The sequence below is a fragment of the Manis javanica genome, chromosome 2, assembly GCF_040802235.1.
Source record: "Manis javanica isolate MJ-LG chromosome 2, MJ_LKY, whole genome shotgun sequence".
NCBI classification, from domain to species: Eukaryota; Metazoa; Chordata; class Mammalia; order Pholidota; family Manidae; genus Manis; species Manis javanica.
In genome coordinates, this window is record NC_133157.1 from 222,720,970 (window position 1) to 222,781,917 (window position 60,948).

Genomic DNA, 60,948 nt, shown 5'->3' on the forward strand with positions numbered 1-60,948 from the left:
GGGACCATTTGGCAGGTTTGCACCTGGTCCTTTGTTGCTTTCCTGAAAATCCTCATGGCCTATAAACCCCCAGACTCTAAACCCTTAGGCACACTCCTCTCTCTGAGGTTGCCTGAACTTTCTTAGTGTGTAACTTTAATAAAACTCTTTCCCAACCTTTCAGTGTATTCCTCTCTCTGAGGTCACCCACACTTTCTCTCTCTCTAAGTAATTTTAAATAAAACTTTACTCCCCTTCATTACTGTGTCTCTGCCCTTCAGTTCTTTGTGTGGTGGGGACAAGAACTGAGGAAAATAGACAACGCTCCCCTTAACACCTCCACTGGGTCCTGGAGCTCCTGGAACCACACAGATCCCTTCCCTGGGTCCCTGGGTTGCCAGAACCACGTAGACCTCCCCCTTGGGTTCTGGGCTTCTCAGAACAAGGTAGAAACCTCTCTTGGGAACTGGGATTCACATGGTCACACAGACCCCTGCCCTGGTCCCTGGGCCTCCTGAAATCACCTGGAACCCTGCCTCTGGGCCCTGGAACTTGCAGAACCACATAGACCTCTGTAACTCTAGGAAGAGGAAATCCCGGGGCAAAATACCTCTAAAACCAAAATCAGCCAAAGGGAGAAATACAGTTTGATGAACTACTTCTCTCCACCTCCTAGGAACACCTGTTCATATGGAGATGCACTAAAGCCAGGCGAGAGATTCTGGAATATTACAATTTTACCCACAATCTCGCTTTACAATCTACTTCTTCCCCCTCTTCTGCAATGGTCCCTGGGGGAGAAAACGAGCATTGTGGCCAGACTAATGACAAACAAAAGCAACAGCAATCAAATCATGATAATCCTCAAGTGGGAGGATTCAGCTAGGTTCAAAGTCCTATGCAGATTAAGTCCGGAGCTCGCCCATTCCAGCAGGCAGTAGCTGAAGAGGTAGAGAGTTCAGAGCCATCATCATGTGGCAGCTGCAGCCAGGGGGCACATCCAGGCCACAGGGACTATAGAAGAAAATAACCTTACGGGCAATAAGACACATGTTTTAATGACACCAGCATAGACAAACCTTGTTCATCAGGTAGGATACATGCAGGAGAGGGGTCCTTTGATAGAACAGTGGCAGGAATGGGGTCTCATCCTGGTCTAGTTACCAGACATTCATCTCCCTCCCTGTGGTAGTGACAGATGGGTCAGTATATAGGGCTATGGGAGGTACATGCACTGGCCATAAAGATAAAACAAAACATCCCCATGAGATGCTCTTATTTCCCAGACGTTTCAGGTACACTACCATGATCTTCGGGGGCCACTCTGCTGTTACTCCAGGAATATACATGAGGCCAGCCTCCAGGCCTTTTCCCCAAGGTGCAGAAGGGCCAGCCATTGCTGGTCCATGTGTTGAAATGTCCAGGGCCCTGCCATTCAACAGTGTCTCCAGGGTTTAATGCGGTAGGTACTGGCAGCAGGATGTTGCTCTGCTGGCTGTATCCTGGCTTCAATAACTCTTCTTTGGTTTGCACGTACAGTTGTATAGGAGAGGCAGCAAGGTGTGTGAGCATGTCCACAGGGCTCAGAGCTCCTTTATGTGGCTTCTCATTCAAATGCCGTAGCACTGTCCATAGGCGAATTGACCTTCCCTGTAGACTATTGGTGTCCGACTTCAGGCCAGATTTCAACGAGCCACTGTGCCTCTCGATCATGCCTGCCCCAGTAGGATTATATGGTACATGAAACTTTCACTTTATTCCTACTTGCTGCACCCATCCTTGTAGTGCATGTCCAGTAAACTGGGTGCCTTGATCATTGTCAATCACCTATGGCCACTGACAGGCTGCACAGAGATGCTCCAGGCACTTCTTGGTGGTTTGCTGATCTGCATGATGTGCAGGAAAAGCAACCAATAGTCCAGCAGCGGTGCCCACACAAGTCATGGCAAACCGATATCCTTCTGATATGGGCAGAGGCCCAGTATAGTCTATCTGCCACCTGACAAGGGTTATTGGCCCCCTTACTATTGTCCCATGTTGCTGTGGGACTTGGTGTAAGTCCCCCTGAGAGCACACAAGGCACTCCTTCTGGGCTCTGCTGACTTCCTCAAAGGTCAATGGCAAACCCCACCAATGGGCTACAGCCCACATTGTCTTTTGCCCCACGTGCAACAAATGCTGGTGTAGCCATTGGGCCATGTCAGAGGGAGGCTTTCCTTCCAGCCAATGTACCTGGGCCAGTGTGTCTGCTTCATCATTCCCTGGGGATGCCAAAGGCAAATGGCCAGTCACATGATATACAGTAACAGTCTGACCAGAGATCTTGCCACAACTCTTGCCCACAAAGGGCGATCAAACATCCAGTTGGCATGGTACCATGTCAGCAACCACAGGGTCAAGCCCCGATAGACGGCCCAGCTGTCAGTGCAGACAACTATGGGGGAGGGCCCCTGGGTGATCACGAGCCATACTGCCCACATCTCAGCTCACTCACTGCTCTTCCCCTCTCCATCCTCCATCCATATTGTCTCAGTCTTAGGATGGAAAGCTACAGCCCTCCACTTTGGGGGCTGCCCACAACTGGAGCCGTCTGTGTACCAAGCACCTTCAGGTATAGGGGCTTTTCCCTCCTGATAAGGACTCTCGGCTACCAATGGCTCAAAAACAAGTTCTTCCTGCTTTCCACTGGTATAGGTCACTGGCCCCAATAAGCGTTGGAGTTCTCCACTTAAGGGGCTAGTAGGGAGAGTGCTATGCTGCTGTAAATATGTGTCTCATTGGGCCAGTGTAGGCATATGTGCCATGCCACTCTGTGGTCATTGGGTCCAGTCTTGCACACACCCCACGATGGGATAGGTGGTTATTACCTTGGTCGGAACTGTTCCAGCAATGGGCTCCATAGCCAGCAAGGTGTGGTACACAGCAGCCAGTTGTTTCTCTATCAAGGTGTGCCAGAACTCTGCTCCTTTCCATAGTTGTGACCAGAATCCAATAGGTTGGCATGTCCATTCAAGCCACTGTCAAAGGCCCCATCCACAGCCCTCCTTGGTCACATGAACATCTAGCTCACAGGGCCTTGATGTGTACATTACCCTCAAGGCCTGTGCAGCCTTGACTGTGTGATTAGCAGCAGTAAAAGCAGCTGCCTGTCTCATCCCAGTCCCCACCTGATGCCCTTTCATACCAACCTGTATAAGGGCTTCAGAATTCATGCCAACTGCAGGATAAACACTCTCCAGTAGCCCCCAAAGACCCCAAAACTCTTGTAATACTGCCACAGTGGTAGGGGCGGGGAAAGCCTGGGCCTTGTCTATACTGCTTCTGGGATAACTTTAGTTTTACCTGACCAGACAACCCCCAAGAATTTCACAGACAAACCAGGTCCCTGAACCTTGGTGCTGTTCACAGCCCATCCTTTCTCCTGTAGATGTTGCAGCAGTCTAGAAACTGCCCCTTCTAAACCTGAAAGAGAATCAGATGTGAGCATAATATCATCAATGTAATGATACAACTGCACTATTTGCAGTTTCTTCCATGTGGCCAAGTTCCGGGCTACAGGTTTGTGACAGGTGGTGGGACTGTGGAGGTATCCCTGTGGAAGGACAGTGAATGTCCACTGCCGGCCTTCCCACGTGAAGGCAAACTGTTCCTGGTTTTCTGTGCTATGTCAGTAGAGAAGAAAGCATTAGCAAGGTCTATAACATAATGATACATTCCCAGCTCATGGCTGAGGGTGTCCAGAGCATCTGCTATAGAGGGGACAGCAGTAGCATGCAAAGGGGGTGAGACTTTATTCAATTCCCTGTAGCCCATGGTCATATGCCAGGAGCTGTCTGGCTTTCTCACTGGCCACACTGGGGAATTAAAAGGACTATGAGTGGGCTTTATGATGCCCACCGTCTCTAGCTCCTGTAGAGTTTCACCAATTTCCTTGTAAATAAAATGTCCCTGCAGGCAATTTATATTGCTTAGTATTTGTCACCCGCTGAGGTACAGGCAGAGCTACAGGTGGGTGCTCAGCCTGTCCCCTCAGAACTGCCTTTATCACACGTACTCTCAGTCTGAACTCATCTGCAGTGGTCCTTAACCACAGGCCTTGGAGGTTATCTACCCCCAAAATATATTCAGGGATGGGAGAAATGCACATGGTATAGTCCTTTGGGGGTAAATCCAATGGGATTTGGGCTTTCTTCACTCTAACTGCCTTACCCCCATAGCCATCTATCACAGCAGGGGGCCTGTGAAAATGCTCAGGGTTGGCATGAATCAGATAACACTCAGCTCCTGTGCCCACCAGCGCCAGGACACATGCATTCACAGGGGGCCAATGAATTGCTAATTCTACACGTGGCCTCTGGTCCCCACCATGTCCTGCAAGGTGGGGACTTTGAACACCCCCTCAGTCAAACCGCAATGCCCAATTGTCCTTCTGTGGGCGTGAGGGCTCAGGCGAATCCCGAGTAATGTCTCCCATGAAGTTTTGCAGGGATGCAGGCCGGGCATGAGGCCTTGACTCTGGTTTCCGTGTCCTGGACCTCAGCGGCTGGAACTGCTGCTCTGGCGTTAATTGGTGACACCATTCTAAGAAGATTCTGTTGGGCTGCCCATCGAGTTTTTCTTTCACTACCTCGGCCTTTATCAAATCAACTCACAGATGGGTCCTCGAGGCCTTCACGGAGCCTCTTGCACTTCTCCTTTCAGTTGTGGCTCGTACTTCCCTCCGTGCCCTTATTGTTTCAACCTCCCCCAGATCTGCTGAAGTAAGAGTAGCCTCCCTTATGTGTTGCCCTATGTGGGGGGCAAGAGTACTCGCTAGGGACCCAAAGAGATGGGGGAGCTGTACGGAGCTCCAGGTTCTCATTCCTACAGTGAACAACTCCACATCAGGGCCCTGGGGGTCCATATCATAGATGATATTTTTCATACCCAATTCCCACAGTACCTGTTGGAGCTCTGTATGTTTTCCAGCTACTGGGAAAATATGGTAAATCACCCTGATTAGGCCGAACTACCCTGATGGCAGCTCTCAGCCATTCCAGGAGTGTCTGATTCCCTGAGGCGTGATGGGCGTTTTGCAACCCCAGCTGGAGGGAAGGGTGAGTCATCAGGGAAGCCGTTCTACTCACCTCAGTAGCCGACACAACAGTGTTTTCCACCCGCATATCCCAGAGATGCAAAAGCCATGTAGGCAGAGATTCCGATGGCCTCTGCCTATACCTGACGCTCATGTCCACCAGCTCATCCTGGGTATAGGGGCAGAGCACACAGTGCTCTCCAACCTAGAGAGGGGGCTGCTCCTCCCCCGGAGGAGCCCACAGTTGTTGCATTTTTATTTTCTTAATTACAGTCCATCAGGTCTTTAATACAGGAGACGGTACCTCAGGTGGAGGCCTTGGCAGCAGATTGGCCCATGGCCCGGCCTCCTCCTCTTCTCCCCCGGGCTCCTCCTCCATCTCTGGGGCTGAAGGCACCGCTCTTCCCCCCTCCTCCACGGCCTCCTGCAATGCGGCTTTTCCTGCCGCCTCCCCCCTCACCGCTGCTAAGGAATCTTCCAGGAGCGTGATCTATCTTTTCAGTAACTGTCTCTCCTCCTTAACAGCATCCCATAGGTTATCGCCCAGCTCCTCCAAGCGATGCTGAAGTGTGTCTCTCTCCTGCCTAAGTCCCTCTCTCTCCTCACTAACCCTCTCCATAATTCTCTCTTTCTCCTCAATAACATTTTCCACTATCTTGATGAAAACAGACCCTACAATGCCGGCTGCTACTCAGCCACTTAGGGCCCCTAAGCAGTCTTCTATCTCACAGACGGTTAATTCTGCAGCTTCTGGTGTCTCCACCCTTCCTCAGTTCTGGGGAAGGCCCCACCCCTCTAGGAGGTGCTTTACCCAAGACCAGTTCCCCACTAGGGGCCCAAGTTGGAAACCCCACAGATGGGGACACGATAACAGGTGAAGCTGCACCCTCTGCCGCTGCATCCGCCGGGGCCTCCCTACCATCCACAGGGATGGTTCCGGGCATCTCCCCACCATCTCTAGGGGCAGCCCTCCCAAAAGTTGCACCCATTTAGACAGATTTTGGGTTCAGAGGTCCTGCTGACTACGCCAGATGTAACTCCAGGGAGAGGAAATCCCAGGGCAAAATACCTCTAAAACCGAAATCAGTCAAAGGGAGAAATAAAGTATAAACCTGTTTATTGCTTACAAACTGCAGTCCAGGCCGTTTCTCTCTCCTGTTCTGGCAGAAGCAAGTGAGAACTTCCTCCAATCTCTCAGGTTCAGATAAGCCCTCAGATGCCCAGGTAATTACTCACTGATATGGAGATGAACTACTTCTCTCCACCCCTTAGGAATGCCTGCTCATACAGAGATGCATTCAAACCAGGTGATAGATTCTGGAATATTACAATTTTACTCGCAGTCTCTCTCCTGGGTGTTGAAGAACCCAGCACCAGGTAGACTCCTCTGGGTCCTGAGCCTCTGTTAACACACAGAACCCCTCTGCAAGGTCCTGGGTCTCCTGGAACCACAGAGACAACTCCCTGGGTCTTGGACTTCCAGAAGCACATAGAATCACTTCCCTGGGTGCTGCAGTCCGGCCATAGCCTCCCCAAGGATCCAGTGGCATCCACCCCAAAGGCCATGCAGCAAACACAGATGGGAATGGGTGGGGAATGCCCCAGATGCGAGGCCGCACGTCCACACGGTTGCTTTAAGAGTGGTGGGTGTGCACATCCCTCCCCTTTCCTGCCCTGAGAGGTGTGCCAGGAATGCCACGCCCTCAGCTGGTGTAACCCTGGTGCCCCCAGGGGCAGGGCCACCCACAGAGGAAGGACCAGCCCCTGAGACAGCACAGTGCCCAGGACGCAGTTGGCAGGGTGCATGGCAAGTGGCTGCAGCCCAACCGTGGGCCTGGCCCCGTGTCACTGCCCAAAGGAAGGATCTGAGACAGGCCTGAGTCAAGATGGGCTGCAGGGCCTCGTGCTGGGAGCAAGAAGGTAGGCGAGCTGGGTGTGGGGGCCGAGGGCAGGTCCTGCCTCCTCTAGGGCTTGGGTGGGGTCCAGCGTTCATTCCCTCCCTCCCACAGGTCAGGCCTGGCAGGGGAGCAGCCCTCTGGGTCCCGAGGTGCCTGTGCCCCGAGCCCACCTGGGCTGGGCGGTGCGGTCCTCATCTGCTGAGCTGCCCAGGGGCAGCGGCCTCTCCCCTGCTCAGGCTGTGAGCTGGTGGCAGGCAGGGCCCCAGCCACCTGGTCAAGCACTGTGAGGACAAGGAGGGCTCCTGCAGGGGTGATGCCTGGGACCCCAAGCAGGCAGACAGCCCTGTGGTGCGGAGCTCCCCTGCCAGTGTGGGAAGCCACAGGGACAAGCAGCCACCTAGGCCAAGTAGGCAAGTGGGTCAGGGACCGGCCCCAACTTCTGCTCTGGGGCCCAAGGAGGTAGAGGGCCCTAGGTGCCCCACCTCGGCCTTGGGTGGCTGTCCTCCACACTGGACCAAGAACGTGGCCTGGCCTCGTCCTCACAGGAGTGACCTGGGTGAAGACTCGGCCAGCGTGTGCGGAAGGAGGAGGGATGCGTCTCACCTGACTGCAAATAGCCCTCTGGTGCCGATGCCAGCTGCTGCCCAGTGCCCTGTGCCCCCTCCACACTGGGTTCCCTGATGCCATAGAGACCATGGTGCCCTCCTAGGAGCCCCGCACATCTTCACCCCTCTGTGCCTCTGCACCTCCCGTGCCCCCAGGCTCATGGCATACCCCGCGCCTCTGGGTCTCGGTCAGGACTATCTCACGCAGACTGCCTGCCATCCTCCACGTTTAAACATGCAAAGCTCACAGCTTCCCACTTGGGTCTCCACCAGGCCTGAGCCAGCAGTGGGAGGGGCGCATGTGTGTGTGTCTGTGTGAGTGTGGGGGGGTCCTTCCTTGCCTCTTCCTGTGTCTCTCCCTCTGCCACCCCGCTTGCTTGCCAGTTTGAGGAGGGGCCGGGTGTAAGGGGGACAAAGGTGTCTTGCGTCTTGCTGTCCTCAGCTGAAGTCACACTCTGGAAGCCAGGCAGGAGTTCTGCTCTGACTCTGGGTGCGTGGAGATCTCTCCTGCAGGGCCCTCGCTGCCGCCCGATGCAGCCCTTTTCCGGGTAGACCCTGAGGAGCCTCCGAGAGCCCAAGCCTGAGGAGGTGTGCTCACCCCCAGCCGCTCCTGCCCGTCCCTCCGCCCCTCGAGACAGCCTGTGTGCGGGTGTCGAGAGGAACCCGTGCTGGCTCTCTGCCCGTAGCCCTCCTCCCTCCACTGGCGACACCAGCCACCCACCATCCCGACACCATGGGTGCAGCCGACCCCTTTTGGTCAACATTGGCTGGGCCACACTTTTCACTCCCGTGACTGTCACCCCTTCTGTGGACTGTGGTTCGGGTGGGACTCCATGAAGCGCCACATGGCCATGTCTTGTTGTTGTACCCAGTCTCACGACCTGCCTTTCAGCTCTCAAATTCATTCTATGAACATATATTGTGGTAACTGATGTGTAGCAATGATTTACCCTGCTTTTTCTATTTTCTGTTGACCCTGGTATCCATTTTTCTTCCTTTCACTGTAGGAAGATACACGTAGCATAAAGTTTTCCTGCCTGGCCATTTGAATGTACAACTCAGTGGCCTTAAAAACACTGGCTTGCCACGCAGCCATCCCCCCCACCCGTCCCCACAGCTCTTTTCACCTTGTAAAGCCAAAGCTCTGTCCCTGTTACACACGACGCCCCCTCCCACCGGCCCAGCTCCTGACCCCCTTGAAAAGCCACCTGCTGTTCTTTACTATTTGTGCTCCGCACTCTGCTGTCTTCTGGAACTCTGCTCATTTCCAGGTTAGACTGTCCCCTGCCCTCCATGTCTTCTCGTCTCTTTGGTGGACTTTCTGTCTCCTTTCATCTTGGGTTGTGTTGAAGAAATTAAACACTAACTCCCACCCCTGGCTCAGCCTCCAGAGCCACCCTTCCACTCCTATCTCTATGGAGTTTAGGGCTCCAGGGACCTCATATACATGTGATTTTTACAGTCTTCATCCCGTTGTGTCTCCTTTCAGTTGGTGTGTAATGTCCTCAAGGTTCATACATGTTGTAGCACATTGCAGAATTTCTCTCCTTTTTGAGGCTGAAAAATAGTCCATTGTATGGAGAGACCACATATTCCTTCTCTGTCCACCTCTCAATGGGTACTCAGGTTGTGTCCACTTTTTAGCATTCTTAATATTGCTGCTGTGAACGTGGGTGCACACATATCTATTCAAGAGTCTGCTTTTGAGTCTTTGGTGGATATATATCTACAGAAGCAGGTTTGCTGGTTCACATGGGAATTCTCTTTTTAATTCCTTGGGGTCTCACCATACTTGTTCCACAGCATCCGTACCATTTTACATTCCCACCAATGTATTCAGTTTCCAATTGCACCAGATCCCCACCCAGACCCGTTGTTTCCTGTTTTATGATAGTGGTCATCCTCCCAGTCACTCGGTTGCATCTCGTTATATTTTTTATTTGCATTTCCCTTTTGGTTAGTGGTCTCGAGCAGCTTTTTAAAAATGTTTATTTATTTTTAAATTTTTATATCATTAATATACTATCACACGAGCAACATTGTGGTTACTAGATTCCCCCTATTCTCAAGTCCCACCACACCCCATTACAGTCACTGTCCATCAGTGTAGTAAGATGCTATCGAGTCACTACTTGTCTTCTCTGTGCTATACTGCCTTCCCCATGTTCCCCCCACGTTATGTGTGCTAATCGTAATGCCCCTTATTCTCCTTATCCTTCCCTTCCCACCTACCCTCCTCAGTCCCTTTCCCTTTGGTAACCTTTAGTCCATTCTTGGGTTCTGTGAGTCTGCTGCTGTTTTGTTCCTTCAGTTTTTGCTTTGTTCTTATGCTCCACAGATGAGTGAAATCATTTAGTACTTGTCTTTTTCCACCTGGCTTATTTCACTGAGCATAATACCCTCCAGCTCCATCCATGTTGTTGTGAATGGTAGGATTTGTTTTCTTCTTATGGCTGAATAATATTCCATTGTGTATATGTACCACCTCTTCTTTATCCATTCCTCTACTGATGGACACTTAGGTTGCTTCCATTTCTTGGCTATTGTAAATAGTGCTGCGATAAACATAGGGGTGCATATGTCTTTTTCAAACTGGGCTCCTTCATTCTTAGGGTAAATTCATAGGAGTGGAATTTCCAGGTCAAATGGTATTTCTATTTTGAGTTTTTTGAGGAAGCTCCATACTGCTTTCCGCAATGGTTGAACTAGTTTACATTCCCACCAGCAGTGCAGGAGGGTTCCCTTTTCTTAGCATCCTCCCCAGCATTTGTTGTTCCTATTCTTTTCTATGTCAGCCATCTTAACTGGTGTGAGGTGATATCTCATTGTGGTTTTAATTAGCATTTCCTTGATAATTAGCAATGTGAAGTATCTTTTCATGTTCTTGTTGGCCATCTGAATTTCTTCTTTGGAGAAGTGTCTGCTCATATCCTCCACCCATTTTTAAATAGGGTCATTTGCTTTTTGTTTGTTGAGGCATGTGAGTTCTTTATATATTTTGGATGTCAACCCCTTGTCAAATATGTCATTTACAAACATATTCTCCCATACTGTAGGATGCCTTTTTTTATGTTGATGGTGTCCTTTGCTGTACAGAAGCTTTTTAGGTTGATGTAGTCCCATGTGTGTTCATTTTTGCTTTTGTTTCACTTGCTCAAGAAGATGCATTCATAAAAAAGTTGCTTATTTTATATTCAGAAGATTTTTTCCTATGTTGTCTTCTAAGAGTTTTATGGTTTCATGACTTACTTTCAGGTGTTTGATCCATTTCAAGTTTACTTTTGTGTATGGGGTTAGACAATATTCCAATTTCATTTTCTTGCATGTAGCTGTCCAGTTTTGCCAACAGCAGTTGTTGAAGAGGCTGTCATTTCCCCATTGTATGTCCATGGCTCCTTTATCATATATTAATTGACCATACATGCTTGGGTTTATATCTGGGCTCTCTAGTCTGTTCCATTGGTCTATGGGTCTGTTCTTTTGCCAGTACCAAATTGTCTTGATTATTGTGGCTTTGTAGTAGAGCTTGAAGTCAGACAGCATAATTACCCCAGCTTTATTCTTTCTTCTCAGGATTGCATTTGCTATTCAGGGTCTTTTGTGGTTCCATATGAATTTTAGAACTATTTGCTCTAGTTCGTTGAAGAATGCTGTTGGTATTTTGATAGGGATTGCATTGAATGTGTAGATTGCTTTAGGCAGGTTGGCCATTTTGACAGTATTAATTCTTCCTATCCATGAGCATGGGGTGTGTTTCCATTTATTGGTATCTTCTTCAATTTCTCTCATGAGTGTCTTGTAGTTTTCAGAGTATAGGTCTTTCACTTCATTGCTTAGGTTTATTCCTAGGTATTTTATTCTTTTTAATGCAATTGTGAATGGAATTATTTCCCTGATTTCTCTTTCTGCTAGTTCAACATTAGTGTATAGGAATGCAACAGATTTCTGTGTATTAGTTTTGTATCCTGCAACTTTGCTGAATTCAGGTATTAGATCTAGTAGTTTTGGAGTGGATTCTTTATGTTTTTTTTAATGTACAATATCATGTCATCTGCTAACAGGGACAGTTTAACTTCTTCCTTGCCAATCTGGATGCCTTTTATTTCTATGTGTTGTCTGATTGCCATGGCTAGGACCTCCAGAACTATGTTGAATAAAAGTGGAACAGTGGGCATCCCTGTCTTATTCCCAATCTTAAAGGAAAAGCTTTCAGCCTCTCGCTGTTCAGTATGATGTTGGCTGTGGGTTTGTCATATATGGCCTTTATTATGTTGAGTTACTTGCCCTCTATACCCATTTTTGTTGAGAGTTTTTATCATGAATGGATGTTGAATTTTCTCAAGTGATCTTTCAGCATCTATGGAGATGATCATGTGGTTTTTGTCCTTCTTTTGGTGATGTGGTGGATGATGTCGATGGATTTTTGAATGTTGTACAATCCTTGCGTCCCTGGATGAATCCCACTTGATCATAATGGATGATTTTTTAATGTATTTTTGAATTTGGTATGCTAATATTTTATTGAGTATTTTTGCATCTATGTTCATCAGGGATATTGGTCAATAATTTTCCTTTTTTTGTGGGGTCTTTGCCTGGTTTTGGTCTTAGAGTGATGCTAGTCTCATAAAATGAGTTTGGGAGTATTCCCCCCTCTTCTGCTTTTGGAAAACTTTAAGGAGGATGGGTATTAGGTCTTCACTAAATGTTTCATAAGATTCATCAGTGAAACCATCTGGTCCAGGGGTTTTGTTCTTGGGTAGTTTTTTGATTACCAGTTCAATTTCCTTGTTGGTAGCTGGTCTATTCAGATTTTCTGTTTCTTCCTTGGTCAGGCTTGGAAGGCTGTATTTTTCTAGAAAGTTGTCCATTCCTTCTAGGTTATCCAGTTTGTTAGCATATAATTTTTCATAGTATTCTCTCATAATTCTTTGGATTTCTGTGCTTTCCATAGTGATTTTTCCTTCTCATTTCTGATTCTGTTTATGTGTGTAGACTCTCTTTTTTTCTTGATAAGTCTGGCTAGGGGTTTACCTATTTTGTTTATTTTCTCAAGGAACAAACTCCTGCTTTCATTGATTTGTTCTATTGATTTATTCTTCTTGATTTTATTTATTTCTAATCTTTATTATGTCCCTCCATCTACTGACTTTGGGTCTCATTTGTTCTTCTTTTTCTAGTTTCATTAATTGTGAGTTTAGACTGTTCATTTGGGATTGTTCTTCTTTCCTGAGGTAGGCCTGTATTGCAATATACTTCCCTGTTAGCACAGCTTTCACTGTGTCCCACAGATTTTGCAATGTTGAATTGTTGTTGTCATTTGTCTCCATATGTTGCTTGATCTCTGTTTTTATTTGGTCATTGTTCCATTGATTATTTAGGAGCATGTTATTAAGGGTCCATGTGTTTGTGGGCTTTTTCATTTTCTTTGTGTAATTTATTTCTAGTTTCATACCTCTGTGATCTGAGAAGCTGGTTGGTACAATTTCAATCTTTTTAAATTTACTGATGCTCTTTTTGTGGCCTAGCATTTGATCTATTCTCATAAATGTTCCATGTGCACTTGAGAAGAATGTGTATCCTGTTGCTTTTGGATGGAGTGTTCTGTAGATGTCCGTTAGGTCCATCTGTTCTAATGTGTTGTTCAGTGCCTCTGTCTCCTTACTTATTTTCTGTCTGGTTGATCTGTCCTATGGAGTGAGTGGAGTATTGAAGTTTCCTAAAATGAATGCATTGCATTCTACTTCCACCTTTAATTCTGTTAGTATTTGTTTCACATATGTAGGTGATCCTGTGTTAGGTGCATAGATATTTATAATAGTTATATCATCTTTTGGACTGGCCCCTTTATCATTGTGTAATGTACTTGTCTCTTATTACGTTCTCTGTTTTGAAGTCTATTTTGTCTGATACAAGTACTGCAACTCCTGCTTTTTCTCCCTATTACTTGCATGAAATATCTTTTTCCATCCCTTCACTTTTAGTCTGTGTATGTCTTTGGGTTTGAAGTGAGTCTCTTGTAGGTGGCATATGGATGGGTCTTGTTTTTTTATCCATTCAGTGACCCTATGTCTTTTGATTGGTCCATTGAGACTATTTACATTTAGGGTGATTATCAATAGGTATGTACTTATTGCCATTTCAGGCTTTAGATTTGTGGTTACCAAAGGTTGAAGGGTAATTCCCTTACTATCTAACAGTCTGATTTAACTCACTTAGTATGCTATTACAAACACAATCTGTAGGTTCTTTTTCTTTCCTCATTTTTATTCCTCCTCCATTCTTTATGTATTAGTTATCATATTCTGTACTCTTTGTGTATCCCTTGACTGACTTTGGGGGTAGTTGATTTAATTTTGCATTTGCTTAGTAATTAATTGGTCTATTTCCTTTACTGTGGCTTTATTTTCTCTGGTAACAGCTATTTAGCCTTGGGAGCACTTCCATCTATAGCAGTCCCTCCAAAATACACTGTAGAGATGATTTCTGGGAGGTCAATTCCCTCAACTTTTGCTTATCTGGAAATTGTTTAATTCCCACTTCAAATTTGATTGATAACCTTGCCAGGTATTCTTGGTTCAAGGCCCTTCTGTTTCACTGCATTAAATATATCATGCCATTCCCTTCTGGCCTGTAAGATTTTTGTTGAGAAGTCTGATGATAGCCTGATGGGTTTTCTTCTGTATGTGATATTTTTTCTCTCTCTGGCTGCTTTTAATACTCTGTACTTATCCTTGATCTTTGCCACTTTGATTATTATATATCTTGGTGTTGTTCTCCTTGGGTCCCTTGCCTTGGGAGATCTTGGCACCTCCATGGCCTGAGAGACTATCTCCTTCCCCAGATTGGGGAAGTTTTCAGCAACTACCTCCTCAAAGACACTTCCTATCCCTTTTTTCTCTTCTTCTTCTTCTTCTTCTTCTGTTACCCCTATAATTTGAATATTGTTCCATCTGGATTGGTCACACAGTTATGTTAATATTCTTTTAGTCATAGAGACCCTTTTTTCTCTCTGTGCCTCAGCTTCTTTATATTCCTGTTCTCTAATTTCTGTTTCATTTACTTTCTCCTCAACTTCATCTAATCTGCTTTTAAATCCCTCCACTGTATGTTTCACTTCAGATAATGTATTTTTTAGTTTCTATCTCTTTCTTGAAGTCCTCCCTGAGGTCTTGAATATTTTTCTGTGGCTCTGTGAGCATATTTATGATTTTTACTTTGAAATATTTTTCAGGAAGATTGGTGATTTCAGGTTCCTTTGGCCCACTTTCTTGTGTTTGTGGGATTTTTCTTTGTACCAGGTTGTTTTGACGTTTCATATTTGCAGTAATAACTTGGTGTAGGCAGCACCCTCTAGTGGCCAGAAGCTCTACTCTCTGGAGCTGCTCCACCACTGGAGCAATGGAGGGGTCTGAGGGTGTCACAGGTGAGCGGCGCTGGTGCCTGCCAGGAGGAAACAGCTCTTTCCTGCTTCCTGCCTACAGTGTTTGCCTCATCTACCAGGGCCAGTGGGCCGAGTGCACAAGGAGGAGTCTCTGTGCTATGCTCTTGTAGCTGCTGTAGGTGGGGCAGCCCTCTGACTGGCCTGGCACAATGGGGGGGGGGCAGCAGGTTTGCAAGCCAGTGCTACCTGGTAGGGAGGAATGGCAGGCTGTGTATCACAGTGGGGCACCCTGGAGCTGCATTGCCTACCAGGGGGATGGAGCACCTGAAGCTCCTGAAAGTTCCCACTGCTGGGCTGAGTGTACCGGGACAACTTGTCCACCTGTCCTTTGTCCTGAGCAGTAAGCTCTGTGCAATCCCTGCCCCTTTAGCAGCCCTCTCACTGCTGGGAAGTCTCTCAGAGTGCCCACCTTTCTTTTGTCCCAGAGCAGCTGGTTGTGGGTACCTGTTCTCCACAAGCACCTGGAATCCCTGTCTCTCCAAGTACTCCACCTGTTTTAGCTTTCCAGCCCCACTAATCTCCAGAGCACCATGTAATGTAGGTTTGTGCTCCCAGTGCAGAACGGCAGGGCTGGTGTTTGGCAATTCTAGGCCTCCACTCCTTCCCCTCTCCATTTCTCTTCCTCCTGCTGGTGAGCTGGGGTTGGGGAAGAGCTTTGGTCCTGCTGGATTGTGGCGTTGCTACTTTACCCCTTTCCAGGAGGTCTGCTCTTTTCCCCAGAGGTAGGCAGTCTGTCAGTCTTCTTCCCTGTCGCTTTTTAAGGATTAGTTGTATTTGTTATATTTTCATATTATATGTGGTTTTTGGAGGAGGTTTCTCTTTCACTTCTTGCACCACCATCTTTAAGCCCCACAGTTGTTTTTTTAATATCCTACTCTTTAATGTCTGTCTTCCAAAAGGAGAAAAGGCAAGAGAAAAAAATGAAGGGGGGATGGGTGTCGGTCCTTTAAATCCCCTGGAAGTCACTTCAGCTGGAGGGAGAGGGGCTTGCAGTAATGGGGTCAGGACAACAAAAATGCTGCCTGCATCTTTGTCTGCAGCTCTTTGAGCAGACCCAGCAATCAGAGCACAGGTCCCCAGTATTTGGAGGACAAGGTTCTTCCTGTCCATCCTGGCTCCTGCAAGCTTTGTACTGGATGTTCCAGGGACACCTGTGCTGCTGTCTGCCATGAGGCAGGGGTGAGGGATGGGCAGCTGCTTCTGTGCTAAGACCTCATGTTGACCTAAATCAACCACAGCTTGCCGTCCAAGGCCTCCCCTGGAAGTCGTGAGCCTTCCATGGACCCCAGAGTCCCATCACAGCCCCAGAGGACAGACTCCGTCAGCACAGCTGCTGTCCAGGCAGAGAAAGATTCCTGGTGCTTTTGCTCCACCATCTTCCAAGAATCCTGGCCTAAGTTCTCCATTTTTATATTCCATTTTCCTTTCTGTCCCATTTTGGAAAATATATACTCCATTTCTACCATTGTATTTACTATGTTATACATTTAAAAATGAATTTTGTAGCTTAGGGTGTAACATTACTCAACAAATTTTACACACACATGAAGAATGCAGAAACTTTAGAGCTGTTTTAATCTGTTTCTTTAACACCACAGAGCAGTTGTGAATGCTTGTTTCTAATTACTCACATGTGTATACTTTTCTGTGTTCACCATCCTTTTCTATATTAAAACCTCTCCTAGTAAACTCCATTATTCCTAGAGATCATTCTTCAAAATGTCTGTGCATGAGGTTCTGTTGGTAGATATCACTCTCAAAATTGTTGATTTGAAAATGTGTTTAATTTTAACCTGAATCCTCAACAGTCAATCTGTAGAGTGTGAGTTTCCGTGTAGGCAGGTTTTTATTTAAGCCTTTTGAAGGTGTCATATATGGCAGACAGTGTTATATGTCCATCAATGACATGTCCTCTGCTTCCCAGACAGTAAATAGGCTCCAGTTCCTAGCCTGCCTTGCACTTTGTGTGGTCACGTGTGTGAGATATAGCCAATGACATTGGGGCAATCATCATGTCTCTCTTCTGGTCCTGGTCCATGGACCATCCCACATGTGATCTTATATGTTCTTTCCCCTTCCACCAACTTGACTGGGAGCCCACATGTTGAATCTGCTGGTGGAAAAAGCTCACTAGAAATTATCATTTTCAGCTTTATGTGAAATACAAGTTTCATTCACATTGGAGCCCCATATATCTTTGGTCATTTTATCACGGCAGTAAACATGAGGTAACAAAATAGTCCACTGTCATTTGGATGGCATTGTTGGTACTGAAAGGTCGGCCATAAGTCAAATTGCCCTCCCCTACCTGTGATGCCTCTCTAATCTCTGGATGCTTTAAAGATGGCCTCTTGGTTTTCTGTGTTCCTTAGTTTGACTGTATGAAGTCAATGTAAGAGTCCCTGTTCATTTATCTCAAAATGGATTAAAGACATACATTTAAGACTTGAAACCATTAAAACTCCTAAAAGAATTAGTGGGTAGTAAACACTTGAACCCTAGCAATACTTTTCTGTATCTGTCTCCTCAGACTAGGAATACAAATACGAAAAAAAAAAAAAAGTTGGGATGACATCAAACTAAAAAGCTTTTACACAGTGAAGGAAACCATCTCTGAAATGAAAGGCAACCATTGAATAGAAGGTATTTGCAAATGACATATCTGATAAGGGGTTAATATCTAAAATATACAAAGAACACATACAACACCACCAAAACAAAACACAAAAAATCCAATTACAAATAGGTACAGTACTGAATGGACATTTTTCTAAAGAAGGTATACAGATGCCCACCAGACACATGAAAACATATATAGTAGCATCACTAATCACCAGGGAAATGCAAATCAATATATTACAGGCCAGTATCCCTGATGAACATAGATGCAAAAATCCTCAACAAAATATTAGCAAACCAAATTCAACAATACATTAAAAGGATCATTCATCATGACCAAGTCATGACCAAGTGGGCTTTATTCAATATCAAGGATGTAAGCATGGTTCAGTATCCATATATCAATCAATATGATACACCACATTAACAAAATGGATAAAAATCCTATGATCATCACAAAATAGATGCATAAGAAACCACTGACAAAATTCACCACCCATTCCTGATAAAAATTCTCAACAAAGTGGGTGTGCAGAGAATATACCTCAAAATAACAAAGGCCATGTATGACAAACCCACAGCTAAAATCATACTCAGTGGTGAAAAGCTTAAAGCTTTTCCTCTAAGATCAGAAAGAAGACAAGGATATCTACTCTTGCCACTTTTATTCAACATAGTAGTGGAAGTCATAGCTACAGCGATCAGACAAGAAAAAGAAATAAAAGGAACCCCTATTGGTAAGGAAGAAATAAAACTGTTAGTATTTGCAGGTGAATATGATACCATGTATAGAAACCTTAGACAGCCCACCAAGAAACTGTTAGAACTAATAAGTGAATTCAGCAAGTTGCAAGATTCAAAATTAATGTGCAGAAATGTGTTGCATTTCTATGCATTGATAATGAGGTAGCAGAAAGAAAAATTAAGAAAACAATCCCATTTGTATTTACATCAAAAAGAACAAAATACCTAGGAATCACTTTAACCAAGGAGGTGAGAGAACCATACTCTGAAAACTTTAAGACATCAATGAAGACACGGATGGTGACACAAATAAATGGGAGATATACCATGCTAATGGATAGGAAGAATTCATATAGTTAAAATGTCCACACAACTGAAAGCAATCTATGGATTCAATGCAATGCCTACCAAAATACCACTCATATTTTTCTCATTACTAGAAGAAATAATCCTAAAATTTGTATGGAACAACAAATGACCCCAAAGATTAAAACAATCTTGAGAAAGGACATGGAGGGAGGTATCACATACCCAGATTTCAAGGTATATTACAAAGCTATAGTAATCAAAACAGTACAGTCCTGGCAAGAAAATTGATACATACATCAATGCAGCAGAAGAGAGAGACCAGAAATGAGTCCACATTTATGTGGTCAATCTATGAAAAGGAGAAAAGAATATACAATGAGGAAATGGTAGTCTCTCCTATAGGTGGTGTTGGGAAAACTGGACCGGCACATGCAAAAGAATGGAACTGGACCACTTTCTTATGCCATACAAAAAAATAAACTAGAAATTGATTAAAGGCCCAGATATAAGACCTGAAGTCATAAAACCTCTAAAAGAATACTTGGGCAGTAAGTTCTTGCATATCAGCCTTAGCAGTGTTTTTCTCGATCTGTCTCCTCAGTAAACAAAAGTAAAAGCAAACAGTTGGGACTACATCAAACTACAAAGCTTTTACACAATAAAGAAACCTGTCCACAAAATGAAAAGGCAATGTACTGAATGAGAGAAGTATTTGAAAATCATATATCCAAAATACACAAAGAACTCATACAACTCAACACCAAAAACTGCCAAATTATCCAATGAAAAACAGGAGAAAACTGAACAGATATTTTTCCAAAGGAGACATGCAAATGGCCAACAGACACCTCAAAACGTGCTCGGCATCACTAATCATCAGGGAAATGCAAATCAAAACCCCAAAGAGATATCACCTCATGCCAGTCAGAGTGGCTAGTATCAAAAGAACAAGAAATAATAGTGTTGGCGAGGATGTGGAGAAAAGGGAACCCTCACGCGCTGTCAATGGGAATGTCAATTGGTGCAGCCACTGTACAGAATAGTATGGAGGTGCTCAAAATTAAAAATAGAAGTGCCATGTGACTCAGTATTTCCACTTCTAGGTATTCTACCCCAATAAAATGAAAATACTATTTCAAAACATATATGCATCCCTACGTTTATCACAGTGTTATTTACAATAGACAAAATATGGAAGCAACACCGACAGACGAATGGATAAAGACAAGGAGTATACAGTGGAATATGGAGTGGAATATTACTCAGCGTAGGAAAAGGAATGAAATCTTGCCATTTGCAACCGCATGGAAGGACCTGGCAGGTAGTACGCCAAGTTAAGTAAGTCAGACAGAGGAAGACAAATATCATATGATTCCACTTACATGTGGAATCTGAAGAACAAAGAGGAACAAACCCATAGATACAGAGAACAAACTGGTGGTTGCCAGCAGGAGAGAGGGGATGGGAATTGGGTGAAGGGCATAAAGAGGTACAAGCTGCTGATCATAAAATAAATGTCACAGGGATGAAAAGCACAGCATGGGGAATGTAGTCAGTCACACTGTAATGACCGTATGGTGACAGATGGCAACTACATCTATTGTGGCGAGCATTTTGTAACTATGCAACTGCTACTTTGCTGTACACCTGCAACTTAAACAATTCTAATGTCAACTAGACTTCAAAAATTAAAAGAATGAAAACATGTATGTCCACAGTAAAATGTTTACATATAATGATTCTAGAAGCATTATCCCTAACAGAAAAAGATGGAAACAACCCAAATGTCTATCAATTGATGAACGGACAAAGAAAATGTGTATACTCATCCTGTGGGATATTACTTAGCCTTATAAATGAGGGGCTAGATCTAAACCGAGTACCAGCACCAGATCACAGTGCAACATGGATGAACCTCATGCACATCGCTGTCAGTTGCAGGCTGTCACAGAAGGCTCCCTACGATATTCACAGGAAATGTCCAGAACAGGGACATCTGGAGGGACAGACAGGATGTAGGTGACTGCTCGGTGATGGGTATGGGCTGGGCAATGGGAGGGGCAATCACTGATGGGAATGGGGTTTCCTTTAGAGGTGATGTACATGCTCTAAAATTCACTGTGGTGATGATTAGCATATCGGTGAATAAACTCAAAGTTATTGAATTGTACACATTAAATGAGCACACTCCATGATTTATTAATTATATCTGAATAATGCTATTTATAAGTAAGCAAACAACAAAAAGACAAGTATCAACATGTGTGACAACATCAGTGAACCTGGAAAACATTATGTCAAGTGAAAGGCGGCCACATATTGTCTGAAAGCATTTCTATGAAATACCCAGTGTGATGGATAATTCCACATCAACCTAGCTGAGCTGTGGTGCCCAGCTGTTTGGTGAAATGCCAATCTAGGTGTTGCTGTGAAGGCACCTTTTAGATGTGGTTAACTTTCTATCAGTAGCCCCGAGTACAGCTGGTCATCAGCTAAAATGTGAGTGGGCCTCACCCGATCAGTTGAAGGCATTAAGAGCAAAGACTGAGGCTCCCGGGAGCAAAATTCTCCTGGAGAGACAACATCACAGACACACCACTGGCTCTCCAGCCTGACGCCTTGTGGAACTCAGACTCGGGCTGCAACAACCATTCCCACCCAAATCTCTGGCCTGGCAGCCTTGCTCTGGAGACCCAAGACTTACCTGTGCCCCCAGCTGCAGGAGCCAATTCCTTAAAACGATTATCCCCCTCTCCTATCCCTTCCTCCTTCGCTTCCTCTCTCACTCATATATTGACTTCTTCTATTGGTTACGTTTCTCTGGAGAACTGCCTCCCAACCCCAGGAGACCCAGCAGGGGCAAATTCTCAGAGCCTGAAAGCAGATTAGTGGTAGCCAAGACCTGCAGAGAAGGTGAATGGGGAGCATTGCTTGTTTGATGGTTTCTTTCTGGGGTGTAAATGTTCTGGAATCAGTGGTGATGGTGGCACACCTTCGTGAATATACTGAAGTCACTGCAGGACACCCTATCGAATGATGCATTTTAGGCTAGGTGAACTTTACTTCAGCAACTTAAAATCAGGTACCGACATAAAGGAGAAGAGCTAGAGGGTCTTGGTTTTCTGTCCCCTCCATGCGTCTTCTCCAATGCCGACCACAGGGTCCACGAGAAGGCCAGCAGCACTCTGGAACTCTCCCCACCATTTCAGGCAGCCAGCAGCTGGCATAGGGCCCCTCGCCCTTCTTGGATGTCAGCGTCTGCGCAAACATTCTATTGCTTGTATGGAGCCAGGTGCCATTTTGAGAGATGCCTCCAGCTCCTGCACAGCCTGTCCGACGGACCCACACCAGGGCTCTAGGCACAGCCTCTAACATCAGGCCCTGATTATGCACGTGCCACCTCACCCCAGTCACCCTCTCTGCTTCTGCTGTCCCGACCTGGTAACTTTCAGGACAGGACCTCAGCTGGCCTCAGTGGGGTTCCCTCTGTCAGCAGACATGTAGACTCTCCCCTTCACGTAGCTGTCTGCCCTTGATTGGAATCCTAACTCTCTGCAGGCTAATGTGGAAAGATGTTCTGGTCTCTTCATTAGTTGATGTCTAAAAAGGAGGAACCTGATCAGATGCTAGGACCCCAAAGAAATGTCTGAGTACGCAGTACCCAAGCAATAGCATTTTTTATTTCTCTCTGGAAATAAGCCAGAAACAGGTAAACTGCCAACTGGGGGCCCTGTGGGTCAGTGTCTCTGGTTCACAAGGAGGAAAAGCGAGTGAACCTGCTGTGAGAACCAGACCCTCCCAAGAGGGATCTCATGCCAGTGTATTCCTGACTAGGACAGGGACAAGGCTCAGGAAAAATTCTGACTCCCCTGAAGGCTCAGCTCCTTCTATCACCTCCTTGATTGTAGCGTTGGGTAAAATATCCCTCTCAAGATTCGTAGGCCCTCCTTCATTGCAGGTCATACTATTACAACAACGAACAAAATACAAATAATTGTTTCTCAAGATTCTTGGGGCTTCAGGAGGCCACTTGGGATGGGTATAAAAATGTGCAGTTGTTTGTACAGTTCTTGTAAACCAGCATTTCACGTAAATTCAAACCTAAAAAGGAAGTAAAGATGAAACAATTAATTGCACGTTTTCTGTTTGCGAATATCAAAGCATGTTCACTATAACACGCCCCGTGCCTGTGTTCCACATCCCCAATGTTACTACGTTGCCTAGAACTCTTAACTGGGAAAGATTACCCCAGTGCACTCGAGGGCCTGGCTACACCGTTAACAGCTCCCCCCAGAGACGCTTCCCCACTGCACGGCTGCCTCATCTCTGCCTCTGGCTCCCCCTGAATAGCACACGGTGCCCTGTCACGTAGCCATACAAATGAACTGTCCTTGTTCATTATTTGTCATCAGAATTCTGGGCTCTGGGAATAAAATGGAGACTGGGCAACATGATTTGCTTGTGTCCCAAAGATGACACAGACCCCCAAGCGCAGTGCCCCTGTTACTGTGGACTGGTTTTCTGCACTTGAATGGCCCTGTAAGGATAAGCTTCCGCTGGGCCCTCAGCCCGGGGTTCCCGGCTCCCTGCCCACCATATACATGCTGGTGGCCCTTGATGTCGACTGCTCCCCAGCACAGACTTGGTGTGCTATCCCAAGAGGGTCCCACATCAACCAGGACTTTTTCCACTGCTGGGCTCACCCAGTGGCCTCAGCCGACCAATGCCACCTGACCCAGGCCCCATCTGAGCCTCCTTCAGGAGCCCCTGGGTGGCTCTCCTCAGCCCTTGGCCATGAGTTCTGTTCTCTGTAGTCTCGCGAACACTCCCTCCTAGAACTCACCGCAATGGATTTATCCGTTCACGGCTCTGGGGTTGCCTCCTTGGTGACATCAGAGGAACTAATGGCTAAACTCCACTGACCAGCTTTTCTCTAGTCTCCATGTGAAAACTGTATTGAAGTCCAACATTCTACAGTAAAGTGCCTGATCACAAGCTGAATGCTTAGTGGATTTTCCCGAAGCACACAGAACCACATAACCAGCACCCAGCTCTGGCCAGCATCCCAAATTCCACATGCTGTCCTCTGTTCAGGCTCTGGGGCTGCCAGCACCACCGCACATAGGAAGAGTCTGGGTCTCTAAGCCTACATGACCCTTGCCTGTTTCTGAACTTGGTGAAGGGAAATCGGACAGGCTTTGTTTTGTGATGGCCTCTCTTTTCCAGTTTGTGCCCATGAAATCCCTGCCTGCTGTTGGGCCTGCCGTCTACCGTCCACCCCCATGCTGTGTACTTTTCCACGGAGGAGCGTCCCACAGCGGGTCGCGGGTGGACCTCAAGGTTGTTTCCACTTTCTGTCTACCTCAGAGGCGCTGCCACCAGTACTCCTGCCCTTGTCTAGAAGCGAGCTGGTGTGAGCCTCTCGTCAGGTGTGTGCGTGGGAGCGGGAGGTAGTGCCAAGGGGTTAGGATGTATGGGTAGGGCTTCAGGAGATGTGTTGAAGGGTCATACCTGTTGGTACTCCACAGGATCAACTGTGAGATGACTAAGGGAAACCTCGATGAAACGGAGCGGGGTGGCCAGCAGGGAGCCCGGCCACTCCGCTTCCTCAGGGAGGGTCATCCGGCACAGGCCCCGACAGGGAGGCTGGACACGGCCTCTCGGACGAGAAGCCCACCAGCCCTGCAACTCAGCCACGGCCCTGGACTCATGCTTTCCTCACAGCAGCCCATCCCACTTCCTCCTCCTTCCCACGAAATGACCCTCCTCTCTGTGTGACGGGCTTGCCTGTGCTGGCGCCAGCCGTGACTCACACGGCCCAAACTGCAGTTCTCTGACATGCTCGAGTAAACCCGTTCTGACTGTTTTATCTTTAAGGTCAACATTGGACACGTCCCGAGGCTGCCTGTATATGGTGTGGTCACTGCTGACTACTTACTCGCCCCTTCTGGCGTCATCCAACTGTGGCTGCAGGTGGCCCTTCCACCCAGGAGAATGCTGTTGACTCTTCTTGTATTCATTACTCATGGGATGTCATTTTCTGGTAAGAGTTCCTTCAAGAGTTTTGCTCAGACTTCTAGTGGGTGATCTGCTGCTTCAACTGTCAATTTGGAGGAAGATCATTCTATATTATGAATAGGAGTCCTTGAGTAGACATTCATTGGAGGTGCTTTCTCACCTGTGGCTTGCATTTGCACAGTCTTACCAGAACCTTCTCAGAGACAGAAGTAGTGAATTTTTGTGTAACCCTATTTACCAATTTTTTTCTTACATGACCAGCACTATTTTATTCAATTTTTTAAAATTCTTAAATACCCACAGGGCGTCATAGTATTTGTCTCCATTTCCCTTTTAAAAGCACCTGTATTCTTTTAATATTTACAGTGAACTCTACAAACCACCTGAATCTGCCTCTTTTATATGATGTAAATATTGTACGGTACCTCATCTGTCCACCACTTAGTGCAAACAAGTGTCTTTCCCCACTGCACTGCACAGACATCTCCGTCAGAAGGCACACAGATGGACTTCCGTGGCTTTTCCTGAGATCTCCTCTCCTCTGTGAGTCTGTTTTTCCATCCTGACTGCAACCCCACACTGTGGGATTAATGAAGCCATAAAAATGATCTTGAGCGGTAAGAGGTAAATCCCTCCAGCATTTTGCTTCTCCCGCCTTGACTATTGATTGCCAGGCTTTTATATTTCCACAAACATTTGAAAGTTTGCAATCAACCACACACACACACACACACACACACACACACACTCTCTCTCTCTCTCTCTCTCTCTCTCTGATTGGAATTTTATGGAATTTGGAATTTGCAGACTCACTTGGGGAGCACAGCCAGCTTTACTCTACAGGGTCTCGCAATCCATAAGCGTGGTGTGTCCCTCCTAGCAGTGAAGCTCGGGAATCCCACACAAATCTGGGTGGGTTTCTTCTTAGGTATCGATACTGTGGTGCCTCAAAAATGGTACCCTTTTTTGAAATTTCAGTTTCAACTGGTTTGCTGGCCACCAGGACGGCTGCCAGTTATCCCAAAGAGTCTTGTTAAGTATCGGCTGGGCCCCTGTCTTTGAGGGGATGAGCGTTCCCTGGGCTTCCTGGGGTCACTGGGAGGGTTTGAGTGGAATTTCCATCACCTGAGCCAGCTGATGCCTCATTTTCAGTGAGATTGCTGGGCACAGGGTAGGTCTGGAAGGGTCCCTGAGCAAGGAGAGAGGCCTTCCTGGGACCTGCAGGGTGTTGAGCGCCAGGCCATCACCACCTGGGACTGGCAGGAGAGGCTGTGTGCAGGGGAGTCTTTTTGAACTGTGAATAAAATACAATGGACTTGTGTAACTGGTGACTGAACACTGGTCTGTACCCAAGGCCCACAGGGTTCCCTAAGTTTGCTGGTCTTTGGTGACCAGTGGCACTTTAATCTTTGTCTTTCCAGCCAGGGGGTTCCCTCTCCTCTCGCCTAAGTGAACCACGAGGAGCCTGGCCCACGGGGAGCAGAGGAGGTGATGGCAGGCACCTCACGGGGAAGTCCCTCCAAGCTTCTCATCATTTGCAGAGATAACACTTCCTTTCGCTTCCATCATGCAGTGATCGTTTTCATTGGAAACCCCGCTGGGCTTTCTAGAAGGTTTTCAGTGTCTGTGGTATGATCACGTGATGCTTCTCATTTTTTCTGGTAATCTGCTGAATGAACTACAGTAATTCATTTGTTCTGTAGATCTGTAAATCACATTGCAATTCTGTGATTTTAAGCATGAGGAAGCGGAAAAGTGTGTGTGTGTGTGTGTGTGTGTGTGTGTGTGTGTGTGTTCAAATGAACTTTTTAATTTAAAAGTTTGAAGATTTTAGAAAAGCTGCAAAGACAGTAGAATTCCCACATGCCCCACCCCCAACCCCTCTTGTCTCTCATGACTCACGTTGCCGTGGCTAGTTGGTCGCAAAGAATGGATGGCCCCAAGAAAGTCCACATTTTACTCAAACTTCCTTCCTTTTCCCATAAGGCGCCTGTCCTGTCCCAGATTCCGTCCAGGACACCACATTGCCCTGCACCAGGGCCCAACTTGCCCACCCAGGACTCCACTTCTAACGCCGGGTCTGGACTGGGGCTTCTCCAGCCCGGAGAGGATTGTCTGTGACTTCCATCCTTCCAAGGCCTTTGCTGCGTGTGTAGGTTTGAGTTAAACTGCCGTCCTGAGTGTGCTGGGGAGCACGTCCTCTCTGTTTATGATCTGGAAGAGTTGGTATAGGACTGGCACGATTTCTGCCATGAAACTAGTGAGGAATTTGCCAGGGAAGCAGCCTCTGGTTGGACAGGTTGTTCAGAAAGGATTCAGGACCCTTCAGCTTTACAATCTCATGATGGGTCACATATGATGAAGTGTTTTTTTTTCAAGGTTTTAAATTACCAACAATGAATGAGCCCCGGACACCGCAGGCCCCCATCCTGGAGCCCAATAAAAGCAGAACCCCAAGGCTTGTGCTCACGCCCTTTCTTGTTTTCCTCCACCTTGCTGTGTGTCCCCAGGCATGCTTTGTAAGCCCGGGTTTTGTAAGGAATACTCCTTGGTGTTTCTGTTCCATAATGGTTACCACTGAAGGGTGTCTTGCAATCTTAAGGACGGGGCCGGGCCAGCATGTTGACTCATGCTGAGACCTGCGCAAGCAAGCAGGGCCCCTGTTGTACCAGAGCACAGATGCCTGGCTCCTTCCTTGCCCACGGTTGGCAACCCCCCTGGGTAACAGCAGCCAGCACACGAGGTGGTGCCTGTCAGGACTGCTGGGCAGGCCTCTTTGAACACAGATGGCATGAGAAGGTGCAGAGAATCACAGACACTGGGGAGAACAGGTCTGGGGCAGGTCCTGAGCAGGGCCCCAGATGAGGCCTCCACCTCCCCACCAGGCCCCACAGTGGCTGCAGCCGCCCAGGTTCAGGGGTCGGCCGCTGGCCTCTGGCCGGACATGGTCCTCAGGTGGGGGCCCTCGGGAGAGGGATGCCTCTCCCAGCATGGGAGCCTGAGTAAGAGGCAAGTGCGTTGCGGAACGGCAGGCTCTGCCCTGACTCCGCACCTGGCCTTGGCGCTTAGGCAAGGCAGGCATTGTCCCAAGGAGCCCATGGTCTGCCAGGCCAGACGCCCACCCCAGACGACCAGAATCAAATGGGTACCGAGGAGTTGCCCTGGCTGTGCTGGGCATCCACAGAAGGGACTGGCGAGGGGTGGGTTCCTTGACCTCCAGCAGTCCTCTCACCTGAAGGCATCGCAGGAGGCACTTGTACTGACTGCCCCCGAGGGGTACATTGCCCTCCACGACAGTGCACACCGCCCTCTCCTGGGCTGAGCAAGGTGGCCGAGAACATGCTGTCAGGACAGGAGAGAGCAGGCCCAGGGCCATGGGGCTGGGCACAAAGGGAGAGCGGACTGCCCTACCCCCTGAAAGTGCCAGGTGGGCAGCCTATCCTCCTAAGGGGGAAAGACCAGAAGTACTCACGAATGGAGACTGTCAGTGCCTGATCTCATAGGCACATGTTCTGATGGCACCACAGGTGACGCTGTTCACGCTCACACAGTCATGGCATTTCAAACTATAGGCCCCTGAGGGAAAAGAGAACAGAGCTGTCCTCCTGCCCCAATGTGTGTTTCTCTCACCACGACCCGCTGCCTCCTCCGCAGCTGGCCCTGCGCCTCGGTGGACACCCTCAGCCCTGCACAGCTCTGCCTTCCATGGGCTCTGACTCTGGGCAGGATGAGCCCAGGGTAGAGACCAAGTGCCCAGGCATGTTCCCTGCTCTGGCACAGGCCCTAGGGAGCCCTACCCTGGGCGTATGGGGCCCACCTGTGCCAGGAAGGCCTGACAGTCACAGTCACAAAAGGCCAGCACCCTTCCAAACTTCCCTGCACACAGCCTCTCCTGCCAGTCCCAGGTGGCGATGGGTCGCCGCTCGAGACCCCACAGGTCACAGGCAGGGCTCCTCCCTCCCGACTCTCTCCTTGCTCAGGGACACTTCTGAACCCACCCTATGCCCCCCAATCCCACTGGAGATGAGGCATCAGTTGACTCAGGGGATGGAAATTCCACTCAAACCCTCCCAGTGATCCCAGGAAGCCCTGGAAATACTCATCCCCTCCAAGACAGGGGCCCAGCTGATACTTACAAGACTCTCTGGAACAATTGGCAGCCGTCACGGTGGCCAGAAGCATCTCCATGGTAAGGAACAAGGTATAGAAAAGCATCGTTTCCCTTGGGATCCTGAGTCTGTAGGTGAGGAGACCCAGGGCCCAGGTCAGTGAGGCCAGGGCTCCTGTGCCCAGCTTCTGGCCTCCCAGCCTCCAACAAGACATCACTCTTGGCTACCCTTCACCCCTGCACACCGCTTCCGCTCTGGGCTGGGAGCTCCTCAGAGCAGAGTCGGAGCCAGCGGCCGCCCCACACGGGAGGGCAGCCCCAGGCTCATGCCTTCACTTTACCCGGTGTCAGCCTCCCTGCCCTCCCTCGGGCAGACTGCAGCCAAGTCCGTGAGGTCCCGGGGCTGCATCCGCAGGAGCACATACGACACAACCCACAGACCCCAGGAGCACTGCCAAGCTCAGGGCCGGGTGACCCAGAATACCACCCCCACCCCCGCCTAGACCTCAGGACGTGTGAGAGGCAGGGCTAGGGGCTGCTCATCAGTACGGCCAAGGGTGAGTCAGCCTGCAGCCCAGCTCACCCACGGTCCATGTCAGCGTCAGAGCCCTTCAGAATGGCAACGCAGACATGAACAGAAGGACGTTACAAAACCCATCGCGGAAAGGACACACACTCAGCAGAGGTGGCGTGAGAAGGGACTCGGGTGGACAGTCAGGAGCTGAGAAACACACGTGGGAAAGGAAGAGACTAGAGACTGGGTGGAATCGGCAGCCATGCAGCCTCAGCAAAAGGGAACGCAGGGGATGTGCACCCCGTGCCCAGGGAGCAGAGGAGGGAATGCCCACAATTGGCAAGGGGACTCCGGGCGACCGTCCAGCTGTGGGCATCTGTGCACTCGGACTCCTGGGAGGGGAGGACAGAGAGGCGGAGAGAGAGGGCGAGCCTTTGGAGAGACGGCGGCGGACACAGGCATCTTCAACCGGGGCATCAGCCACAGCCTAGGAGCGCAGCGCAGCGGGCGCAGGAAGGACGTGGACAGGGAAGACCCACCCTAGACGCACCCCGGGTGAGGCGAGGGAAGCCGTTCTGAAACCTCGAAACCCGAACACAGCCAGAGGGGATGGGCCGGACCTTCGGGAGGCAGCCCCTGACCACCAGTCTGCACACAGCTGGAGGGGCGGCGACGCCCCAAGGACAGCCGCTCCCAGGGCTGCACCGAGCGGAGCCCATCACCGCGGTGTTTCTCCCACCAAGAGAAACGCACCCCACCGTGTGGGTGGAAGGAAGATGGCTTGAGACTGAGAGAGCTGGCCTGTCTCACCGACGGACCCGCTGCAGGAGAGGCTGTAGGAGTCACTTTAAACGAAAGATGCGACACGCGCCCAAAGCGGAGGAGGCGACAGAACTGAGAGGAGGAAACGGCTCCCCTAGCGTAGGCCAGGGCAGACTTCAGAGCGAACACAATGGCCAGCGCGAGGCACAGAGCCCTCACGTCCAGCTTCCCGGGGTCGGCAACGGAAGCACTTCCCGACCACGAGGTCCTCACCCCCAATACTTACAGGAGAAGATAAGCGCGGTCCACACAGCGCGGCGTAGGGTGTGAGGAGGAGACCTGTGTGAGCAGCGCCCGGGCCCAGCAGGAGTCGGACGCTACGCCCACGCGTCAGAAAAGGGCAGGTTGAGCCAGAATCTGATTTTACATTGCAAAAAACTAGGATAAAGTGCAAATTCACCCCAAAACAGAGGGCCAGGAAATAATGACCAGCGTTGGCTGGTAGGTGTTGGGGGTCTATGTGGTGTAGGTGGGGCTGGGACCCCAGGGTAGGGGGCCTATGTGGGTGTGGGAGCCCCAGAACGCTGTGGGAGGGAGTGTGTGGGTGTCAAAAGCCATAGGGCCTCTCAGATGTTGACACATTAGGGTACAGGCAAGGCCAGATGGGGGGTGGGAGAGAACGACCTACCAGGGGGTGGCAACCCCAGGACCCAGGAGAGGGGGTCTATGAGGTTCCGGGAGCCCCGGGGCCCAGGGGAAGGGGTCTAGGTGATTTCAGGAGGCCCAGGACCCAGCAGAGGGGGGCGGTTGCAGGAGGCCCAGGACCCAGGGACGGGTCTACATGCGGGGAGGTGCAGGACCCAGGGGTGGAATCTATGTGGTTCCGACAGGCCCAAGACCCAGGGAACAGTTCTACCTGGTTCCGGAAGGCTTGGGACACAGGAGTGGGGTCTGCGTGGTTCTGGAGCTGAAGACCCAGGGGAGGGGCAGGACTCAGGTCTGCATGCTTCCAAGAGGCCCAGGACCCAGAGAAGGGGGGGTTCCGCGAATCCCAAGACTCAGGGGAGGGGTCTGCGTGGTTCCAGGAGCCTGTGACCCAGGGGTGGGCCCGAGTAGTAGGATGCTCAGTACCCAGGGGAGGGGTGCACAGGGTACCAGGAGCTGGTCAGGGAGGGGTGGCCCATGCCGTGCTGGGAGCCCGGGCCTACTAGAGGGTCTATGTGGTTCGGGGAGGTCCAGGACCCAGGGGTGCGGTCCGTGTCTGGAGGGCGGGGTGCCAGCGGGACCCTGTGCTCTCCTCAGAGCGGCTGGGCAGCCCTCCACCTGCCCTCCGTGGCCCCGTCTGGACCCCAAGCCCCCCACCTTCTGGACGCCTCCCAGGGGGCCGGAGGTGGTGGGCACAGGGGCAGCAGGTGGAAGCATGGAGGCCTCTGAGGTCAGGCCGTGTCCCCAGGGCAGCAGCATGTGCTGACGGGCCTCCCGGCGGGTACGCCCAACTCCCGGCAGGCTTTGTGGAGCTTCCAGAAGGTTCGGACTGGCGTGGGCTTGGGGACGAGCATGTCTGCCTGCGTGGAGGCTTCCGGAAGGTTGGGGGCGTGCTCAGAGGCGAGCAGGCCTGGGGACTGTGGAGGGGCGGTGGGGGAGGTGCTGGAGGGGCGGCGGGGAAGGTGCCAGCAGGTTGACGGTGCTGACTTCCACAGGTGGGATGCCAGGAAGGTTCCAGAGGTTCACGCTGGCCGGGGATGGACGGGTTCCCTCTGGCTTCTGTAGCCTCAGGAGCCCCTCAGAACCGCGGAGGTGGAGGGGCCGAGGCTGACCTGCATGGGTGGGGTGCTGCAGGGACACCCTGTGGTCACGACTCATCACTGGCAATGGCCTGGTGGGTGGATGGAGAGGGAGCCGGAGATGGGGTAGGAGGGGAGGTGGCGCTAGGTGGTAGGGGGCCCCACGGGGGCTGCAGAAAGAGCAGAGCTCAAAACAGGGGTGAGGGAAACTGGGTGCAGCCTTGAGAGAGGAGCAGCAGGGAATCCCACCTAGAAGGCTTGCTGGGGGCTGGGTGAGTGCACGGAGCCCCAGAAGGTGGGTCCCTGGGCCGGAGGGGGCTTGAGGGTGGTGCTGGGCTTTGAATGGCGGTGGACTTGCCCGTGCCAGCTCTAACCTGGAGCCCCAGAGCTGACCCAGTGGCCCGCCCCCCCACGCAGGGCCAGGAGCCACTGAAAATGTCAGCCTTCTCTGCTGTGCTCTTAGCCGTGGGCCTGCCGCTGGTGGAGACAAACAGCACCATGTCTGGAAGACAAAGTAAGCCTGGGTCCCTTTAGCCTCCTGGGCTGGGACGGGAGGGAGCTGGGGTGCTTGGGCAGACACAGGGTGGCCCATGCAGTTTCAGAGTGAGCCACGGTGTCAAGAGGGTGGTCCACTGACTGGATGCTAAAGGTGGAGCGTCTGTGCCGCTGCTGTGCCCACCACCACACCAAGGGCAGGCAGGGGTGGCCCGCCAGCACCTTGCTTTACTCCCCAGCAACTTGCTCTCCCCTCAGTGGCCCTGCCTTCCTGGGAGACATTGGGCTGCGTGACCAGCTCCCTCCATGGGAGGGGGTCCTGCCCTAGTGCTCACCCAATAGCGGGCTGTTGTGCAGGGGCCAGGGTGCAGGGCCTAGAAGGGCAAGGAGGGTGCCAGAGGAGGTTTGGTGGGTGAGGACCAGTGGGCCAAGAAGGTGGATGGGAAGGGCTGGTGGGAGCAGGTGCCAAAGTCCTGGGGTCTCTTCCTAGAGCAGTTAGATGTGAAATGCTAGGTGGTGTGTGTGTGCACACGCGAGCTCATGTGTGATGGCTTGGGTACATGCTGTGGGTGTTCCCGTGTGGAGTGTGAGCACGTGTGTCCAGGGTGACAGTGTGTCTGGCTGCAGTGGTGTGTGTGCATGCGTTTGGCGTCTGTGCCATGTGACTGAGTGTGGGTGGGAGAGGGAAGCCCAGGGAGAGAATGGCTGGATGCTATGGGTTGGGGAAGATGGGACATGCTGGTTTGGGCTCACATAGAGGAGGGAGATGTTGGTGTGTTGGTCTGTTAGGACAGGAGAGCATGACACCCCACTTCCTCTTTTTTGCCTCGTCTCAGGTGCTTCACTGCAGTGTCATGTGTGTGAGAGAGAGAATAGTTTTGAGTGCAAAAATCCAACAAATTGTGCCCAGGGTGATGTGTTCTGTTCCACCGTGGCTGTGAGTGAGTATGTCACCATACTGGGGCTCCCCAGGCGGGCCGCAGTAACTTCCTGCAGGCATTAGGGTCTGTCTAGTTTTCATCCAGAGACAATAACTAATAGAAAAGTGACCTTTCTACTCAATTTGGAAAGTTCTGGGAAGCCAGGAGTTCAGTACAAGCAGGTGATGAAGACCCTGCTCACCGGCTCCTGGAGGAACAGTCCCCACATCAGGCTACGATGTTGGTCACAGAATACTGTAGTGTGGAAAGAAAATACTAGAGATTTATTCTCTCTCTTCTATTTTTTTTTGCCAGTTGGATTTTTTTCATTTTTATTTTGGTATCATTAATATAAAATCACATGAGCAACATTGTGGTTACTAGATTCCCCCCATTATCAAGCCCCACCACACACCCCATTACAGTCACTGTCTGTCCATCAAGCGCAGTGAGATGCTGTAGAGTTGCTACTTGTCTTCTCTGTGCTATACTGCCTTCCCCTGCCCCCCCCGACATTATGTGTGCCAATCATAATACCCCTTAATCCCCTTATCCCTCCCTTCCCACCCACCGTCCCCAATCCCTTTCCCTTTGGTAACTGTTAGTCCATTCTTGGATTCTGTGAGTCTGCTGCTGTTTTGTTCCTTCAGTTTTTTGCTTTGTTCTTATACTCCACAGATAAGTGAAATCATTTGGTACTTGTCTTTCTCCACCTGGCTTATTTCACTGAGTTATTCTCATTTATTTTTAAATGAAAAGTTAAGCTTTAATGGTTTCAAATGTCCCATTGAGAACGGCTCTTAAAGAGATGTACGTAATTAGGCATGTGGGCTTAAAATATGCTCTGAAACAAGTGGGCGTGCTTTAAAATGGTTGGGCATTGCGGCTCTGTCACCTGTAATTCACCTGAGAACTTCTGGCCACAGGAAGCCCTCCCTCCCAAAGGTGCACCTGAGGGCCCAGCATTACCTGGCTGGGCTGGACAATAGAGGTTCAGTTCCTTAGCCACTTCTGGGGGCCTTCCATGTTCCAGGGAATGTGTGAGGTGCTCAGTACAGGCTAGGACTCACTTAAGCCTCACATGGACATTATAACTAACATGGGAAAGCAATTTGCACAATGAAACGTGGATCAGGTAAAGTCATAAGACTGACCCCATGGCCCATTGCTGAGCAGTGCCCCTGGACAGGTCATTGTCACATCACTGTCACACCCAGGCTGTGGGCAGCGGCTCACTGTGGGCAGCGGCTACCAGCCCTGGGCAACACCCTGAATGGCCAGGAGTGCCATTCTGGTGTGTTTGTCTGGGGCCGCAAAGGCCTGCGAAGCCCCGTGTTTGAGAAGTGGAGAAAGAAGGAGCTCGCACAATCCCAAACAAAACTCCAGAACTGGTTCCCAGTGCCTGTGACAGGCCAGGGCTGGGGATTTGTTGCCACATAAGCCACTCCCCATCCCAGAAGCTGCTCAGGACACAAAGACCTGACCCTGCTAAACCTTTGTGTTAGCTCCTGACTGCCCCCAGGTGCCCTCCTTAAGTGGGGGCCTTTGAGGGGGACACCAGAAGGTCAGCATTGGACAGACACAGTGTTGGCGTTGATGCCTTCAGTTCACGCGATTCCTTTCTTTCTGTCTTTATTTCCTGTTAGGAATATTACCACGTTTCTACTATGTTTCAAAGCAGTGCATGAGGTTTTGTGCAATAGTTGAAACAGATCAAGTGGCACAAAAGTCCTTTGTGCTACTCAAGTCTACACCCTTCCTATATGTGAAGTGCTGTAGTCAATCCTTATGCAATACCCACGCAGCAAACATCACAGACACAGGAATGCATTATACTAAAGAAGCTGCAGGAGGGAGCGACGGGAGCGGCAGCAGTGCTGGGCTCCTGCTTGTGCTGACAGCGCCCCCTGCGTTCCTGGGCCTCAGACTGGCCTAGGCCACAGAGCGCGCCGCAGGCTGGGCCTTTGGGAGCATCCCTCAGACACAGGCAACTTGCAGCGGATGGTTGGACCCTGTCGCATTAAACTTGTTTTCCATTGACTAACTCATGGTCTGACTTCGAGGAGCCTTGGAACAGGAGGGAGGGGACCAAATCCAGGGGGTTGGCCCACACTTGCATTCAGAGCAAGTCCAAACCCTCCTGATGGTGACCCGTTCACCAGGGCTTCCCTCTGAAACCAAGCGCTGTAGCTCTGTCTCCTGCTGACACTCCCTCCTCTTGTGGAGGAAGTGCCTCCGGGCACTCCAGTCTTGGTGGGTGGGGACCGGAGGACCACCCATGGGGAGCAGTGTTCAGAGGCTTCTCACCTTTGGGGGGCCCAGGGTCAGAGGGGAAGACATAGTGATCTGGGCATCAGACACCCCAGGGAGTGAAGGCGTCTGCAGCATGGGGGGTGGGAGACACCCTAGGGGCAGCCCTCTGCTGGGTGGGGTGGGGGGCACCATGGCTGCTCTTCCTCAGCTCCCCAGCCAGGGCCTGGGAGACAGAAGATAAGGAATTCTGTGGAATGAACTTGGACTTTGCCCACCAGCTGGGCTCACAGGTTCTTCCACATGCATCTGCACGGCAGCTGAGACTCGGTGGACAGCCAGCTAGACTAGACAGCAGGAACAGCCTCCTTCCATTTTACAGTGGAGATGGCGCCGGAAGTCCAACCCTAAGTACTGCCCAACCTGAAGCACTGCCCAAAACACATGCTTTCTCCCCCTCGGGGCTGGCCCGACGTCAGTGTCTGGCTGGGTGCAGCCCTGCCCGCTGCTCACCTTCCTCCCCCTTCTTGCCACATCCCCGGCCAGCCCCTGACTGGTCCAACCTAGGGAGAATGCTGCCGGGGCAGTCTGGGAACCTTCCAGAAAGAGTCTCAAGGCAAGAAAGGCAGGGTGGGGCAGGCGGAGGGTGACCTCTGCCATCCCTGAGGCACAGAGGAGGACCATCTGTCACATTGGAACGCTCCAAACCGGGGGCCTGGGTACACCCTGGGAGACAGTGAGGAGGGAGGGAGGATGGGAGCTGCAGCAACTCCAGGACGGGAGAGGGTTTCCTGCAGGCATAGGCTCCCCACCCGTGCCCTTTGCCAAGCACAGGCTTTGTGCTCACACCAGCTGCTCATGCCTGCAAACCCCAGGAACACTGTCTCCCTGGCCACTCCAACTCCCATCCTGGCTCTGGAGCTTGGGGGGCAGCCGCCCAGAAACAGCCAGACAGGTAAGAGGTCGGCCACATGAGTTTCCATAGCAACCAGACACCAGAGTCTTCAAAAAGGGGAGGTTACACACAGTGTAAACTTAACAGGCAGGAAATAAATGTGCATGCGGAGAGTTCCTAAATCTGGCACTGGGGAGTCTCTGGTGATGTGGTGAGAGGCACTTTCAATGACTTGATAATGTCAGATATCAAATCATTGTGGGATGAAGCGTTCAAATGATTGGGGGAGGTATTGTCCCCATTGTGAGACACCCTTCCTAGGAGTCACTGGGAGGAAGGAGAGAGCGTATAGTGTTCAGAACAGCGGCCAAGGGCCCACAAAGGTGCTACCTTGTGAATGCAAAGCCTCAGGAGTCTTTCTCTGCTGCCATAAGGAGTCAGTCAAGTGAGGGATTGAACTGGGACTCAGCGGCCCACCTGCTTGCCGGGTCCTTGTGCAGACACAATGGGTCAGCATCCAGATCATAGGAGGGAAAACCAACAGAGCAGACGCTTCTTCCCGTCAACCGGTGGAGCGGTGGGCAGCAGACACAGCGAGACCATGGTGGGAGGAGCCGGGGCGCGGGTATTCATTCCCAATGGCCACATTTGTCTGTGAAGCAGAATATAGAGCATCTGCCCAGAGAATGAGAGCACACGTAAGATTGGGCTTTAGGTGGCATGATGGCAGCTTAGGACAGTCCCTCAAGGCCATGGGAAAGGAGGTCATGGGATGACCCAGCAGAAAGGAGGTCAGGGCTCAGCTAGCATCAACTGTGGAGAGACCCAGAGGAGCCTGCTGGTGGGTGTTGCCCAGGAGCACAAAAGGCACGTGGCTGGATTGCGCCTGGGCATGAGCTCCTCCATGAGCTAAAGGGCAAGAGAGAGTTGCAGCCCGTTTCAAGGGAGCAGTCAGGTGAGGATCTGTGGCAGCTTGGCTGGGTGGAGAAGGGAGGCCAATGGCAGCAGGACCAGGCCGGGCACAGGAGACAGAGCAGTGTGCTGGCAATACTGGGAGAAGAGCATGACAGGAGGGGCCGGAGTCACCAAAAGCCATCAGAACATGGTATGGAATTTGCGAAAGCCCACCTAATGGGGAGGGGGTAGATTAGTCGGTAAATGGCCTTGCCGAAGGGAGCCACTGTGTTGCTTAACAGCAGGTGCCGGGTAAGGGATAGGAATCCCCAAACCCGGTGGCTTAAGCAGGAGAGAAAAGCATCCTTCTTGCTCATGGACACGAACCGCAGGGGTCAGCAGCCCAGAGCTGTGCATAAGTGCGGGGAAAGCTAATATTGTTAAAATGTCAATGCTATCAAATGTGATCTACAGATTCAGTACAATCCCTATCGAAATCTTAGGGCTGTTTCTTGCAGAAATAGAAAAACCCACCCTAAAATTCATATGGCATCTCAAGGGACCTGTAATAGTCAAAATGATCTTGAAAATGAACAAAAGCAGAGGAGTCATACTTCTTCATTTCAAAACATCCTACGAAACGACAGTGATCAAAACAGTGTGGAATTGGCATAAAGGCAGACATATAGATCACTGGAATAGAACAGGGAGCTCAGAAATACACCCTCACAAAATGGCCCGATAATTTTTGACAAGGGGGCCAAGACTAGTTAATGGAGGAAGGACAGTCTGTTCACTAAATGGCACTGGAATCCCATGAAAAAGAAAGACGTTGGACCCTTACCTCACACAGTGTACAAAGATTAACCCAAATGGAGCACAGATCTAAACGTAGGCACTAAAACAACAAAACTTCTTAGAATAACACCTGGGGAAGCCCCCAAACGAGGGACTGGTCAGTGCTTAGTTGGATCTGACACCAAAGGCACAGCAACAAAGAAAAAATACACAAACTTGACTTCATGAAAAATTTAAAAGTTTGTGTATCTGAACAAACTATCCACTGAACAAAAAGGCAACCCACAGAATGAGAGAGAATATTTAATAGTCATCTCTCTGATAAGCAACTTATATCTGGAATATATAGAGAACTCTTAAAACTCAATACGCACGCACACACACACACACACACACACACACCCTAGTCCAAAATGGGCAAAGGAACAGAATAGGCATATTTCCAAAGATATACAGAAAGCCAGTAAGCACATAAAAAGCTGCTCAAAATCACTAACCACTAGGGAAATGCAAATAAAAAATATAACAAGATACAACCGAGTGACTGGGAGGATGACCACTATCATAAAACAGGAAACAACGGGTCTGGGTGGGGATCTGGTGCAATTGGAAACTGAATACATTGGTGGGAATGTAAAATGGTACGGATGCTGTGGAACAAGTATGGTGAGACCCCAAGGAATTAAAAAGAGAATTCCCATGTGAACCAGCAAACCTGCTTCTGTAGATATATATTCACCAAAGACCCAAAAGCAGACTCTTGAATAGATATGTGTGCACCCACGTTCACAGCAGCAATATTAAGAATGCTAAAAAGTGGACACAACCTGAGTACCCATTGAGAGGTGGACAGAGAAGGAATATGTGGTCTCTCCATACAATGGACTATTTTTCAGCCTCAAAAAGGAAGAAAATTCTGCAATGTGCTACAACATGTATGAACCTTAAGGACATTACACGCCGACTGAAAGGGGACACAATGGGACGAAGACTGTAAAATCACACGTACATGAGGTCCCTGGAGCCCTAAACTCCATAGAGATAGGAGTGGAAGGGTGGCTCTGGAGGCTGGGGCAAGGGTGGGAGTTAGTGTTTAATTTCTTCAACGCAACCCATGATGATAGGAAACAGAAAGTCCACAGAAGAGACTAGAAGACGTGGAGGGCAGGGGACAGTCTAACCTGGAAATGAGCAGAGTTCCAGAAGACAGCAGAGTGCGGAGCACAAATAGTAAAGAACAGCAGGTGGCTTTTCAAGGGGGGCAGGGGATGGGCCGGCGGGAGGGGGCGTCAGTGTGTAACAAGGACAGAGCTTTGGCTTTACAAGGTGAAAAAAGCTGTGGGGACGGCTGCGTGGCAAGCCAGTGTTTTTTTTTTTCTTTTTCTTTTTTCTTTTTGAGAGGGCATCTCTCATATTTACTGATCAAATGGTTGTTAACAACAATAAAATTCTGTATAGGGGGGTCAATGCTCAGTGCACAATCATTAATCCACCCCCAGCCTAATTCTCTTCAGTCTCCAATCTTCTGAAGCATAACGAACAAGTTCTTACATGGTGAACAAATTCTTACATAGTGAATAAGTTCTTACATGGTGAACAGTACAAGGGCATTCATCACAGAAACTTTAGGTTTTGATCACGCATTATGAACTATAAACAATCAGGTCAAATATGAATGTTCGTTTGATTTTTATACTTGATTTATATGTGGATCCCACATTTCTCCCTTATTATTATTATTATTATTATTATTATTATTATTATTATTTTAAATAAAATGCTGAAGTGGTAGGTAGATGCAAGATAAAGGTAGAAAACATAGTTCAGTGTTGTAAGAGAGCAATTGTAGATGATCAGGTGTGTGCCTGTAGACTATGTGCTAATCCGAGCTAGACAAGGGCAATAAAACATCCACGGATGCAGAAGATTTCTCTCAAAACAGGGGGGGTGAGGTTCTAAGCCTCACCTCTGTTGATCCCCAATTTCTCACCTGATGGCCCCCCAAGCCAGTGTTTTTAAGGCCACTGAGTTGTACATTCAAATGGCCAGGCTGGAAAATTTTATGCTACGTGTATCTTCCTACAGTGAAAGGAAGAAAAATGGATACCAGGGTCAACAGAAAATAGAAAAAGCAGGGTAAATCATTGCTACACATCAGTTACCACAATATATGTTCATAGAATGAATTTGAGAGCTGAAGGGCAGGTCGTGAGACTGGGTATGACAACAAGACGTGGCCATGTGGCGCTTCAGGGAGTCTCCCCTGAACCACAGTCCACGGAAGGGCTGACAGTCACGGAGTGAAAAGTGCGGCCCGGCCAATGTTGACCGAAAGGGGTCGGCTGCACCCACGGTGTCGGGATGGCGGGTGGCTGGTGTCACCAGTGGAGGGAGGAGGGCTATGGACAGACAACCAGCACGGGTTCCTCTCGACACCCGCACACAGGCTGTCTCGAGGGGCGGAGGGACGGGCAGGAGCGGCTGGGGGTGAGCCCACCTCCCCAGGCTCGGGCTCTCAGAGGCTCCTCAGGGTCTACCCGGAAAAGGGCTGCATCGGGCGGCAGCGAGGGCCCTGCAGGAGAGATCTCCACGCACCCAGAGTTGGATCAGAACTCTTGCCTGGCTTCCAGAGTGTGACTTCAGCTGAGGACGCCAAGATGCAAGCCCCCTTTGTCCCCCTTACACCCCGCCCTTATGCAAACTGGCAAGCAAGCGGGGTGGCAGAGGGAGAGACACAGGAAGAGGCAAGGAAGGACCCCCCCACACACACACAGACACACACACACGCGCCCCTCCCACTGCTGGCTCAGGCCTGGTGGAGACCCAAGTGGGAAGCTGTGAGCTTTGCATGTTTAAACGTGGAGGATGGCAGGCAGTCTGCGTGAGATAGTCCTGACCGAGACCCAGAGGCGTGGGGTATGCCATGAGCCTGGGGGCACGGGAGGTGCAGAGGCACAGAGGGGTGAAGATGCGCGGGGCTCCTAGGAGGGCACTGTGGTCTCTATGGCATCAGGGAACCCAGTGTGGAGGGGGCACAGGGCGCTGGGCAGCAGCTGGCGTCAGCACCAGAGGGCTATTTGTGGTCAGGTGAGATGCATCCCTCTTCCTTCAGCACATGCTGGCCGAGTCTTCACCCAGGTCACTCTTGTGAGGACGAGGCCAGGCCATGTTCTTGGTCCAGTGTGGAGGGCAGCCACCCAAGGCCGAGGTGGGGCACCTAGGGCCCTCTACCTCCTTGGGCCCCAGAGCAGAAGTTGGGGCCGGTCCCTGACCCACTTGCCTACTTGGCCTAGGTGGCTGCTTGTCCCTGTGGCTTCCCACACTGGCAGGGGAGCTCCGCACCACAGGGCTGTCTGCCTGCTTGGGGCCCTGGGCATCACCCCTGCAGGAGCCCTCCTTGTCCTCACAGTGCTTGACCAGGTGGCTGGGCCCTGCCTGCCTGAGCAGGGGAGAGGCTGCTGCCCCCAGAGCAGCTGAGCAGATGAGGACCGCACCACCCAGCCCAGGTGGGCTCGGGGCACAGGCGCCTGGGGACCCAGAGGGAGGCTCCCCTGCCAGGCCCAACCTGTGGGAGGGAGGGAATGAACGCTGGACCCCACCCAAGCCCTAGAGGAGGCAGGACCTGCCCTTGGCCCCCACACCCGGCCCATCTACCTTCTTGCTCCCAGCACGAGGCCCCGCAGCCCCATCTCGACTCAGGCCTGTCTCAGATCCTTGCTTTGGGCAGTGACATGGGGCCAGGCCCACGGTTGGGCTGGAGCCACTTACCGTGCGCCCTGTCAGCGGGAAGCTCTCAGCTGCATCCTGGGCGCTGTGCTGTCTCTGGGGCTGTTCTTTCCTCTGTGGTGGCCCTGACCCTGGGGGCACCAGGGTTACACCAGCTGAGGGCGTGGCTACAACGCAGCGTGTTCCTGGCACACCTCTCGGGGAGGGAAAGGGGAGGGATGTGTGAGACCACCACTCTTAAAGCAACCGTGTGGACCTGCGGCCTCGCATCTGGGGCATTCCCCACCGGTGCCCGTCCGTGTCCGCGTGGCCCTGGGGGTAGACGCCGCGCTATCCTAAGGGAGCCTACATCTCGAGCTTCAAGAACAGGGGCCACCGTGTCCTCCAGGCTTGGCTGCGTGGCGGTCCTGCAAGCCGGGCTCCGGAGGTGCCGCTGCAGTTAGCGTGCCTGCCTCCAGAGGGCGACAGAGAGCTCGGGCGTCAGGGCCAAGGGTCCGGCCGCTCTGGCTTGCGCGGCGGGAGGCTGGGATTCGGGTTTCTTCCCTTCTCTTAGCCTCAGGAAAAGAGTCCCAGGGCCTTCTTGGGGTACAGTCTCAGTCCTGGAGTTGGAGGTCGGAAGGACCATTGTGTGTGCTTGTGTGTGTTGAGGGTTGGGGGGTGGCCGGGACGGGTGGTGAAGGGGTGAAGCTGGGACCCACCCCCAGGGGAGAAGGAGGCCGACCAGGATGCGCTCCCCAAAGCCCACACATCTCAGCTCTTGCGCAAAGAGCAGGGAAGGGGTCTCAGTGTGCCCCTCAGCTGACGGTCCCCCTTCCCGACAGGGCACCACACACAGGGGCCCCTTGCCCCGGCCTTGCCCTGGGACGCCTCTGACCTGTCTTCCTCTCCATACAACACTGTCCCGCCCTCCCTAGGTAGAGGGAATCCAGGCCCCTCTCCGTGCCCTCAGTGGGTGGGCTGGGCCCTTGTCCCGCTGCTCTTCCTGGACACGCAGTCTCCTTCCCAGGAGACAGTCCCTGGGCGGGGGGCTGCCACACCTGTGGGAGGCAGAGAGCACAGTGGTGGCATGGGGAGCAGCCCCGTACATCTTTACCGGTGCTGAGCCATCCGAAGAAGGCTCTTCTGGGACCCACTCCTGGGCATCAAGGCTGGGGGTCTGGGAGGCAGCAGGAATTGGCACCAGTGCAGGGGCGCTCAGTGCTAGGTACCTCTCCCAAGTGCCCCTGCCTGGGAGGGGCCGGCTTTGGGCCTGCCTGTGTCCCAGCTTCCTGGGGGCAGGCTGCTGGGGACACGGAAAACTGGCCCATAGCAACAGCCCCGAAATCCCCAAGGATAGACAAGGAAAGGCCGGGGGGCTGGGGGACACCGAGCCGGGCAGGGCAGCAGGAGTGTGCAGTGCGGCCTGGGTGGTGCACCCGATTGTTCCCTTCCCTGCATTCTCCCCCCAGAGCCTAGCTGTGGTTCCCCCATTGCCGTAACCCCAAGTAGGGCACCACGGAAACCTCTGGAGAGGGCAAGGTGCCGGGGCTCTGGGGCCCCTCCAACATGCTGGGGACCTTGGGAGGTGGCAGAACCCCTGAGCCTTAGGGTCCTCTGAAATCATCTCCTCAGTCGTCTGAAAATGGGGCCCAGGACAGCACACCCTCCACCTCACAGGGATGCTGCCACACATAGAGGAGAGGACCCAGGTCCCCAGACTCGGGTCAGCAGTCCGAGGCTCGGCTCCTGCTGAGCACCTGCCGGACACAGCCCCTGGGAGGGTGGGGAGCCCCCGGCATAGGCCCTCTCCCCCCACTATGGCCTGGTGCTGAGGCTGCAGCCCTGACAGCACCCTTCAGGGCGGGAAAGGAGGTGTGGGCACTGCACACAGGGCCGCGGGAGCAAGCATGGGCCAAGGTGAGCCGGCGGCTCCTCATCCTTCTGTGCGAGGAGTGGCTTGCAGGCGCGCCCCCCCCGCCCACCAGTGACACTCATGTCCAGGCAGGCGTGGCTGCTCAACAGGACTACCAGGTCAGCCAGCTGAGCCTCCGGCTGCGTCTCTGGATCCCACAGCTGCACCCATGGGTCGGACGGCCTCCCACCCTATGATGGCTCCTTGCTGGCTTATGTGTACACCCCTGCCACCTGCACAGGGCTGGAGAAGAGGAGGCCCCATGCTAGAGGCTCCTGAGCTTGGTGCAGCCCGCCCCTTCCCTCCCTTCCCCTCCTCCTCAGGTTCCTGTGGGGAGGGATGAAAATGTCCAAGGCCCCTCTCATCTCTTGATAAGATAAGGGACGCATCCACCAGCTCCTTTGACCCATGGGGGAGGGAGGAGGTCCCTGGCAGCCCCATTCGGTCCCCAGCTTAGACACGGCACCTGCTCTACACACCACCCAGGAGCAGCGCTTGCGTAATTGTGGGCCAAGGTGCCCATCCATCTCTTTCCTCTTCCTCTGGCCCTGACCCCCACCCTGGGTACCCTGGCCCAGTCCAGGGACAGTGTCTCCAGTGACGCCATCGAGTTGGCCAGCCCGGGCCTCCAGGCCAGATAAAAGGACTGGGCTGAAAGGGGGTGGAGGGGACAGCGGAATGGCCTTCAGGGCAAAGGCGGACATGCGGATGGCAGGGCCCTGGCTGTCGCTGTGCCGGGCACGCGCACTGGGAGCCAGAGCTTCTCTTGTCCCCAAGGCTGTGCTGCCCTTTGAAGCCATACCCCAGAGTCCTGGCAACAAGTGGGTGAGGGTGCTGCAGGTCTGGAAGGAGAAGGGCTCCGAGAACTTCCACCTGGACTTGCATCGGACCTTCCAGGAGCTGGGGCCCATTTTCAGGTAAAGGCCTCCCCCTGAGCCTGGTGGGAGCACCCTAGCCTCCTCTCCTCACTGGCCGCCGAGCCCTTGCTGGGCACTGTGCGGGGCCATACCCCAGCCGGGCACTGTGCTGCGCACCCTGAGGAAGGCAGGGCGGGCACTCAGCCAGAGCCAGCCTGCACTTTTGACGGTGGAGACCCCAGCTCTTGGTGAGGGCAGAGCACCCAGGCCAGCGGCCCAGCAGATGGGAGGTGGACCCTGGGGCAGGAGAGGCTTCAGCTACCAGCGGGAGGGACTCCCTGCTCTGAGCCGCAGGCCAGAAGGGGAGGCCAGCAGGAGGCTGACCGGCTCGGTTCTGCAGAGCAGGGCTCAGGGGCGGGATGACACGGCCCCACAGCAATGCCCTGAGCTTTGTCCCACAGGTATGACGTGGGAGGGCCACACACGGTGTTCGTGATGCTGCCCGAGGACACGGAGCAGCTGCAGCGGGTGGAAAGCTCTGAGCCCTGGAGGACACCTCTGTACCCCTGGCTGGCCTACCGAGAGCACCGTGGGCACAGATGCGGCGTGTTCCTGCTGTGAGGGGCAGGAGGAGGAGGCAGGAGGGGTGCAGCCCCAGCAAAGCCGGGACCCCTCCCGGCCAAGCACACCTGGCCTCGAGCCTGTCTGGGTGGGCAGGGAGAGGGTGGCACTTGCCCCTCTGAGGGCCCTCATGTGGCCACATGGACCCGGGCCTGGAAGAGGAGCAGCAGCGTGGCAGGGGCCCGGACAGGGCATCCCCAGAAAGAGGGAGGATGCTGGCCACCTGGGGCCCCCACTCAGCGTGGGCCTTGGGGGTTTCCCTTGGGAATTGAGGTGCTCCCCTCACACAGACCAGGAAGCCCAGGCCTGGAGAAAAGGAGCCCCTGGCCAGGGGCACACAGCAGCGTGTGCCAGGCCTGAGACTACATGGGGGCTGAGGCCCTCTGTGGGGCCCCGGGGGTCCCAGAGGGGAGGGACACTGGCCTCAGGAGTGGGTTTCCTGGGGACAGGGTGGCAGACAGCAGGCCCACGGCACCTTTGCTCAGATACCAGGCCCTTGGAGGGTGCGTGTGTGAACCCAATCCTGTGTCTTCTGAGGAGTGCCTGCTGGGTGGGCAGGTTTTTTCCCATTGTGTGTGTGAGTGGGTGTGTGCCCACCTGGACCTGCGTGTGTTCCTGCTCAAGTGTGCATGTGGCCATGTGCTCTTGCCTTGGTCACTGTGTGCGTCTCTGTGTGCGTGCGTGTGTGCATTTCTGAAAGTCCGAGGAAGCGTGCCGTGTGTCATGTGTTTGGGAACTAGATGTCTGCCATGCATGGCCTCCAGTACAGGGTGTGTGACCTGAGTGTGCTGTGCGCATCTCCCTGTGTGCGTGCGTGTGCTCTCTGGTCGGGTGTGCAGGTGATCGGTCTCAATCCCTGCAGGGCGCTGGCCCTAGAGCAGAAGGTGTGCAGGCACCAATGTGGCTGAGTGGGGGCCCCGTCCCACTGTTTGCTGGAGGTTGGTCCCGGGGCCCCGTGTGCTCTGGGCCCTGTTTTGCCTGGATTCTGAGAGGCATGATCCCGTCCCAGCCTTAGAACAGCTGGAGATGGTGCAGGAAGAGCAGCAGGTGCTGCTGGCACAAAGGCGGGGATCTCAGCAGCAGGGTGGCTGGGGCCACGGGGGCTGGGAGGGGCCTCTCCACTCTGGCCACGATGAGAGCGCCACTGGCAAGCCTCGGCAGGAGGGCCAGCCTCCTTCCTCACAGAGGCCTCCATACCTGGGGCACTGGGGGGCGGGATGGCTGAGGCATGTGCCAGGCACGGGGCCTGCAACTTGGCAGGAACCAGCTCTGAGACCCCGTGTGGCACCTCCCGGTAGAAGCTCGGGGCTCAGCCTGGTTCAGCCTTGAGCACCCTGGGTGCAGCCCACCTAGGCCTGCAGCAAAGGAAACAGTGCAGCTCAGGCTGAAACGTGGGCAGCCCATACCCCAGTACCAGCGGGCAGCTGCCTGCCTCACCTGCTCCCTTTGGGGGTGAGGAAGACACCGGGGCGTGGGGCACAGGGCTGGGGGCCGGGTGCTGCCTTGGGCTGGCCTGAAGCTCTGCTCTCTGCCCTACAGAAATGGGCCCCAGTGGCGCTCGGACAGACTGCAGCTGAACCCAGACGTGCTGTCACTGCAGGCCACCCACAAGTTCATCCCCATGGTGGACCGGGTGGCCAGGGATTTCTGCAAGGCCCTGAAGGCAAAGGTGCTGCAGAATGCCCGGGGAAGCCTGACCCTTGACATCCAGCCCAGCATCTTCCACTACAGCATAGAAGGTGTGGGGTCTTGCAGAAGGGGCGGCTCAGTGATGCCAGAGTAGGCCAGGACTGGGGCAGGGAGGGCCGGTGGGAGGGAGGCAGCTGTGAGGCTGTGGGCCGCCTCGGGCTCAGCAACCCTGTCCTCCCCACAGCCAGCCACTACGTCCTGTATGGAGAGCGGCTGGGCCTCCTGGGCCAAGGCCCGAGTGCTGCCAGCATGGGCTTTCTCCATGCTCTGCAGGCCATTTTAAAATCCACCGTGCAGCTCATGTTCATGCCCAGGAGCCTGTCACGCTGGGTGAGCTCCCCGACATGGAGAGAGCACTTTGAGGCCTGGGACTACGTCTTCCAGTATGGTGAGGGCCAGGGGCCCCGCGGTGCTGTGGGGCAGGGACACTGGGGCCCCTGGTCTCCACCCACCGTGGTCGTGGCCTCCTCGTGGTCCAGCCGGAGAGTGTTAGCAGTGTGGCAGGGTGGGGCTGGCCCCTGACTTGGGGTAAGAGCTCGGACACTCAGGGGTGGAGGGCTGGTGGGTAGGAGGACTACAGGGGTTTGCCGGCACCTGGCCCAGGGTCTCAGTCTCCCTGACCCACACCTGCCCCACAGCCAACGGTGCCATTCAGAGAACCTATCAGGAGCTGGCCCTCAGCCCCTCGCAGCACTACAGTGGCCTCTTAGGGGAGCTTCTTGCGCATGCAGAGATGAGCCTGGAAGCCATCAGGGCCAACTCTGTGGACCTCACTGCCGGGAGCGTGGACACGGTCAGGCTGGCAACCAGCCCCCTCCTCACAGAACTGGGGGCCCACCTGACACTCATGCCCCTGGTCTCGAGTCAGTGCCTGCAGGATTCCAGTCTTGGACCTCAACTTCCGGACTGACGGAAGGCGCTGAGGGGAGGGAACTCGGGGGCCAGGTGGTGAGGGATGGGGCTCTGGCCAGAGTGCAGAGCGGGTGAGGCCGGGGCAGGGGGCACGCTGCAGCACAGAACCACAGGCACCATCTGGGTCCCTTGAAGAGGGGCCCTTCCCACTGACAGGTTTCTTGCGACTGTCACTGGAGATCCTGGGTGAGGAGGTGCTGGGCTGATGCCCACAGGACTGGTCCAGGACTGCAGCCTGCGGAGGAGAGAGCAGATGGCAGCAGGGCCTGGCAGGCAGGGAGGGTGCCAGCAAGAGGGAAGGAAGCTGAAGCTGCCTGCCTCTAGACCCACCATCCAGCCAGCATCTCTGATGTGCTGCCAGGGCTGGGCACTGGGATTCTGAGCAGAGGCCCAGGCCTGTGGTGGGGAAACTCACTGAGCAGAGGCTGAGACGCAGCCACACGGCCAGGGTTGGGGGCCAGGGTGGCCGGTTCACATTAGGACCAGGAGGACCCCAGGGGAGGACCCCATGGGAGCAGATGGACCTGGGCCCCAGGGCCCCTTTCCCCCACCTCCCCACCACCAATGGCCAGAGTGAGCCCCTCCTGGACCCCGGAGCAGGGTGAGAACCTCCTCCCAAGTTCCAAGAACCCTTAACTGGCTGGAGGACGCCTGAGTCTTCACTGAGTCTAGGGGCACCACCCTGGAAGGATTCAGGGAAAGTTGACCAGGAGGTGGGGAGTAGGGTCCTGAGGTCTCAGGTCCAGAGGCTGTGTCCTTCTCTGAGTGCGCATGGCACCCTGGGTCTGAGATGATCCCGCCCCCTGGGGAAAGGCCATCTTCCTGGGAGGGGCATCCTGAGGCTGAGGTGCCTGGCACCCATGGCTCCCACAGACGTCCTACCCCTTGCTGATGACCCTGTTTGAGCTGGCCCGGAACCCCACCTTGCAGCAGTCCGTACGCCAGGAGAGTCTGGTGGCCGAGGCCAAGATCTCTGAAAACCCCCAGTTGGTCCTCACGGAGCTGCCCCTGCTGCGGGCAGCTCTCAAGGAGACCTTGAGGTAGGTGGAGCAGACCCTGGCTGCCCAGCTGCCGGGTCCACCGGTTGGAGGGCAGGGCTCACTGGGCTTACACACGGAGCCTGGGGCCCAGAGACAGCTTCCCCAAGGCAGCTCCAGCCCCTGCCCTCCCTCGGGTATCCAGCATCATATGTGGGTGCTATCCTGTGCCAGGGCTGCTCAGGCTGGGGGAGCTTTGGCTGAGCTCAGCAGGAGCGGGGAAGCAGCTCCTCGTGGGGTGCTGTGAGGGGGGAGGGGAGCTCCCGTTGGCGGGTGCATCCTGGGCTGGGAGGGCAGCAGAAGGGAACTGTGGGCCCCATGCCAGCTGAGGACCTGCTGGTGGCCCTGTCCATAGGCTGTACCCCGTGGGTATCTTTGTGGAACGCCGGGTGAGCTCAGACTTGGTGCTGCAGAACTACCACGTCCCGGCCGGGGTGAGTGAGGCCCCACGGACCCCCAGCAGGCAGCTGGCCCGCGGGATCTTCGCCCGGGGCCGCTGACCCTGCCCTTCCCCACCTATGTGCAGACCCTGGTCAAGGTGTGCCTCTACTCTCTGGGCCGAAACCCCAGCGTGCTCGCCAGGCCCGAGAGCTACCATCCGCAGCGCTGGCTGAACTCGAGGGCCGCCGGCAGCAGGTTGGTGCACCTGGCCTTCGGCTTCGGCGTGCGCCAGTGCTTGGGGCGGCGCCTGGCGGAGGTGGAGATGCTCCTATTTCTGCACCACGTAAGCGGCCGGGCAGGGTGGCGCGCTAGGGGCGGGGCGCGCCGGAAGGCGCGCGCGGCTCTGGGACTCGCTTCTGTCCTAGGTGCTGAAAGGCTTCCTGGTGGACACGCTGACGCAGGAGGACGTGCGGATGATCTACCGCTACGTCCTCATGCCCTCCAGCCTCCCCCTGCTGACCTTCCGGGCCACCAGCTAGTTACGCACCGCACTGCGGGGCGGGCCGCGCCGCCAGGGCCCTTCTGCGCGGCACCAGCGCCCCCGGCCAGCCTTCTCCCAGGGTCACAGCACCGTCTGGCCCGCGCCCTGTACAAATGGAACAGGCCGGGCCCTCTGAGGAAGCGAGGCCCAGGCAGAGCCGCCGACGAACCCTGGTGGCAGGCCCAGGCTCTGTGCCCAGCCCCACCAGCGCCTTTTCCAGCAAGGAGCCCCTCTGAGGACCCCAGCACCAGCTCCAGGCCCCTCACGTGGCCTCCCGCATGACTGCTTGTCCGGCTCGTGGGCTTAGTGCAGTGCGGATGAGGGTGGGGCCAGCCAAACGTCAGTGGCCACAAGCGCCCTGCCGTTCATCAGTGGGCACATGTCCGTGGGGACTTTCTACAGGTCAGGCAGACACTGTGCTGCCGGTGAGGGAGGCAATTTTCTCCTGTAGTGGAACTATATTCCAAGAGTCTGAACTATGGAAATAGGTGCAGACGTCTTTGTTTCCATAATTTGGGTAATGTAAAAAATAGACCCAACATGACCTTCATTTAACAAAAGGATTGCTCACTTTGGAGTGTCTGATTATTGGGACACTAGGCATCTGTAAAAACAGAAATAAAACAAAGAAATGCAGCACATCTCTAAGTATTCATATAGGATGACGTCCACCACGGATTAACTAAAAAGGCGAGTCACAGAGTTATGCCAGTACGTATGTGGGCTCACCACTCCCCCAAACACCCCCCACCCCATGTAAACATATATCCTCTGTATTTTAGGCAGAACCTTAATAGTGAAGAGAAAAAACTCAAAGCTGCTAGAAACTGAGACAAATGTCCAGAAAAACGCCTTTTCAGGAGCCACCATTAGATGTCGGGAAACACCTATATTGTCAAAGTGTGTTGGGAAAATGTCCGTTTAATTCCTGTATTTAAATCCAGTTAAATGTGCATTAAAGAATCCCAGCTAAATGACATATTTTCAGAGACCCTGAGTGACAAAGCTGCCCCCCTATGGCAGTGCCCACCAAGACAGCTGCTCACCTTTGGCTCCAAAGAAAGGGAAGTGACCCGGGATAGGATGAGGGACCTACAGGCCAGTGTGGGCACGGATGTTGATACACCCACGGGGACACATTTCATTTCCCCCACTACGGAGAGGCGGAAGGGACAGGCCCTGGGCTCCTCAGCACTCAGCCTTGGGATACTGAGAACATTCCAGATGCGAGTCCCTGCTGTGACCTGTACGCCTGGTCAGTGTTCAGAATAGGCTCCGTTTAGCCTTCGACATGTGCCAAGGACGCTGTATTGACGTTAACCGTTTTACCCAGAGCAACAGGGGCCCCGGGTAGCGCGAGGCGCCCTCTGGTGGCCCCCGGCGTTGCCTCACCTGCAAACTGTGGGCGCCCCTGCTGGGACGACCCGGAAGCTGGGTGCACCATGTGGCTGGCACGAGCAGTCCGACTCTTTCTGTCCTTCACAGGACCTGCAAAAGAATCTGAAGGAGGAGCAATAACTACATTATTAGTGATATACTATTGCTCTAACGGACCCACCAAAACCAGACCCTTGTGCGTCACCCGGCCCACACTTGATATCTGTCACATACACACAAGGCTCCAGGCGAGGGACTGCCATTGACCCACCTCCCCAATCAGCAATGAGGGCCCAGAACACGAGGATTTTTGCCTGAGGGCACAGGACCAGCTGGTGGAACAGTGGGGATTGGAACCCTCGCCCGAGTTCTTCCTGGGGTGCCTACAACGCCAAGCAGAGGTGAGGGGTCCTGCCGGTGGGGCAGAGGTTGGAGCACAAGCAGGAGCATCCTGGGGAAGGGCTGCAGTCCGAGCTGGGATTGCCTGTCCTGGGGGTGGGGGTGGGGGTGGGGAGGCACGAGGCCCAGAGGCAGCCTTCCCTCCACGCCCCAGCCACTGAAATGAGAAGTAACAGGCGCCCCACGTCTCCAGCAGAGGCTGCACCGGGACTGGTACCTCTTTGCACAGACCGACATCAGCTGGCGCCCAGCCACCCAAGGGGAGCTGTGCCGGCACCCTCACATACTTGGCAGCGTGTGTGCTCACTGGGCACCAAGCCGGCTGCTCTGGCAGCAGAGCCTTCCGTTGCCCTTGGGACCTGTGTCCCAGGGGTGCTTCCGGTGCAGTGCGCCCTGGCTTCGGGCACCAGGTGGAGCCACCAGAGGGTTCTAGTCAAGAGCCTGGTGCTCGGACGTGCGGCGCCTACAGCCCTGTGCCTCTCGGCAGCCCTGAGAAAGACTTCGCTATCACACCAGAATCAAGTTCTTCCCTACTTTGCTCACTGTGTGTCTTTAGGAAGGCAGGAAAACACCTGCTAAGCAGCCATCACGCAAGACCGCCCTTCCAGGTGAGATGTGGGAGAGCAGCCCGCGCTGAAGCTCAGTGCTGCCTGGATAGGGGCCCTGCACCCGGCAAGGCTGTGGCTGATGCCCGGGTTGGTGCGGAAGATGCCTGTGTCCGCTGCCATCTCTCCAAAGGCTCGCCCTCTCTCTCCGCCTCTCTGTCCTCCCCTCCCAGGAGTCCAAGTGTACGGATGCCCGCGGCTGGACAGTCGCCCGGAGTCCCCTTGCTGGTTGTGGGCATTCCCTCCCCCGCTCCCTGGGCACAGGGTGCACATCCCCCACGTTCTCTTTTGCTGAGTCTGCATGGCTGCCGATTCCACCCAGTCTCTTCCTTTCCCACATGTGTTTCTCAGCTCCCGACTGTCCACCCGAGTCCCTTCTCACGCCACCTCTGCTGAGCTTGTGTCCTTTCAGCGATGGGTTTTGTAACGTCCTTCTGTTTACTGTTCGCATTACATCAATTTTGGAAATTAGGACATATTTATTATTTATATTCTACTGTGTATATGACATGTTATTACTTGTGTTACAGTGCTAAAGCCATCCTTATAAATAGAAATTTATTATCTAAAATCATATATTAATAGGCAAAACCGAAAGCCACAAATCTGATTACCTATTTCAAGAAATTAGAAACATTATAACAAACCCAAAGGAAATAATAGAAACAAATTAATAAAATGGAAAATGTACAAAAGGATAGAAATTTGAAGTTATTTCTTTGAAAAAAAAATACTGATAAATACCTAGGTAATGACTAACAGAGAAGACACCAATGATGAATATCTGGAATGAAAAAGATGACATCTCTACAGATCTTATAAACATCAAAAAGATATGCCAAAATATAAACCATGCTAGTACAATGGGTCTTAGAGTTTGTGAAAATAAGCCAAAAGTAAGTGAGTTCCACCTCCCCCAAAATCCTGCTCTGCCAGAAAACAGGATAGATTCCATCAGGCCAACTGAAGCCCAATTAATGGAGTCAGATAGCCCCGTACTGACAGGAGCCCACACTGCACTTTGCGTCTCAGAAGAACCGCAAACTGACATGGTGCAGAGGCCGTCCATGCTGTGTTTCTGGTGCTGCTGCTTAAAGAGACAATGGCTGGGAAGTCAACTAATCAGGACCGAAGGAGGCTGCAGCCCTCATTCACATATGCAGACCAGAACAGGAGCCTGGGGGCAGCTTTTTCTATAAAAATAATCTCTTCTCTCTGTTTCCCCAAACTACATTTGGTTCATTGTCAAAGGCTCCACCCTCCAGTTGAAAACTGGTTTTTAGTTGTTTGTTTTTTTGTAATAGTTCTCCTTGATTAAATTTCTTGTTCGATGAAGAAATTGTTAAGTTGATACCAAAGGCACAAACCGTAAAAAGAACAGCTGATAAATTGGTCTTCACCGCAATTCAACACTTTTGCTCTGCTAAAGACTCTGTTAATTGAATGACAAGGCCAGCTGTGGACCAGGAGAAAATATTTGTAAGTCACATAGTATGTGGAGAAGTGTAATCTAAAATATGTAAGGAACTCTCAAAACTTATCAGGTAAAAAAAGGAAGATCCAATTAGAAAATGGGCCAGAACACATGAACAGACATTTCACCAATGAGTAGATATGGGTAGCAAATAAGCACATGAAAAGATATTCACCATCATTGTCATTTATAACCACAATGAGATGTCACTATGCACATATCAGAATGGCTGAAGTAAAACAGTGACCACACCAAATGCTGACGAAGATGCAGAGAACTGGGATCATTCACAACTGCAGAGGGGAATATAAAATGGTCAATCACAGTAGAAAACAGGTTGGCAGTTTCTTATAAAGGTCAACATGCAACTAGCATGAGACCTAGCACTATACTCTTGAATGCTTATCTTAGAGAAATGAACAAGCATGTTCAGCAAAACACCTGTGCACAGATGTTACTAGCAGGTTCATTCAAAATAGGCAAAACCTGGGAACTACCCAGATGTCCTTCAGTGGGCAAGCAGTTAGACCAACTGTGGTCCATGCACACCCTGTGGGACACCTCTCAGCAACAAGAGGAATGAACTGGTAGGACAGGCAACGGCCTGGTGAATCTCAAGGGGGAAGTGAGAAAAAGACAGTTACATACGCACCGCCTCATACTATAGGGTTCCATTTGTGTAATATTCCCCAAATGATACAGGCTTTCTCAAACTGTCCAGGCACCCAGAACCTGTGATGGAGAATTCTCGGAGTGGGATCCCCTGAGGATGAGAAGGCAGCCACTTCTGTGCAGCCAATGTTGACTAAATGAATGCATAAGTGGTAGATAGTGAGTTCTCGTTCCTCGGTCCAGTCCTGTGCTGAGATCTTACATATTACAGGTGAGGAAATGAACGCTCAGCTGAGTGCATCCTTCAAACCTGCCACCACGTAACACCGAGCTGGAGACCTCTCTCCTCTTTGGGACACTTCACAGAAAAAATAAATCTTTGCATGGTTAGGGCAGCACAACTCCATAGGCCCTGGTGCCCTGCCACTGGGAAGCTCTTTGCTGGGTCCGTGGACTCAGATTCAGGATGGACAGAAAGCACAGAACTGGGTGGGCAATCCCGCAGCAAGTCGCCACAGCCTTCTCGGGCAGTGCCAGCAGCACCGAGCAGTGCTTCATCTTCTTTAGGGCAAACAGAGGAAGGTGGGACCTGGCCACCCCCTGGGGTCACCTAGACAACTGGGACTTCAGAGACATGTTTGTTTTTGAGCCAAAAAGCTGCTTTCCCTGAACTATCCACATAAGCAAAACAGTAATATCTGCTTGAGTGGTGCCGGGAACGTGGGGCTGGAGGGGGGATTTTTTTATCCAAAGCAGCCCTCGAAAGACTTTGCTCAGCACCATGCACCTCCTGGGGGCAGCTAAGAGGCCACCAGCCACTAGCCGCACGTGGCTATTGAGTATTTGAAAGGCTCAATTGTGGAACTGAGTATTAAATATTATTTTATTTGAATTAATTCACATCTAAACAGTCACACTCAGCTTGAGGTGAAGTCAGAACACAACTCTAATAGGCCTTAAGTGTCCATGTCTTGCTCTTCCTTGTATTTTTAAAATTTAATCAAGAAACACACTCCTCATTGTAAGATAAATTTTAGCCGAAATAAGCAGGCGAAGAGGGGCAACAAAGGGCCAGGTAGTTTATTTGAGTGCAACTCCCGGGTGAGGTTCCGCAGTCTGGGTACTACAGGCCGGGGAAGTCACGCCCGGTCAGGGAGGTGGGGGCTTATCTGGGGTTAGGAGGGGGAGGAGTGGGCAAGCTGTCCTAGGGGGCGTGGAGAGGCATGATTGGCTAAAGGTGACATAATAGACAACTAGAGACTTTTTTTCCTTCCAAGAGGGAGGAGGCTGACATCCGGGTCTTAGTTGGCACATCAGGATGGAATTCAGGGAGAGCTGTCCCCTTTCCATATAAGGCACGGACCTTGGGGTCTGGTCTGTTCTCCCCCTCTGGCATCTCTCTGTTCTGTTTGCCTGTCCTTGCTTTTCCTTCCTCCAGCCTAACATTCCAGCCTTTTGGTCATAATGGACAACGACTCGATCTGGCTACTTCCGGCTGACAAGGGGCGGCGTGGGGGTTTGAGGCTGGTATTAGGCCGAAGGAGGGGGTTAGTGAGAAGAGGTGCATAACGGTGAAGTAACATCTGGTTGGTGGCGACCTGGGTCAGCTGGGTTAGTGCTCTTGGAGGAACCTGAGGGCACAAGGGGCAACTAAGAGTAAACTATAAACTGTTATTAAGGGGCCCAGTAGGGGCATTAGCCAGGCCATTATGGGGGACTGGAATTCTGGATTGAGTTTACATCTCAATGATTAATATTGGGATTTAGTATAGATAAGACTGCATTATTAAAACAATACTTTTCTCTAAAATCACCCTCATTTGTATTAGAAGTAACCAGGTTAACAAAATAATTAACACTTGGCTTTATTATTTGCGTAAGTGCAGCAAGAAGAGCAATTGATTACATAGGCTCTTTTAAATATGCTTTGCTGGAACTTTTTATAAGGAATTTCAGATTCGACTTTTAAACGTTTCTTGAGGCCAGACAGCCAAGCCAGACTTGCCATCAGGTTGTGCCTGCAGTACCTCTACATTTGGGTGAATTCCTCTCTTCTCTGAGGTTCCCAAGACATTCCTGAGGTCCCTGCACCTGCCAGGCAGTGACCTTTCTTACTCATCTGGTAAGGCTGCTGGGAACTCTGTAAGCAAGGTACCAGGCCAGTTCTTTTAAGGGACTTTGTTGGCTTTATAAAGTCAATCTTAGTTCCTTAAAGCTGTCTGTTCATATCTGAGTTTACACACGTGTCTCTCAGGTATGACATTCCAGTCAAAGCCTTGGTAATATAACCAGTGTTTTTAATTGGTCCTCTTACTAGGAGAGCAGATTCTTATTGAACTTGTGCAAATAAACATAATGCCATGAAATATAAAAATAGTCACTGAGAGCTTTTAAATTCTGGAGGGATCAGGTAGAGAGAAAGAAAAAGTTTCAATTCTGCTTATAAAGGCAGTCATTTACTAAACTGTTGTCAGCTTAAGAGAAAAAGCTTAAAACACTTTATTAACAACATTTGAAACAAAAAGCCACAAATTCATCTTCCTTAGTTTACTTAATCCTATGTAACTAATACCTATTCTGCTGAAATCTAGTTCTTTACTAGCTTAAGAGTAATAAAACAGTGACTATAAATAATAAAAGACTTACAAATGACAATGGTTAAAGATTTGATGAGAGCTTACTGTAAGACAGTTGACATAAGGAAATTCTGATATTTCTGTAACACAAAACATTTAGTAACAAAGTTTAGCATTATTCTTTTTGACAGTGCTTTCTAGGTAATTAAGCAGGTAATTACATATCAGATAAATAAGCTAAATTAGCCAAATACTTTCTCCAATGAGAAAAAGTTCCTCTGACATGTTCCAGGGGCCCTCTGGAAAATATCAGAGTTAACTAGAGGTAAACGTACCTTTTTGAATTTGATTTTGGGAAGTTGTCAGAAGAAAGTTTCTTTGGCACTTGCTTAAATAGGATTATAGGTAGCCATGAAGCAATACTTATGTATTTAACTAGAATGACAACAAAATACCTCAAAGGCAAATAAAGAAGGTTACACCGTTGTTAGCAAACTTTAGCTTTTAGTCCTTTCAATATTAAGATTTCATTTTCTTAAATACTCAGACAACTCACTGAGACTTTAAGCAGGAGAAACTGCTTTGATAAAACAGAGAACCCTTTGCAATCTTTCAATATTAAGAGCAGACTAACAGTTAAGAAAATGTTGTCTTTTTAACTGAAAATAAAATTCTAATTTTGCTGTGTACTTGATACCGAGACTCATTTGCTTTAATTTTATACAGCATGACCATATTAAATTCTTCCACAAACTTTCTACAACCTTTTTACATTTAGATTTCTCTCTCTAAATAAACAGCTGGACTTTAGAACAGTTTCTTTCACCAAGAGACACATTATTTAGCATGCAGAAATGTTTTCCTTGTTACTTTAAGTAGTTTTAATTAGAACTTAAAACTATTAGGTACCTTAATTTTTAGTGAACACAGGCAAGTAGGCTATTATAAACTGTTACACTAGCATTCTTTGGATTGACAAATTTATGAACATTTTATAATTTCTGTAACCATAAGCTTTACAACACAATTTCTCACTAAGCACAAAGTATATCTTCTAAACTTGGCAAAACTTTAAGGTTTTAGGTTACCACAAAGATTTCTAGGCTGTAGATAGGTATACACACTGTAACACACAATTAAAAAGGTGTTCACTTGCCACACTTATTTAGTTCACTCATTCGTAACAACTATGCTAGATTACTTACAAGACCTTTACTGAATATTAGACAAAGCCAAGCCTTTAAGCGTTTTATTCTTAAAAGATCTAGCAGATAACATAGACTTAAATGACCTTAGGTGAATTTAGGCAGCTGATCCCCACAAGGACATGCCCGCCTCAGGCAAACCCAAATCAGCATTAATGCTTAACATTTTTTTATTAGATTTCCTGGAAGTTTTAGAATGCCCAATTTTCACAAGCTCTTGTTTTTAGATCAATTTTATTAATACTATCTGGAGGTAGGAAAATATTTTTCATCCCTGCATCTAGACACACAAACATACAAACTGAGATACAATGACCACAGTCAGCAACACTCCTCATACAAAAACATATACACAGACAGACAAACCGATACAAAGACTTGAGTCACTGATATCGAGCTGCCTTCCCTCTCCTCAGCTTCTTGTCTGTGGCTTCTGGAACCAGAGGGCGGGAGGAGCATGTTCTGGTGGGGGAAGAGGGCGGTGAAGGCGGAAGGAGAGGGGGAGAGGGGGTGCCGCCACCGGAAGAGGAGAGCAGGCAGCGGCATGGTTGAGAATGCAGGACTTTAAGATGGAGGCGACACGTGTTAAGACAAAGGACTTAAAGATGGTGGTGGAGAGAGGGGAGGGGATTGCGAGCTGAGGGAGGTGGGCGACTGAGGTCTTCTGGCAGATCTGAAAAGGAAGGACTGAGCAGGGTAAGAGGCTGACAATCTTTAACTGGAGATCGGGCCCGGAGAACCCGAGTCATTGAACGCAACATAAAGGTCTGGGCGGGAGCGCAGAGTCCAAAAAGCCTGCACATATGGGATTTCACTCTACTCTCCGCTCTAGTGGCAGTAATTAATCAAGTCGGTGAGGAGACTAAAATTGAAAGTTCCCTCAGGGGGCCAGTGAGATTGGTTGTCCAAGGGATACTGAGGCCCGTCCTCAGACCAAAGGAAGACTAGCTTCCGTTTGCGAACTTCCCGGGACAAACAGAGCAGCCAGATTAGAAATGAGACACTGCAATGGGGTCTGAGCCTCTGCTTTTGAGGGCTGGTTCCCCATGTCTGCGCCACATCCCAACTAATCCCACTGAGAGGAGCGCCCAGCGTCCCAAGCGTGCCAAGTCAGGGGAGACGTCCTGGGGCCTGGGGTAGGGACATCTCCCGTACCGCAGGGCCCGGGGTGGGCTGGATGCCCACAGAGGGTGGGCAGAATGCCCCACCTGGACGTACGTACGATTTCTAACAGACCAGGTGAAATGGAGTTAGGGAGGGAAACAGACCCAGGGGAAACTGAGGGACTCACCGGAAAATAGTCCACGCAGCGGAGAGCAGGCTGAGGTCCCGGGTCGGGGAAGGAGGGGGCGGGGCCACTGGTGGCTGGTCGGGACCCTGCACTCACTCTCCTTCCCGCGTTTCGCTAAAGGTGACATAATAGACAACTAGAAACTATCTTTCCTTCCAAGAGGGAGGAGGCTGACATCCGGGTCTTAGTTGGCACATCAGGATGGAATTCAGGGAGAGCCGTCCCCTTTCCATATAAGGCATGGACCTTGGGGTCTGGTCTGTTCTCCCCCTCTGGCATCTCTCTGTTCTGTTTGCATGTCCTTGTTTTTCCTTCCTCCAGCCTAACACTCATGGCCTAACAGTCTGAAACAGCTGAGTTAGCTGTGTGTGCTGGTCTTAGCAGTGTGGTCTGGAGAACTTCAGGTCTGGGACCCTAGGGTACAAACAGCCCTTGGCTTGCTGCTGTGGCCCCGGTGACACCAGCCTGCCCCTTCTGGGAGGCCATAGGCGCTACCAGGTGCCATGTAGGGTCAGAAGCTCCCTGTTCTCACCCCTCACCCTCCGGGCATCTGCAGCTGCGCCCGGGGCCTGGCTCCCTGCAGGGCTAGCAGGGCGCATGCTGTGCACACAGAGGATGGGATAGGCTCCCCAAGGGCTTGGGAGCCCTGGGGCCTGCTGCCGGCGTTCCCGGCCACCTGGCTCTCCTCTGCCTTCCTCCTGATTCCTCCTCACTCGCTTTCCACTCAACTGCCGCCCCTCTCTCTCTGCCTCTCCGGGTCCTGCTCCAGCTAGAGCGACAGTGGAGGTGCGTTCCCAGGAGCCAGCTGTTCAGTTCTCAGGAAATCTAGGAGCCTTTGTTAAGGACAGTCATTATTTAAAGTTAATTTATATTAACTTACAATTAAACAAATATGTCGTAACAAAAGTGACCCCAACGTTCCCTGTCCCATGGCCATCTACCCTCTGACAGTCATGCCCGCCTGCTGTAGGTACAGCGTGGCACCAACGATGAGGTACCTGGCATCTTCTCCGCTGGCCTGCAGCCCTTCACGGAGGCAGCGGTCAGCCATGGTGGGAGGACAGACGCCACAGAACATGGCAGATGCTAAAATCAGGTCTTGATTTGTTGTTTTGCTGATTATTTAGAGATAAGAAAGCGATAGAGAAAATGCTAATAATGCAGAAGTGTATTGTCTGTCGCTGTTAGAACAGCACAAAGTTTAGGGCACATATTCTTTCATATCTAATTCCACAAATTCATTTACATCATGGAAGACTGAGTTCCAACACACGTCCTCTGCGGTCTCACTTCCATTGTACTCTTTAACAGAGGCGGGAGTGTCACCCCGGCGTTCCTCAGACAGGGAGCTTCCCTGTGGGTGCAGGGAGCAGCAGTGCAGGTGCTGGGGGGGCTCCGTCTGTGTGTTGTGGCAGTGCTTCACCAGGGCAGCTGTGGGGGTGCTATGCCCACGCACAGTGCGCTGCATCCCTGCCATCCTGCCCCTGCCCTGCATTGCCCTCCCTGCCCCTGCCCGCCTATACTTCTCCCTTCTGACCCCTCACTAGCCCCCCCCCCCCGGCATTGTTCTGTCTCACTCCAGCTGGCCTCGACCTCCTTCCCCTTGGGTCACAGTCCTTTCAGTTAATAGCATGGGAAGGCTTAGTC

General features: G+C 51.6%; 1 protein-coding gene and 1 long non-coding RNA gene across 3 annotated transcripts; both read left to right on the plus strand.

The window, feature by feature from the left end:
- The first annotated feature begins 25,579 nt into the window (after positions 1-25,579).
- Positions 25,580-27,144, plus strand: LOC140845495 (uncharacterized). The gene is made up of 2 exons (XR_012124298.1): positions 25,580-26,316; positions 26,674-27,144. It is a non-coding gene; the product is annotated as an uncharacterized lncRNA (long non-coding RNA).
- A 17,258-nt stretch (positions 27,145-44,402) lies between these two features.
- On the plus strand, positions 44,403-49,760 carry CYP11B2 (cytochrome P450 family 11 subfamily B member 2). Of its 2 annotated transcripts, XM_017665261.3 has the most exons (9): positions 44,403-44,641; positions 45,043-45,198; positions 46,742-46,941; positions 47,076-47,279; positions 47,530-47,684; positions 48,677-48,843; positions 49,196-49,274; positions 49,367-49,564; positions 49,647-49,760. In XM_017665261.3, exons 1-9 carry the CDS (start codon positions 44,403-44,405, stop codon positions 49,758-49,760), a joined length of 1,512 nt encoding a protein of 503 aa, XP_017520750.3. The 2 variants fall into 2 exon arrangements, with proteins under 2 accessions (XP_017520750.3, XP_036879188.2); XM_037023293.2 differs by lacking the exon at positions 49,367-49,564.
- The last annotated feature ends 11,188 nt before the right edge of the window (positions 49,761-60,948 follow it).

Bases quoted from the DNA above. Each gene is read 5' to 3' on its own strand.
- CYP11B2 (XM_017665261.3), top strand. From the start codon at position 44,403: ATGGCCTTCAGGGCAAAGGCGGACATGCGGATGGCAGGGCCCTGGCTG. The intron at 45,199-46,741 runs GTGAGGGGCAGG...TCTGCCCTACAG, and splicing joins AGATGCGGCGTGTTCCTGCT to AAATGGGCCCCAGTGGCGCT. The intron at 47,280-47,529 runs GTGAGGGCCAGG...CCTGCCCCACAG, and splicing joins GGACTACGTCTTCCAGTATG to CCAACGGTGCCATTCAGAGA.